General features: G+C 45.2%; 4 protein-coding genes and 1 long non-coding RNA gene across 6 annotated transcripts; 1 reads left to right on the top strand and 4 right to left on the bottom strand.

The window, feature by feature from the left end:
• Positions 1–12,898: 12,898 nt before the first annotated feature.
• On the top strand, positions 12,899–19,154 carry LOC127304189 (scarecrow-like protein 21). 2 transcript variants are annotated; one of them, XM_051334894.2, is made up of 3 exons: positions 12,899–13,147; positions 14,585–16,279; positions 18,825–19,154. In XM_051334894.2, the coding sequence occupies exon 2, from the start codon at positions 14,632–14,634 to the stop codon at positions 16,255–16,257; it is 1,626 nt and encodes a 541-aa protein (XP_051190854.1). In that variant the 5' UTR covers positions 12,899–13,147; positions 14,585–14,631; the 3' UTR covers positions 16,258–16,279; positions 18,825–19,154. The 2 variants fall into 2 exon arrangements, with proteins under 2 accessions (XP_051190854.1, XP_051190849.1); XM_051334889.2 differs by having other exon boundaries at positions 14,578–16,279.
• Positions 19,155–20,470: 1,316 nt separating this feature from the next.
• LOC127304178 (ATP synthase subunit gamma, mitochondrial) lies at positions 20,471–24,886 on the bottom strand. The gene is made up of 9 exons (XM_051334882.2): positions 24,669–24,886; positions 23,569–23,612; positions 23,332–23,484; positions 22,705–22,818; positions 22,494–22,621; positions 21,541–21,663; positions 21,312–21,431; positions 20,981–21,102; positions 20,471–20,841 (listed from the first exon to the last, which is right to left on the bottom strand). Exons 1-9 carry the CDS (start codon positions 24,767–24,769, stop codon positions 20,772–20,774), a joined length of 975 nt encoding a protein of 324 aa, XP_051190842.1. The 5' UTR covers positions 24,770–24,886; the 3' UTR covers positions 20,471–20,771.
• A 12,200-nt stretch (positions 24,887–37,086) lies between these two features.
• Positions 37,087–43,117, bottom strand: LOC139830553 (uncharacterized). Its single transcript, XR_011743014.1, has 5 exons — positions 41,978–43,117; positions 39,941–40,100; positions 39,711–39,851; positions 39,327–39,430; positions 37,087–37,374 (listed from the first exon to the last, which is right to left on the bottom strand). It is a non-coding gene; the product is annotated as an uncharacterized lncRNA (long non-coding RNA).
• Positions 43,118–51,475: 8,358 nt separating this feature from the next.
• LOC127304166 (flowering locus K homology domain) lies at positions 51,476–59,755 on the bottom strand. The gene is made up of 7 exons (XM_051334868.1): positions 59,642–59,755; positions 58,629–58,967; positions 57,428–57,659; positions 56,060–56,211; positions 55,204–55,953; positions 54,907–55,098; positions 51,476–52,052 (listed from the first exon to the last, which is right to left on the bottom strand). The coding sequence occupies exons 2-7, from the start codon at positions 58,953–58,955 to the stop codon at positions 51,891–51,893; spliced, it is 1,815 nt and encodes a 604-aa protein (XP_051190828.1). The 5' UTR covers positions 58,956–58,967; positions 59,642–59,755; the 3' UTR covers positions 51,476–51,890.
• A 6,114-nt stretch (positions 59,756–65,869) lies between these two features.
• Positions 65,870–68,312, bottom strand: LOC127304159 (endo-1,4-beta-xylanase 4). Its single transcript, XM_051334862.2, has 5 exons — positions 68,223–68,312; positions 68,024–68,070; positions 67,442–67,870; positions 66,971–67,351; positions 65,870–66,876 (listed from the first exon to the last, which is right to left on the bottom strand). Exons 1-5 carry the CDS (start codon positions 68,287–68,289, stop codon positions 66,037–66,039), a joined length of 1,764 nt encoding a protein of 587 aa, XP_051190822.1. The 5' UTR covers positions 68,290–68,312; the 3' UTR covers positions 65,870–66,036.
• Positions 68,313–71,230: the final 2,918 nt, after the last annotated feature.

Genomic DNA, 71,230 nt, shown 5'->3' with positions numbered 1-71,230 from the left:
AGATATCCCTCTCAAGCAACCCTGCAATTACGATACAAGAAGTCTCTTGTGTCCCCAACACACCTAATACACTTGTCAGATGTATAGGTGCACTAGTTCGGCGAAGAGATAGTGAAATACAAGTAATATGGATGAATATGAGTGGTAATAGCAATCTGAAATAAATATGGCAGCAAGTAAACATGCAGTAGAACAGTAAATAAATGGAGATTCGATGCTTAGAAACAAGGCCTAGGGATCATACTTTCACTAGTGGACACTCTCAACATTGATCACATAACTGAAACTACTCTACACTCTCTTGTTGGATAACAAACACCATTCATTGTGTAGGGCTACAAGAGCTCCCTCAAGCCGGAGTTAACAAGCTCCACAACATCCGGAGTTCATATTTAAGTAACCTTTAGAGTGCATGATAGACCATTGCAATTTAAACCGAGTACTAACATAGCATGCACACCGTCACCGTCAGGCTATGAAAGGGGGAATAGATCACATCAATACTATCATAGTAATAGTTAACTCCATAATCTACAAGAGATTACAATCATAACCTATGCCAAGTACTACATGATGCACACACTGTCAACATTACATCATGGAGGAGGAATAGAATACTTTAATAACATCACTAGAGTAGCACATAGATGATATTCAACTAGATCACAAAGAGAGAGAGAGAGAGAGATGAACCACATAGCTACGGTAGAGCCCTCAGCCTCGGGGGAGAACTACTCCCTCCTCATCATGGGAGACAGCAACGGCGATGAAGATGGCGGTGGTGTCGATGGAGATGCCTTCCGGGGGCACTTCCCCGTCCCGGCGGCGTGCCGGAACAGAGACTTCTGTCCCCCGAATCTTGGCTTCGCGATGGCGGCGGCTCTGGAACTTTTCTCGTATCGTGGCTTCTTCGTTTCGAAGTTTTAGGTCACGGAGGCTTAAATAGGCGAAGAGGCGGAGTCGGAAGGGTCCTGGGGGGCCCACACAGTAGGGGGCGCCCCCCCTCTGGCCGCGCCGCCATGTTGTGTGGAGGCCCTGGGCCTCCCCTCTGGCCCCTCTTCGGTGCTCTGGAAGCTTCCGGGAAAAATAAGATACTGGGCGTTGATTTCGTCCAATTCCGAGAATATTTCCTTTGTAGGATTTCTGAAACCAAAAACATCAGAAAACAGGAACTGGCTCTTCGGCATCTTGTCAATAGGTTAGTGCCGGAAAATGCGTAATAATGACATAAAGTGTGTATAAAACATGTGAGTATCATCATAAAAGTAGCATGGAACATAAGAAATTATAGATACGTTTGAGACGTATCAGTTGGTCAACCAAATATACTATCAACCGACTTATATATGTTTCAACGATGAGTTCTGCCATTTAAAGGGTTGGACTGTCATACAGACATTAACCTTCATATTTTAAAGAGACGTAGGAATATAATTAATCATTGAATATGTGCCAAGTCCGCAATAACAAGTATTATGGGATGCGTAGACTTTACTCAAAACCACTATCTCTCAATCATGTATAAATAGTATTCCTCAATAATATCTTACTTGCATCATAAATAGAGAGGAGAACACAAAAATAGTAGACAACTAATAACACTTTCCCAAGTGTTGATGAAACTATGCACAAGTATTTGCTATCGTTAAATTCCATACATGAATATAGCAAAAGTGGCATACCTCTTTTATTGATCCTCACATACAGTTTCATCATCATTGTTCTTCCTCTCCCAACTGGAACTACGCAACAAGCTCAAATGTAGAATTAAGAGATTTAACTTAGTACACCCAAAGCATCTCATTCTTACAGTAGTAACCTTAAAAATATGATTTCAATAAGGTGCCTCAAGTGTCTGGGATCCATCTAGAAATATAGCATTCATTTTGGACCAATAGAAAATTCAACTAGCCACTTTTAGTGATGAAAAACAAAATCTGTCAATAAATTCCAGCAGCTGTGCAACCCTTTTCAGACCAACTTAAACATTCCAGGATTTTTTTCTAATGTTTGTGAGAGTAGGGGATGAAAATTTGTAAATGCCTGCGAAAATTTCAGCACAATCGAAGTTACATGCTAGGAATTAAAAATCAAACGGTGAAGACTAGCATGCAGAAATTTGTAACTCCTTTTTCTCTTTTAGAAGCAAAACGAAAATATTTTTGGTTTTTTGGGTTTTTGCTAAACAAAACTAAATGAAGCAACAAAATTATAAATATTTTTGGGTTTTTCAAATTGCAAAAAATAAAATAAAAACTACAATGCATGCAAAGAAAACTAACATGGCAATATACAATGGAGAAGGGGCGGAAGAGCACATACTCCCCCAAGCTTGGGGAGAAGCTAGTAGCCGGGATAGTCGGAGACGGGGCCCCAACCGTGTGATCCATCATCGTAGAAGGGTCATGGATGACCCCACTGTGAATAAGCACCTTCATTCCCCCATTGGGAAGAAGATCCTTCCCTAGGCTAGTAATCGGGTGCGGCAGGTGCGAACCCCCGGGCATCCGGTGCAGGCGGTGCATGCCACTCTTGCTGATGCGGTGTTGGCTCGTGCCAATCATGTTGAGGCGGCATAGGCTTGTACCATTCATGTTGTGGTGGTTCTGGCTCGTACCACTCCGCTTGTAGCAGCACAGGTACCTCCTTAAACTCCTCCTAACGAGGAGGCTCAGGGGCCTCCTCAGGCCATGCGTCGTCCTGTGGAGTTGCGGGAGCCAATCCCACTCATGTTCTTATTGCTCGATGATCCATTTGTTTGATAACCTATTAAAACAGTCAAGACGAAGAGCATAGTATAAGCAAAAATACCTTGCTAACTATATACTTATACTTATAAAAATATTTGTACCACACTCCAACAAGAATTCCCATTTTAGTCAATATTCTAGCATCCAACAAGTTGGATTCTAAAATTTCAGTTCCAATGTTATGAAATCCCCGTTCTTCTCTAATGTGCTCATAAACCATAGTGGCAATAGCACATGCATAGAGTGTCTTAGAATCATTGTGGTAAACAACATAAGACAAGGTTCTAGCAATAATTATTTCCAAGTTGAATGTAGTATAAGTTCCATTCCTAGCACATCTCAACAAATAAACAACAAGCCTTGTGCAAGCAGTTACATTTTTCCTAGCTAGGAATCCCCTAACTAGGAACAAAGCAAAATACCTCAACCCTGGATGTTGAATATGAGAGAGTTTACTCCTACGGATATCATTGGGAACATCCACACTAATGCTCCTCCAAAATGTCTGCATAACCTCATCGGAATCACTAGGGATTTCCTCCCAACTCTCAACATTTGGAACATTAATGGATTTGCAAAATTCATCAAGGGACATAACATATCTAGTTTGTTGCATGACAAATTTAACATCAAATATGGCAGGGATGGTATGTCTTACCTTTCTTACCTGTCCTTTCCTTGGTATGTGCAAACCTAAATGAAGCGAGGAACTCGTGGGTTATTTCGTCATACGTCTTGTATGGACGGCTTGCAAATCCTTACATCCGTGTATGCTCTAGGAAGAAAGCAAAATCTTCCTCTATATGCATTTCCTTTAGCATCTTCAGGTCTTGCCACCTAGTTGCATGCACATCGAGAGCTTCCACTTTATAGAGCAATTCATCCTCAAATTGCTGGCCATCATCCACATTGAGAGCCACCCTTACATTCCTTCTTGACCTAAGGCTACTAAATAGCCCTTTTTCTTTCTCCATGAGGGTGTAAACCTACAACGCTTTAATCAAAAACCACTAAAAAATTAGATGTAGCAAGTTAAATCAACTCAACAATACTCACAGAGGCTCTACCAAGCAAAACTACCAATTATTTCACCCTAAAACTTCGAAATCTTGGGATTTCTCAAGCATAATATATGTCATCAAGAACAACATCCTCCTCATAATATAAAGCATCATATCAAAAACAAATTGGATGGGTGGAGGATTCACATACCGATGAGTAATTCCTCCAAAGGAATTTGCAAATGGCTGCCCAAATTGTTAGATCGAAGATGGAGCAGCAATGGGGTAGAGAAATTTTTTTCAAAAAAATACCTGGTCGGCTTTTGAGTCTAGGGGAAGCATCTGGGTCTTTGCCCCACACCTAACTCCCTTTGTGGGGCCAAAGAGGATAGGTAGAGCGCCCAAAGAAGTAGGGCGCGCCACCCCTGCTCTTTCATCCCTTGTTTGTTGTTTTGCCTCGTCCTTTTGCCTGGTGGATCCCGCTATGCAGAAAAATGACCTGTGTATTTTTTGGTGATTTTTGGGGAACATTTATGTGTAAAAAATTTCAGAACTCAAAAATTGTTAGAAGTTGTCAGAACTTAATTAAAGGGATAAAATGCTAGATGGAAAAACTTGAAAGAAACTTTATTACTAATGCAATAATAAAATACTAGGATCATAATCTTATCATTATCATGTTAAGAAAGAGGTTGATCAAGTCTCATTATTAGTATGACAAAGAGAAACCATGATTCAAAAGAAATAAAAAAAAAGGAAATTTCAGGGTACCTCATAATGGATTGGAATTGTTCCAACCATTAATATTTGGTACTTTTGTTTTGCAGGAGGAATTGGTATTTAAAATCTTCCAATTTTTAGAAACTTTGGCTCAATAACATTGATATTTTAGGACTCAGAGATTTATCATTTTCATTAAAAAGTTCATCATCTTCAAATTCGGATTCCATATGTTCATCAGACATAGACATAGATAAATCAGGAGTACCTTCTTTATCCTTATCAATGTTGAACTTCGGGATAAATCATAAGTTCACACTCTTGCAACTGCTACCCTCCGTTGGAGTGGTGTGGAGGACAAGTCACTCAAAATGCTAGGAAGGCCTCACCGTATTCTCCTCGAGAATTCCCACCAAAAGGGATGTCCGAGATCCACTATCGAACCTTGAGGGTGGTCACCAAACCCGCACAAAGCTTGGGGTTATCTCCACAACTTAATTGGAGGCTCCCAATAAATGGCAACAAAGGCCTTGCACTTGAAGAATATCCACAACTTAATTGGAGTCCCCAATAACACCACAAAGACCACTAAGCCGTCTAGGGTCCAAAGACCCAAGAGGAATAAGCTTCGGGAACAAGCTCCCGAAGGTAATATCTCACGAACTTTCACCTCCACGTATCACTACGAAGGAATCAAACCGATGCAAAAAATGCAATGTCAAGAATACCACAAAGATGCTCAAATACTTCTCTCTCAAACTCCAACAAATCTACAAAAGCTATTGGGGGAATAAGAGAGGAAGAGCAAATAAGAGGAGGAACACCAAATTTCCCCAAGATCTAGATCTAGTGGGTTCCCCTCACAAAGAGAGGGATTTAATTGGTCAAGATGTCGATGTAGATCTCTTCTCTCTTTTCCCTCTAATAGGTGAAAGAATCATGGAAGTATTAGAGGGAGAGGAAGCTTCTAAAGGTCAACAATGGAGTAGAGAGAGAGTAAGAGAAGCAACCATCCCTTGGGGAAGAAAGGGGGCCTTTTATAGGTCCACCCCACTAAATATGACTAGACCGGAGTCTCTGGTCTAGGACCGGAGTTTCTGTCCCCCTCCCCCCAGTCTCCGGCGCCCCCGAGACTGGAGTCTCCAGCCCTGGAAAATGCAGAAAATAGCTGAAACTGAAACGACCATAACTAGAGCATCCGGACTTAGATTTTGATGATCTTGGGATCGTTTTGAAGCTGGGAACAAGACCTACAAGATCGTGTAGATAAACATCATATTACACCAAGGGAGTATAAAACGAAGTGGATAAAATTTTAACCTATCTAAAAGAGATAAACCGGCAACGCGGCTAAAAAGGAAAATGCAACTGCTTGAGTTAGGAAACTCGGGTTTAGGTGGAACCAGTTTTGTTGTAAATTTGATGAAAATTTATACCCCACAAAGAGTGAAAATATTAGGAACAAGTGTGGGTTTCCAAGAATGTAGAGGTGAAAATTTTCAATACAAGAACCGGGAAATACTCCAATATCGAAAACGCAACAAGTGATTCATGTGGAATCCGTTTTCGATGAACTAGAGATTGCCATGAGAATAAACACAAGCTCTAAAACACCACATGGATAAGATCCAAATAACAACCAAGAAAGATGATACAAGTATGCAAAGGTTTGAGCTCACCCCAAATGATACGATCGAGTTACTCACTCAAGAGCCTCTTGATAGTGCGGCAACTAACCTATAACCCGGTTTCCCAACTATACCATGAGACTGGTAAGAAAGAAAACCTATCAATACTAAACCTTAATCTTGTGCATTCCACTTGATCTTGATGATGATGATCTTGACCGCAACAAGGTGGAACACCTTTCTTGATTGTGCTTGCTTGATGAAGTCTTGCGAGTGCTCCCCCATAATCCAATATGGGAGAGCTTCTTATTCGGCGCGTCTTCACATATCCATGATCACCATATGGATGGCAAGCCTCAAGCATATGATCTCTTCGATATGTCTCATCTTGAACTTGCACACCATTTCTTCTTTCTTCATTATGTTGATGTCTTGAAGATACACATGACAGCTCACCCAATCTTCTTCTTCAAGACATACTTTTAATACTTGATCTTCGTTACATTCTTCTATTTGCAACCTTGAATACAAAATATGGTTCAAGCATTTCCTATGGACAACTCCTCACATATGACTCAATGCAAACATTAGTCCATAGGGATTGTCATTAATTACCAAAACCACACATGGGGGATCCATGCACTTTCAGAGGGGAAGCGCTGCTCCACCGCCATACTAATCACCATCTCCATCCTCTCCCCTCTTCATAACCATAGATTCTACCTCTACTCTTGATCTCATCACAATTGGTGGCTTTGTAATACTATTTAATATTGATCTTAAGAATTTATATACAGTGTTTATGATTGTTGATCTTATCAAGTGTCAGTACCTCACAGGATGAGGGTTTAGGCCTAGCCTCCCAACATCATGTGCATCTAACTTTACATGGGTGTTGTGCTTAATTTTCATTTAATATTTCTATGATTGTATCTCTATCTCCTACCTCAATCTAGGACTTGTTAAGTACCCAAGACCCTGATGATTGATAAAGGTAATGAGGTTAGATTAGTGGCATTTTGATACTTCTTGCAAAACCCAATAATAGTAGGGGTAGTACGGTGGTAGTTTGAGATCCATTAGGGTATAATCAATCTAAATGCTTTGGTGTATTCTAAGCACTTAATAATCCTTCATAACCAGTGCGACTAGAGTGATTGGATTGGACATTAGTCTGTAGATAACCGGCGCGACTTGAGTCTATATTACATAAGAATGCATCGCACACATGAATCTAATCTGAATTGATTATGCACAATTCTGCTTATTATTATTATTATTATTATTTATCCCATTACATGTATGCACAACTACAGGTGAAACCTTAGCCCAAGTAAACTTGAAGGTCCGGTGAGATGAAGATTTTACAAGCTAACAAGGTCTTGCTTGAGTAAATAACCATAATAGTCGCTTCTAAGGATCGATATAAACCTAAGTCTTCTAGGGAAAAGCAACTGCATCCGGTATTCTGGATCAAAGGTATCACATGTGTCGTTTTGCATGATGAAAACCGCTACCGTCTCTGAGGGTACTGTCGACTTTCCCAAGAGGACTTGCTGGATTTGCCACAAAAAGTGGTTCCGATCATTATCTTCATCAGACGGCTCAGATTCACCTTCCTAGTCACAATTTTCCTGGTGAATAGGGGTAGTTCTAGATAATCTTGATACTTACTTCCGAGTAGATATCATCGCACCCCTCGTTTATGGCATGGATCAGGTCTTCCCCGTCTTCAGGTGAACCTGGGACAACATCGGCGTGCCCCACAAAGTGGTGATGATAATAGTCGGGACCCTGAACTGGGAGGACAGACGCAAATCTGCTTTCGACCACGATATCCTCCTCAAGGTTGGAGAGGATATGGGTAGAGTTTTTTCCAATCTAGAACTCGGTTGCATCAGTTAAGAGGGTAGATCCAGATCTAGCTTCCACTGCGGTTTCCACATCTAGGGCGAGTCATGTGGGGATTGCTTCGTATGCCTCCTGCACTAAAGTGAAGCCAGAGAAGATGTCAATGCCACCGATTGGGATGATCATGTAAGAGGCATCATTGTGGGAAACTCGAAAGTATCTGCCACGATGAACAGCGTGCCACCAAAGTAGACAACCAATAGGTTTTCATGGTAGCGTCAATGCCTCTAAGTGCTTCTGCCAAAATCTTGACCCTAGATGTCGCTAGCCCCGCAGTGTGCACCAAATAAGGGGGTACTCACGACTTAGGGTTAGTAGTGGAACTAGACAAAGGGATGCTCGGGATGGTGTAACTCAGCGGTTTACCCAGGTTCATGTCCCTTCGGTGGAGGATCGCTACATCCTGCTAGAATTCACTATAATGATACGAAGTACAAATTACAGTGAGATGTTGAGATATAAGCTGCTCTATTTTCTTCTTTCCCTAAAGGATTCGGCTAGGCCATCTTATAAAGGTTCCAGAACCTAGGGTCCAATGGAGGTGAAGACCTAACCAACTACAACATCCTAGTCTATGTCGGTAAGTATGCCATGTCTTGTACTACAAGTCTTCCATCTTCCCGAACCTTCTAGAATTTTGCTTGGACCTCCTTAGTTGGTTTGGCCTCCATCTTCAAGCAACTGAGATGCCCGACTGTCTTGATAATCTTTCCACCTAAATGGGCCAATCGGGCTTGCTAAGCTAGCCCACTATCATGGTATATCCTATTAGACATACCCCCGACACCGAGCACCCCATGGGTGGGAGCATGGAGATAGCCGGGGGAGCCGCAGATGGAGTTCTCCTTCACGCCTTTGCGGCTCTGGGTGACTCAAACATGGTCTGCGTTTATTCATATATGGTCGCTCGAGCACCTGAGTGGATGGTCCTATCGCTAAGCGCCTAGCTGGCACAACAGAGTCGCCATAGAAGATTCCTCGCCAGGATCTCCCTCGACTTGCCATGGAGTCTTGACTCTTCTCAATGATGTCGGAGCTGAGGCAGATGGTGAAGACCAAGAAACACGTTGTGTGCGGGAACCAGGACATCAAGGATATCGCATACCACTATTATTTGTTCGATATGGGAGTGAACAACGCATCCAAGGTTTATTCTCTAGTTGCACGAACACATGAGCATGGCGATTTACCAGGTTCAGGCCACCCGGAGGCTAACAAACCTACATCCTACGGCTGATCTATATTTCCTTGCGAAGTGTATGAATTGGGGGATTTCATGCAAGATGTGACATGTCTCGTCAGGGTTCCAAGGTAGAATATGAACTTTCCTTGGAACCCTCTATGTGAATCTATCTTATCTCCCGACCTTACCCCGTTTCACCATATCTCTCTCTAGATTCGAGGATCGTCTGGATCCGGGAGCCTCTCTTTCCCCATATGGCCACGATCCTCTTTTTATACTCCAAGGGGGTGCCACAATGGCCATGGATTCCTAAAACACCCATAGGGAGCTTCGATGACGCAAACTATGGGCTGATGACGACATAGTGCTAGTGTTTTGTCTTCTCCCGGAGCTTGGGTCTTCACGCCTTTGCCTCTTTTCCGTTTCCCAGGTTTGGCCTTATCATCTTGTCAGACCACTAGGGGGAGCCTCATGCACTGGCCTAGTAGTAGACCTCCCAATTGCATCTAAGGTAGCGCCGAGTCTTTGTATGTGGCTCTTCTTGCATCTTTCACCAAATAGGAAACACTTACGCAGTGTACCAACGCTACGTCTCGTGCCTCTTCTCTGGTCCTGACTCAGCATTGTATTGCATTATCTCATCGTCCTTGGTCCAAGCTACAATGAGGTTGAGTCCGAGTCACCGAAGGTGCCTCCTTTCCCGGGGTCGAAGGATGAACATCATGGTTGGCATTTCTTTCCTGAGGAAAGAGGATGGGTGTTCCTTCCCTAGATCCTTCTGGGTTCCCTCACGGTAGACGCGAGGCTAGTGGAACGGCTTTCTCGGCGGGTTGGTTGTGCTCTGTGCGACACAAAATCGATTCATGGGACCCGGTTCTCCCAGTGATGACAACCTGCATGGTGGCCCGGGTGCTTGCCCCCGCGAGAACGATGAGATGGGGAAATGGATCGAAACGCCTGGGCACAGACTCCACCTCCTCCTCCTCCTCGGTGGAAAGGGATCCCGCCATCTGATCTGCTCGAGCCACAGAAGCGAAGGGAGAGGCTATCTAAGACAACCCTGGTGAGGGAATATGACCACTGGCCCGCGACATCACGAGGAAGATCTATCACCGGCGTTCGAATAGGGAGAAGCTAATGAGAGATGCAGGACGGAGGAAAGATAACACTAGAGTTGGCAGCTTGGAAGACCAATCCCTATGATGTGTGGCGGTTCATGTGAACAAATAAATGATGCCCCTCGTCTGAGGTGGTAAAACGCGTCTACAGAAGCATCAAAAGTCACGTTGACAGAGTAGCAGAAGACTAAGGCGACACACGCTCTCAGAAGGGCATGGCCTCGGCAGCGGATCTGTCCTAGCCAGGGCCATGCCCCGGGGCTACTATTGGTGTCGCGAGAACCGGGGACTGCACGACCCGGCTAGAGCGTGTCGCCTCCTTGGCATGTATGGTCTGGCTCTGCTTCCTTGGGAACACACACCCAAGAGGGGCAGTGCCACTCTCATGGAGGAGTCCCGGGACTTCTTCGGCATGTGGCGAAGGATCCTTCACTCTAGAGCTCCTTCTGGGGGACACGGGGACATGATCCCTCCCAGCCAACACAGCGTGTCCGAAGCATGGAGACCCTCTTGGACACTACTGCCCGTCAACTCAGATGGCCGCACGTGTGAAGGAACATACCTCTTCACGGGCTACTGGTGAAGTGTGGGCGTACACATGACGCCCATGCGCACATATGGTTGGATCATATTCTATTCACAAAAAAGGATGGTTGGATCCTATAGCAACTGAGGGCTAAGGAGAGAGTCTTCTCACCTTAGTTCTTTGGACGCTGAAGAACAAGTTTGAAGGGTTCTCCCCCGCAAGGCAAGTTCTTCATTGTAATCATCACTCCGGCGATGAATTCGGGAAAGCAGAACGTGGGGCCTTAGCTCAAAAGAGCATCCTGAACCTGGGTAAAATTGTCATGTGTTTATTGTGCTTGCGTGAGATTGTTCGTATTGCCTTACCACCCCTCGCCAAACCAAAAGAAGTGTTCTCACCCGGTGTCCATGAATAAACCCGCGACAAATTGGCAACCTGATCTAAGGTCCGCGCTTCTTGTGTTGATGGTGTTGCCCTACTAGGGTTTTTTCGTGAGATATTGATCGGACTCCGATGTGCTGCTTGTTGTAAACTTGTAACCTAGTGCTTGATGGAGCAACCCTGTTTAGCAGAAGCCACATCCTCTTAATGAGATTCAAGCAATCCTTTGGGCGTTCAAGCTTAGTTTGGTTTACTTGTTTCTAGTTGCTTAGTGTATTTAGTTGTTCACCCTCTTCATTCTCTTTTTTCTTCTTTGAATAAAGTTGTGCCTATATATGTAGCTAGTTTCCAATTTGAGCTCTTTTACGGTGATTGGCACCAAACCTAGGTTCCATGTGGTTCCGTCTAATTTGATTTGCCAGCGGACACAAAAGAAAAAAATAGTCGATCATTTTTGGAAGGGAAAAGCCTCTGGTCTTCTCTGACACATGTTTGTGGGTCCAAACCCGTGTCTCCTCTGATCCTCTCCGATCCGACGAGCTCCTTCTAGGTCTCCTCTTCGGTGATAGATATGCTCAATTGATCGTTGCTTCAAGATTTGTGCAATTGCTTTAAGACGTGTGCAAATTTGCTTAATTGATTGTTGTTTCAAGATTTCTGCTGTCGATGCTTCGGCCGCTCATAAGGACGCTGGTCTTTTATAATGTTCACAAAATATATTTGAGATTTCGGTCTCACAGATTTTGGTTCCGGTCCCATATTGTTAGTTCCGCCAGCATGGTTCCGTCTATTTGCCACCGATAGATTGAGATGGATGAGTGGTTATTAAAAATGTCAACCACTCTAAAACTTATACATTTCCGTCTTTTGTTGTTCGTATGCGTAGTTCACGTGGCCGGTGGTTGATGTCTTAACTAATTTAATCCCAGTCTCATTTCGAATCTTCCGGCTTTCATAACTGAACTGAAAACGTACTATCATAGTGCAGGATCAAACAAAAGGCTATATGAATATCTCCGTCGGGCTCACCCAAAACTAAATCCAAGCCGAGAAGATCATTTGCTCCATTTGCCATCTTCGAACAAGACACAAGCGGCACCACACCCGTTCAACGTCACGGCCGATAGCTATCTCAGGGCATGGCCAATGGTATGCCCCAACTTACTTCCTCACATGTCCAACTAGGATCGGATGCCACCGTGTAGGTTAAAAGGAGGTTCGGATGGGGCAGTGACTTCTTGCAGAGGAGGCATGATCCTCAAGTAAAGAAAGGAAAAAAGAATGGGGAGATGGGAAAAAGTACAAGGAAAAAAGTAAAACGCAGGAAGGAGATTGGATGGCCATGGAGCACTGTGTGCAGTATGCTTGCGTCACGAAGCTACTAGTGCGTTGGGCATATGGAAAAACGAGCAGTGGCCTCACATGCTTGCGCTGATGTGGTTGTACTGGAGCGACTACTTGTGATCGCTTCCTTTGTACGTGCCCTCAACGACTCAAGCTGACGAAATGCCAAAAAGATACTTATCACGCGGCACCGTTGCTGGTAAAAACGACCTTGTCAGCCGAGTCATCGTGGTCCGCTAGTGCAACCTGCGCCGTGGCCCGCCGTCATGTGGCTTCTCAGTCTTCCCTTGTCTCCCTTCCGATTTTTCTGAAGCAACCAAAGGCTTCTTTTCTTCCGGACCGCACCAATCCCTCCTCCACCCAGCTGTCTCAGTCACCCAGCAGTCGTCGTCACCGCGTCCTCTCTCCCCTTTTCCCCCTTTCTCCTCCCCTTCCTCTCTCTTTCATTCCTCTCCCGGTCTCTCTCTCTCTTCTCGAGTTCCCTTGGAGCTGCAGCATAGCCAATCCCTCCGGTTGTTGGTCTCTGTTCCGGATCCAAGAATACGAGGAACTCTCCGCTGTCCGCAGGCGCGTGTTTTCTTGTTGGTATAGCTCTCTTCTTTCTCTTAGTTCTTGATCTCGACTTGCTTGTGACGCGGCACATGTAGCTTTTGCCTGGTAATTGGTTGTTGGTCTTGATTTTGGCTCAAGACTTTGTGGTCTATATGCTTTTCATGTTAGTTCCATGGGTTTTTTTCTTGGTTTGGTGGTGAATTTGGCGGAAACCACTTAGACGCCCCAGACGAAGGTATTAAGTACTCTAGGTTAGTTGTTTGGTTCTGTTGACTCTAGTCTCAAGTGTGTATTAGTTTCTCAACTGTTTAAGATGCAAATTTTAGTCGGTCTGCTGTTCACTGAGGTTTCACCTCAATGGTAGTGGTCTGCTGCTCTTTCTTGGTTTGAACTTCTTGCTTTATTTCCTACTATTGGTATGCATATTATCCCTGATATACACATCACTGAAGAATATGTTCTATCATTTCATAGTGAAAGATGTCACCTTGACATTCTCCATAATTAAGGCCCTATCAGTTTCCTGTAGTTAGTAGAACGGAACTTAAAATATATGACCCAGTCGATCTTTGAGACATATTAGGTATATCTTCCCTGGTAAAAGTGTTAGGGTTGTTTTTATTTGTGGCTGATGGTTGAGGATGGTACATGGCTTTAATGATACGCTTCACTGGGGTTGATATTTTCTTTTGACTTCTTAGCTCTCTTGCCATCATAAAGGTTGAGAAATCCATTACTAATTATAGGACATAATGCAAGTTTCTTGGAAATACATTAGCTTAATTGGATCTCTTTCTTGAACCGTTTGGTTTGTGAGCTAGCGATTAATTTTTTTATCCACTCCTCTGTTGTTTATGTTGTGTTCTTGACATAACAGTAGCGCAGAATCTGTTTAATCAGTCCATAGCAGTGCCTGGCTTCAGTAATCGATGCCCTGCTACCTTCATGCAATTTTCTTGGGTCCATTTGAACATACTAATATATGTCCCACTAGAACTTTTCGGACACAATTGGCCCATTCTTCTCATCAAATTACAGGATTGCTCTCACTTGTTGTTTTAATGATGATGCAGTCCAATATTTGTTAGGTTTGTTCAGGTGTCATGTTTTCTCCTAACTTTGTAGGTATAGTGATCTTTGTTAGCTAGCGTGAAATTACACTTGATTCATTTGTTGGCAATTGAAGCTTCCATCGCACGCTTTAATCATCTAGTCCAATTATGGACTAGATGATTAAAGCATGCGATGGAATCTAATAATTGGATTTCGGTCTTGTTGCGGTTTCGCACTGGGTTACTAAATCTAGGAGATATTGCAAGTTTCTTTGAATTTGTTACCGTAAATTGACCTCTTTTGTAAACCAGTGGAGAGATAAACTGGCTTTTTTTACATGGCTTAAATATTATTGTTTATACTCAGTTCATGGTGGAAATATATATATACTAAATATGTTTTTGATGAAGATGGCAGGATCAACTACATTTTGAGTATTGCCGCACAAGCTTGTAACCACCAGTATGTCGGCTAAGGCTTCAGGTCGTACATACAGACACACGGACGATTCACAAATGGCATACTACAACAATTCAGTGCCTTTGGGGGAAAATGGAAGGTTCTATGTAACGCAAAGCCATCTGGATGTTCACTACGTTTCTTCGGATGAGGGGTCACAGAAGATAAGATCCAACCCTCAAGTATTTGAGCCACAGTACTGCACCCTGGAGTCATCATCAGGTAATGGTGTGTATCCTACACAAAGCTCCACATCTTCTCAGAGCATCTCCCCTATAAGTGGGAGTCCCCTGTCTCAGCATGACAGCCACTCAGACCATGTATATGGTTCACCCCCAAGTGTCTCCTGTGTCACTGAGGTTGCGGATCTCCAGGTTAAACTAAAGGAGCTAGAGAATGCAATTCTTGGACCTGAATTAGACATAGCTTATGACAGCCCTGAGAGCTCCTTGCAAGCTAACAATCCTTTGAAACCTGATAATTGGAGACAACTTCTGGGAATTAATACAGGGGACCTGAAGGAGGTAATCATAGCATGTGGTAGGGCTGTTGCCGAGGATGATGTATTTGCAACAGAACTACTGCTATCAGAGCTAGGTCAGCTGGTGTCTGTCTCTGGTGATCCAATGCAACGACTGGGTGCATATATGTTGGAAGGCCTTGTTGCCAGGCTTTCTTCCTCTGGGAGCAAAATATATAAATCCTTGAAGTGTAAAGAACCTACCGGCTCTGAGCTCATGTCATACATGACTCTTCTTTATGAGATCTGCCCATTTTACAAGTTTGGTTACATGTCAGCAAATGGTGCCATAGCTGAAGCTATCAAAGGTGAGAACTTTGTTCACATCATTGATTTCCAAATTGCACAGGGGAGCCAGTGGGTAACTGTTATACAGGCTCTTGCCGCGAGACCTGGTGGTCCACCATGCCTAAGAATCACTGGTATTGATGACTCAGATTCTGTTTATGCCCGAGGTGGTGGACTGGATATAGTTGGGGCTAGGTTGTATAATGTTTCTCAAACGTGTGGTCTTCCCTTCGAGTTCAATGCTATTCCAGCCGCTAGCCATGAGGTTTACCTTGAGCATCTTGACATAAGGCCTGGGGAGGTTGTTGCTGTGAATTTTGCTTATCAGCTGCATCATACTCCTGATGAAAGTGTGAGCACAGAAAATCACCGCGATAGGATTTTGAGAATGATCAAGAGCCTCTCTCCAAGGGTAGTGACTCTTGTTGAGCAGGAGTCAAATACAAACACAGCTCCATTCTTCCCAAGATACTTAGAGACTCTTGACCACTATACGGCAATGTTTGAGTCAATAGATGTTGCTCTTCCGAGGGGTGATAAGAGAAGGATGAGCGCAGAGCAGCACTGTGTTGCGAGGGATATTGTCAATCTAATTGCGTGTGAGGGCACTGATAGGGTTGAGAGGCATGAGGTGTTCGGAAAATGGAAGGCGAGATTTGAAATGGCTGGATTTAGGCCATACCCGCTAAGTTCAGTGGTGAACAACACCATCAAAACACTGCTGAATAGTTACAACAGCTACTACAGGCTTGAGGAGAGAGACGGTGTCCTTTACCTTGGATGGAAGAACAGAGTGTTGGTTGTGTCTTCTGCATGGTGTTGACATGTCTTCACGAGAATCTCATGTATGTATATTGTTTGCTTCCCGAACTTATAATCATTCAATGGTTTTTCTAGATTGTTCTATGTAACTCTATTTAGAAACCTTGAATTATCTTCGGATGGATGCATTTGTATCTAAGTCTACTACATAAACCATTCCATGCTAACTCAAATTGACATTTATTTTAGTGATAAGACCTAGTCTGAGGTACCAGGATCAACAATGTCAGAAAATTAGTTGCTCCAATTTTTGCTTCAAAACAAGAACGATAATGTCAGACAGCCTTTAATTTTTACAGTTTCCTCAGTTTAGAAACCATATGTTTTTTCTACATCCTATTGTGTTGTTTGGTTGGCAACAGTTAGTGTATGTTATAAGCACTATATTGAATTCAGCACTTCCAGTATTGCACATGTACCGAAATTTTCACTTGATCTTGGGTGCATATGCTCCTGCCACCGAGAACACATTTTGAATATTCAAAAAAAAATCCGAACAAAAATTTGGCGTGCACATATCGACATTCTATGTGTGCACACCAAGTTTTGCGGGAAATCAACACTTTATGTGACATGTGTAAAAAAAAGATAAAGAAATGTCTCCTGAAAAGCTTTTTCTAGCACCTTTTTGTCACACGATGCAAAAAATATCGGTTTAAAGTGATACGACTTTGTGAGCAAATAGAATGTCAAGATGTACGTGTGAAATTTTTTGTTGGAATTTTTTGACGTTTTAAACTATGTTCAAAAACATTCAAACACCGGGAGCATATGCTCCCGAGTGCCAAAACGCCTTATCTGCACTTTCTAGTGTGGTAGTGCCATAGCAGGACTTTGACAGTAACGATTAGAATTGATTCCAGTTTATTTTCATACATCCCTTGTGCAATAGTGCTAGGCACATTCTTTTTTGCCTTTTTTTATCAGCACTGTTTAATTCATTGCATATAATTAGTAGTTTGTTTAGACACCATGATGCCGGTTTTAATATTGATATTAAAAAATCTTGCGTTTGTTAGTTAAATACATCCCCTGTGACTGCTGATGTGATCTTCTGTACCAAACTCCTTTAAAACATTATACCAGACGTGTCAAGAGAAGGAACACCCAGTAAGAAAATGCATTGATTCATCCTCCTGCTCCCACAGCACATGATTCAGGGTGAACCAGACCGCGATGCTACAAGGGTCCTTGGACTTGGCTTCCTCTGAGGATCTTTGGATGGATCATGCTGCTCAAGAGCTCCAGCTGCAGCAACTTCTTAGCTATCTCTGCATGCAACATGATGCTAGCACGATATGGAATGGAGGAAACTACAAAGCAAATTAGTTCAGCGTGATAGGATTGGAATGAGAGGAGGAAAACAGATCAAGGGAGAATGTGAGCGGATGAGAAGATCAATCACTGGCAGAGGTTTGCAAAATAGTCAGTGTGCTCTTGGCAAGGCTAGGGTTAGCAACACCCAAGAGGCGGCTCGATCTGGAGGGTGGAGGGTGCCTGAGTGCACAAGAAGGCATAATGCTTCCTCCTGCTCAACTTGTAGTACACCTTTTTTTAGGATGGGTGGTATGAGGTCACCCACATTCTAAAAAAATCAATTGCACCGGGAAATTTCAGTTGCAAATGGAAGAATTTCAGTTGTAATCATGCAACTCAAGAAAAAATCAGTTACAACCAGCCAGCACGAATCTCCGTTTTAGGATGATTCTCATCTGACAGAGAATTAGCAAAACCGCTTTTCTAAAAGTAACTGTGGGTAAATTTTGAGTCACTCGACTCAAGGGGCTAGATTAGTCACTGACTACTTAACCAGTCTATCACTATGCCAACCAGTCAAATCAAGGTGGCAGTCGGCACCCAACTTATGAGTTGCAGAGCGGAAACTAATTTGAAGATAGATCGGGTTTTTTCATCACACGTGCAAATTGCTGATTTTAAAAAAAATGATTTGATAAGATAACTGTTTTTTAGTCCCTCCTGGACCAGCCGTGGCATCAAGGGTCTGATTCTTGCAGGCGGTTAAAGGCCTAGTCTCCACGTACAAGAAAAGACTCTTTTGTTTGGTCATACTCCGTATATTATGTTAGTTCTCTAGACGATTTGTGCGGCACGTAAAGTGATCAGACACGCAGGTTTTTCTTTGACCTGGAGAATGGCAAACTTGGGTATCTGCTATATTGCCCATTATCAAAAATGAGGATTTGTGCGGCATTAGGGGTATTGAACAACATTACTAATTCAGTATTTCAGTTGATAGTTGCAAACATGTTTTCATGCCGTAATCATTTTTAATGGCTCGATTGTAGTTTAGCTTTTACACCAGTCCTTCCTTGCAATGTTCTAGCCTTTTTTTTTCTTGAGGGAAATACAATGCTTAGCTTACAACTGCAGGTCTTGTTACTATTATCTTCTAGTATATTGACATTTGAATCCTCAGTATGGTCATTACCTCTGAAGTCTAAATGTTAGATGACAAACTCGAAGTATACAGATTTTAGAAACAAAGTATCATGCGTGTTATATCATCTGAAATCATGCACTTAATCATTTATATTTGCTCTGTCGCAGGTCCCATTGTGTCTTGGTCTCCATCTCACGGATGCAAGATAACCTGCGCTTTGTAGTGATACAACACTACTTGTGCTGCTTGATCGTGTTCAGTTATCAGCTCACCCATGCTCACTGGCGATTCTAATACAGTAGATGTTGTAATGTTTGGAGATTAAGATAGGCAGGCACAAGATTAGTCTCTGCATGTCTGTGTTGACCCTTAATATAGCGGTGCTATGGTTTGCTGTAATGCTATTACTGGCTCTTGTAACACTACATGATGTTACGTTGTACCCTGCCCCTGCAGTTGTTGTAGATGTTTATGTTTTTGAAGATTGCCTTTTGTCATTTTGGTCTGACCTATGCCATCTCTAATGGAACTATTTCATATATGTGCACACATAGATGTATATATGTGGATTATTTCCTAAGTTTGTACGCTAGACATCTTTTGCCTCATTTTTTTCTTTTGGTGCTGCACCTCTCTAAACCACCCTCTCAAACATGAATGTATGAAAAATGAGAGCAAAAAATACATGCAAACACGACACCAGCAGATATTCTCGGTTTGGAATTTTAAAAAATGTTCAATCTCTAGAATCGTTAACCTCATTGACCGTTTCTTTTAACCGTTGCCTTAGCACTAGGAGAACTTAGTTTTCACCGTTGCCTTAGCGGTAGTGTCAAGGCTAGAAATAGTTTAGGTAATGGCCAAACAGAGACGATAACACATCGCGGTTGAGGTTTGATGTTGCTCCTTGAGTATCCTGACTTTGAGCTCCAGGGTGATAACCATTGGTTTAACCACCCAGAGATCTTTTCGGCTTCGTTCGGTTTGCAGCAATCCGAGGGGGGTTGGGGTGGCAACACACTTCAATCCACCTGAGGCCTTGTTTGGTACTAGAGTTTTAGTGGGGATTAGCGGGGATAATCCGCTCCAAATTTTCAATCCACCTGAGGCCTTGTTTGGTGCTAGAGTATAAGAGAGTTTAATCCCCACTTATTCCCAATTTTTTCCACTTTTTCCCAAATTTTTAGTGTAATTTTTTCAATCCCCAATACTCTACCCCTAACTAGTGGATTGGAGATGGGGTTTTGTGGGGATTGGGTGACAGCAGTGATTCACCCAATACTCTAGAGTATTATCCCCACTAATCCCCGCTGAAACACTAGTACCAAACAAGGCTTGAGTAGGGGATTAACCGAACAAGGCCTTCAGGTGGGTGATCAAATGTTGTTGAAGCTACAACCATATGCTCAAACTATTATGGTAAATCGACCTTATCCTAAGGAAGCCTACAAATACTTTGGCCCATATGTCTTGGAACACACTGGTTAGCTGGCGTACTGTTGCCAGCTAGCAGTTGGGTAATGTGTTCCGTGTTTCGCAATTGAAGGACTTCAGATCTGATTATACTCCTGTTTATGCCGATCTGCCTCACACGAGCTAAAAAGGTTTTGGGCCATCGCTTGGTAGATTGAATGGATTATACTCCTGTTTATACTCCATTCGTTTTCACTAGTTTTTAGATTTTTTGCTCCAACCAAAATTATGCAAAATGAAAATTTGTGTTTTCGAATAATATGTGGCCATCTTTTTTATATATACACACAAAATCACGTGCATGTAGTGTTACATGTGCGACATTAGAAAAACATGAAAGGGTCTTGGCAACACAGGTATTCAAGTAGTGAAACAATAACCAGTACAATGTGCAGGCTTCACTTATGCATGACAGGCAAATCTTACCACCCATACTTCAGCATATGCTGGAACTTTGGACAATACAAAACAAGGTTGGTAGCAAGAAAGCATGTATGCACAGCACTGTCCAGTGATCAGGCTAATTATTGTAACTTAGCACCATGGTCCATTCACTAGGGAAAATGAAAGGGTGTCTAAGATTATAAGCGGCCTTCGTTGGAACAAGAAAATGAAAAAGATGATGCGCAAAAGTTTCATCATCATCCCTCAAGGGCAGAGGCACCCGATATGATCTCAGTGAGCTCTGTAGTGATAGATGCTTGACGTGTCCTGCAGGCAGATAAAATTGGAGTGAATCAGCCCTGTTTTACAGATCATGTTTGGTGTTTGATGCGTCCAGTATACTTCAACTTAGATTAATGTACCCATGCACTGAAGATCTGATGGGAAAAAAGGAGGAGGGACAGACCTGTTGTATGTCAGTGTAAGACGATCAAGCATTTCACCAGCATTTCTGCTCGAGCTGTCCATAGCAGACATCCGGGCACCAAGCTCACTACATCCATTCTCTAGAACAGCATTATACATAACCTGCCAAGAGCACAAACTCAACACAATTAGCACATGATCCTGGCAGCAGAATTTCAACCAAATATCATCATTTTGTGCCATCAAAAAAATGTTTAAAATAGAAAGAAAAAATTATAACTTGATTTGGAGGGAACAACTCTATGCAATTCATCCCCAGAAACTGAGAAAACTACAAAGGGTCAAGGCTTAAGCGATGAAATGTGACTTACGCAGGAAAACTGAAATTCGGTAAGATTCTGCAGAATTTCTGATTTTGTTTCACCTCCTTCAATTTCATATGAGTCCAGGTCACCAACCTTCCCACCAGATTCTGATTCTTTCTCCATAATCTACCATGTAAAGAAGAATTGGAGCCAACACGAACTTAGTAAGTAGCTAATTTAACCGGGTATAGGCCATGGAAGCGCAAATTCATATGCCTCAAGAACAAGGACTCACCTCTGGGGACAGAATTGTGGCCATTGTGGGCTGAAATGATATGACCGACTGAAACTTGTTAAAAACAACTCTTATAGCATCATATTCCACATTTTTCAAGATATCATCTGCCAATACTGCGACCTGAAAAACCATTGAAACAATGAATTTAATCTCATCGAGAACATATACACTACCCATTGGTTCCAGAATTAGACACTCCATACATCCGAAGATACAAGGCAGACACAGTTTCAAGATATATCTTTGGTCAACAATTATGCGATACATAATTGACACCATTGGTTTCACATGTAAATGCACTTTCCAACAGTACCAATTTTGCATATGAAATAATTCACACCTGTTGAACTACATGTTAGTAGAAGATCACTCCTGCGGAACATGCGTGCCTTATATTTTCAAACAGAGTGGAACTAGTTTACGTAAAAATAACACTTTAATGAAACCCTCATGATGCAATCAAATAAATGTGAACCTCTTGACATGCTTGGTAAAAAAGTGTAAATAAAATTATGTTCAGTAAAATGACACAGCTGCTTTGCAAAGTAGTATGATTCTTTTGAAGAAAATAGTGATGAAGAAAATGTTATAATGAGCATAGGTAAATACACACTGACGTCTAAATTGCTCCAACCCAGAAAGTCTGCATTACATGAAACTGCAGAAAAGAAACTCCTAGATAGGTATGCTGCATGTAATTAAGAAGGGACTAGTACGACACCTTTGATATGCTACAGAACTTTAAAAAACATGTGAAACATTGTTTACTCAGGTTAGCTGTAAAATTTAGTTCTCTGATGCTTTCATTTATCAGGGCGGCAGTGAACACAGTAGTTTGCTGCTTTGGTTGTACGTCTTATTAGGAGTCACTCACATAGGAATGAAAGAATAACATTGCAATTCACGATGTATGTGTAATGGAAATAAAAAGCACAGCAAAATAACTTTACCTGTGTATAGTTAATAGGGTTCTTCTGTAACTCAGATACTGTCATTTCAATATGCTTCCTGGAGTCACGAATGAGTTGAACTTTCCCCTTTTCTCCTAATATGACATACTTGGTTTCTTTCTCTGGACCTGATAATAACTAGATATATAAGCAAACTGTTTTGATCATGAACCAGATATAAATGATGACAAATAATCATGAACCACATTACCAGAAGTCATCTTCAGAAGTGCTTTGCTGACTTTAACTGATGTAGAGTTGATACCACCACAGAGACCCTTGTCAGATGTAATGGCAACAATAACATTCTTCTTGACATCAACACCTGGTGTTTGCATCAAATATGTTAACAGCCGAACAAAGGAAACTCAAGGATTCTATCCTTGAACGATTAAGAAATCAATAGATATAGATATATCCTATCTAGGAAAGCCATCCTCTTGGGGGGAAGAGAGAGGGTCTGATAAGTTTGTTTCATACCACAATGATATACAGTTTTCATTAAGAAACTGGGTCACTGAATTAATAAATGTGTTATTAGAATGAGATACTAGGAGATCTCTGGTGCGTTTTAATTACTAAAATACATGTGCTAGATATCTATGATGAAGAAACCAAGATAACATCAGTACAAGTGCAACCATCTAATGATTAAGATATATATGTTGCATGCTAACATAAGCCTAACATGCTGGAACAACCCACAAACACACATACAGACCAATAAACAAAAATGAAATTGAAAGGACTGCCCAACAATGGACAGGAGAAATAAGGAAATTGGATAAGATGCTACAATAAACATTGTATCAGATATGACAAGATGGCTTATACATACTAGGTGCATCCCCGAGAAGAGCTGTGAATGGCTGCCATAAACCACGAGAATTCTCTGTTCTTGTTTGAACAGCTCGAAGCTTTGATGCTGCAACCATCTTCATTGCTTTTGTAATCTTTTGGATGTTCTTGACACTCTTCATGCGGGTCCTTACTGAAAACCGTTATTAAAGACTAATAAATACGACATCATTTCATGAAGGCAATATAAGGGAAGGGCTAGAATGAAAATCCTAACCAATTTGTGTGGAGACGGACCGTGCACCAAGCAGAGCAATCTCCCTGGAGGTTCAAAATGCAACAACACAACAATCAGATTAACATAAATATTGTACAGACAGCTGAACAGTGATTTGATTTTTTTTAAAAAAATGGTGCAATCTCAAAGTCAAATATAGCAAGTATATATCATCTAGAAAAATAATTCCACCAGTAGTTGAAATTTATGTGAGAGAAGTGGAACAGAATGAACAAAACCATGTTTTAAACATTATAAACCAGTAATTTCATACAAATTACAATTACCAAATTAGCTAAACACAACCTAAGAGCACGATATGCACGATAACAACTGGTAGCGTCAAAGCAAAAATCGAATATCACGAATTTTAGCAATAGCAATAGAACATTAAACCGGTAAATTTGCACCAAGATATTCATGGTGGGCAATTGGTAGAAACAGAGCACAGATCAGACATAATCTTTTCAGACAAAATAATTTTGCGGGATTAGCTAAACCCAAATTATGAGAATAATACATGACCCACAGTTGGTAGCGTGAAAGCACAGCCAAACATAATGCCACAACTTTTGCATAGCAAGCGCAACAAATTGTATCGTTATTGATACTCCTATAATTGTGAATCCAAAGGCAAATTTACGTTTTCACATCCATAACCTAAGGGCATGCACCCAAATCTTGAATACTGGCACAACAAAAAATAAACGAGAGCAACGCCATGATTGAATCATCGCATTACACAACCCAATCAGAAATCTCAATCGTTTATCAGAGAGGCATTCCCGAATCCCATTTAGACGACCATTTCGCCAGATAAAATCCCCTACCGAGCCTTCACGGATCCTTAACCCAAACAATCGTGAACAGACAGAATCCGAACGGAGCAATACATTTCGCAGGTTCCACAGGCGAACACGATCTACACGAATCTCGCACCCGAGGGGCCATCTTCCGTTTGACCAAGAAGACGTGGAACGTAGCTACTCGCCTACGGAGAGATCAGATCCGTAGACAGGCCCAGCGGATCTCTAGGGAACGAGTGGTATAAGGGGAGGCGGATCGATAAGGGAGAAGGAGTAAATCGATAGGGATCTTACGGCTGGGGGGCGGCCGGGTAGCGCGCAGCCATGGCTGCAACCTGGGAGGGGGCAGAGAGGAGGGCCTGACTCCCCCTGCGTCGAAGTGCCGCCATCGCCATCGCTGGTGGCGCTGTTCCTCTGTGCTTCTTGCGGATTCGAGGTTGCAAATGGTATTGTTGGGTGCGTCTGTTTCGCCGCAAGAAGTCGAGTGTAGAAAGCTGGGGGTGGATGGTGGAGGAGCCCTAGACTTTTTCCGACTACTAGAAGCGAAAGGGCCGCTGGTTCTTTTTCTGAAAGGGCCACCGATGGGCTGATGCATAATGGGCCAGTAATAGAATCTGAATTTTCTTTAAAAAAAATAGTCTCTCTCTCCAAGCTCCATAAACCATAGCTCGTCGCCCTACGCCAACTCCATGAGCTCCCCACTGTAAACATCTCAAGCAATATAATCTAGCACGACGTAAACCTTTTACTCTTCGAAGGAGCTGAACATGTGTAACCCTGTGTCTTCGCACAATCTCGCTTCATAGATGGCTACTCCTTCCTTGCCTCACACTAACAAAAGTGATGCACCGCGTAGCACCTGCCTTGTTTACATCCACGACAGTGGCACCCGCAGTGGGGCGTGGGGTGTCAAGCAGAAGACCTCAGCTCCCGAGCGGTTCTACCAGTATGGAATGAGAGAATGATCGATCCCCCCCAAAGGGGGTGCTACTGGGGCTTATATAGTGCCCGGAACATTTACACAGAGGTCCCTAGTGTCTATGGAGCCGGCTCCGGCTTCCTCGCGTGGTCCCGAGGCGCGAGGGCCCCGGCTTCCGCCCCTGTCCTCTTGTCGCGGCCGGCAGGGACAGGACGGAGCGACGGACGGGCCGTAGGCCGGCATCTAGCTTCTGCCCGTAGCCTGTGGCCCCTAAGTAGCGCCGCCCATAGCCTGCGCCGCCTCGGAGAGCCGGGCCATGATGGCATGTCCATCACGTTGATAGATGTAGCTCTGCAGTGGCCGGGATCAACGAGATGGGATAGCTTCGTGGACTTTTCCACCCGGAGAGTGCCTAGGATCCTTCTCCTAGAAGGATCACCAACTTCTGGAGCCGGCCAGGGGAATGACGAACACAACCGTGGGTGAGCCAGCCGGCCTGGCGGTGCCGAAGCCGGGCGAATCTATCTCAATTCGGATATAATATATCTAAGCCGGCTTAGACCATTGCACCGCCGGCCACGACTAAGTCGGCCAAGACATGGTCCCAGTCGGCCCCAAGGCATCCAGTCACGACTACTGCTGGCTGCTCCTCAGCCGGCTTTGCCGCGGGCCAGCCGGCCCTGAGCCAACTATTCCAAGTCCTTTGACATACCCGGGGTCATCCTCCCGACAACGACGGCTGATTCAGCACCGGTACGCGACCGGCATTGATCTGCGTCGCCGAATCGCGACCGCCGACCTCGTACTCGTGGACGATGCGCAGGAGCGCCTCGTTCGACCTCGTGACCGTCGGCCAGACGGCAGGATCCATCGGCGCTAGAGCGGAAGGAGGCATAGGAGGCGAGGAGGCCATGGGCGGTGGTTTGATGGGATAGGGCTGTGAGTGTCAGTGAGAGAGCGAATGAGAGAGAGAAGGAGGGAACCGGTGACTGGAAGTGGGGAGAAAGGGCCAAGACAACACGGTGTCTCCCGCGCTTCTCCACACGTGCAACCGTTGCACGAGGGCATGAAAAATGGCACGACGGGACAAGCCCGCTGGAAACTGCCGATTCGGGCGTTCCTCCAGAGCCTGTCCCAGAGGTGCTTTGAGAACTGGTTGGGCCACAACTCGGAGGGCTTTCAGGCAACCAAACGGAAACGGGCCGATTTTTGCTGAGCCGATGCGAGCCAACGAGCCCAGCCTACCAAACGAGCCCCTGATGACCCTGTGGCGTATACGGCATGCTCATAACGAGATGACTCGGGATGGAAATGGGTCGGCCCGGACCTGGCCTTGGACCCGGCCCTTGTGGCCCTGATACGTCTCAAACGTATCTATAATTTCTTATGTTCCATGCCACATTATTGATGATATCTACATGTTTTATACACATTATATGTCATTATTATGCGTTTTCCGGAACTAACCTATTGACGAGATCTTTGAAGGGCCGATTCTTTGTTTTCTGCTTTTTTTGGTTTCAGAAATCCTAGAAAGGAAATATTCTCGGAATCGGACGAAATCAACGCCCAACATCCTATTTTTCCCGAAAGCTTCCAGAGCACCGAAGAAGGGCCAGAGGGGAGCCAGGAGGGCCCCACCTCACAGGGCGGCGCGGCCAAGGGGGGGCGCGCAACCCTAGTGTGTGGGCCCCCTGTGGCCCCTCCGACTCCGTCTCTTCGCCTATAAGATGCCTCCTGACCTAAATCCTCGACACGGAAAAACCACGATACGAGAAACCTTCCAGAGCCGCCGCCATCGCGAAACTCCAATTCGGGGGACAGAAGTCTCTGTTCCGGCACCCTGCCGGGACGGGGAATTGCCCCCGGAGCCATCTCCACCGCCGTCTCCACCGCCATCTTCACCGCCATCGCTGCCTCCATGATGAGGAGGGAGTAATTCACCCCCGGGGCTGAGGGCTCCACTGTAGCTATGTGGTTAATCTCTCTCTCTCTGTACTCCAATACAATGATCTCGTGAGTTGCTATGCATGATTGAGATCCATATGATGAGCTTTGTATCGCTACTAGTTGTGTGCTACTCATGTGATGTTATTAAAGTAGTCTATTCCTCCTGCATGGTGTAAAGGTGACTAGTGTGTGCACCGTGTGGTTCTTGTCGTAGGCTATGATCATGATCTCTTGTAGATTGTGGAGTTAATTATCATTATGATAGTATTGATGTGATCTATTCCTCCTTCATAGTGTAATGTGGACAGTGTGTGCGCTATGTTAGTTCTTGGTTTATTTTGCAATGATCTATTATGCTCTAATGTTATTTAAATATGAACATCGAATGTTGTGGAGCTTGTTAACTCCGGAATTGAGGTGCTCTTGTAGCCCTACGCAACGACTGGTGTTTGTCATCCAACAAAAGAGTGTATGTAGCACATATGAGAAAGAGTTATTTATTATGCGATCAATGTTGAGAGTGTCCACTAGTGAAAGTATGATCCCTAGGCCTTGTTTCCAAACATCGAATCTCCGTTTGTTTACTGTTTTGTTGCATGTTTACTCGCTGCCATATTTTATTCAGATTGCTATTACCACTCATATACATCCATATTACTTGTATTTCACTATCTCTTCGCCGAACTAGTGCACCTATACATCTGACAAGTGTATTAGGTGTGTTGGGGACACAAGAGACTTCTTGCTTTGTGGTTGCAGGGTTGCTTGAGAGGGATATCTTTGACCTCTTCCTCCCTAAGTTCGATAAACCTTGGGTGATCCACTTAAGGGAAACTTGCTGCTGTTCTACAAACCTCTGCTCTTGGAGGCCCAACACTGTCTACAAGAATAGAAGCACCCGTAGACATCAAGCTATTTTTAAAGCGCCGTTCTTGGAGGTAAGGTAAAAGGTATTCACATCCTCCGACTACTAAGCTATTTCCTAGCACTGTTGCCGGTGTGTGAGTGCTCGAAGCTATCTCCTTTAGATTCTGCAATTGCATCTTTTTGTTTCTTGTTTTTATTTTCACTAGTTAGGCATAATGGAAAACAACAAAAAATTTGGTGAGTTTTTAATCTTTTTCCTGATTTAGAATTGTTTGATGCGAAAATTAAAAACCCTATGGAACCTTATTTGCATGCTAGTAACGATGTTATTAGTATGAATGCAATTACTGCTAATGTTATGGACAAGTCTAAGCTTGGGGAAGCTAGTTTTTGTGATCTTTTTAGCTTCCCATCTTTAGGGGAGAAAATTTGCTCTGATAATACTTTATCTCCCATATGCGATAACTCTAATGATGCTTGTGATATTTTAAATGTACCTACTGAAAGTATTCCATATAAAATACCTATGAAAATTATTGAACGTGTTATGGATAACCGCTATGAAGGGGATGGAACTGTCCATCCTGGAGATCATTTACTGTTTTTGCATGAATTATGCGGGTTATTCAAGTGTGCAGGTATCTCTATGGATGAAGTGAAGAAGAAATTATTCTCTATGTCGTTGTCTGGTGAAGCGGCGCATTGGTATAAACTGCTGAAGGATGAGCATTCTCTTGATTGGAAGGATATTGTGCCTCTATTTTATTCTAAATTCTATCCTCCAAGTGAAATTCACAAAGACCGAAACCGAATATATAATTTCTGGCCTCATGATGGAGAGAGTATTGCCCAAGCATGGGAGAGATTGAAGTCTTTAATGCTCAAATGCCCCAATCATGAGCTTCCAGGTAATATCATCATTGATAATTTCTATGCAAGACTTTCTTTTCAAGATAAGACCTTGCTGGATACTACTTGTTCTGGATCATTCACGCGCAACAAAGAAGAGTTTAAAAGGGACCTTCTTGATCGGATTAAGGAGAACGCAGAAGATTGGGAGAACGACAAAGGTAAAGAATCAGGTATAAACTATGATTATGAATGCATTGAAACTTTTATGGATACTGGTAAATTTTGAAATATGAGTGCTACCTATGGTCTTGACTCTCAAGTTGCTGCAAATCTTTATAAAGCTTTTGCCTCTCATTTTGAATTGCCTAGGAAGAATTTTGATAAGTATCATGAACCTTTTAAAGAGGCTTGTATGAAAGATGAAATTGTTGTTAATGATTGCAATAGACATGCTCAAACTCCTAAAAATGCTATTTCCTATAAGCATGTTATTTTTTGTGGAATGCATAGACCTTGTGGAATTAATCAAATCGAAGATGAATATTGTATCCATCATACTAATGAAAAAACTAGAAAGTGGTCTAGGGCGCTAGATGATCTTGGTAAAAAAGTTTGTGTCCTCTATCCTTTTATTTGTGAACTTTGCCATAGAGTGGGTCATTTTAATTTTCAATGCTCCTCCAATGATAATTTGAACCCCATGAGCGCTGCAAATTTGTATTGTGATGATGAAATTACTCCTAATCAGCATGATGAACTCACTTTATTTTGTGGTGTGAAGAGTTATCAACAAAAATTTCTTTGTTAGATATTAATGATCTTGATGTTGATGATGTCCTGCATGGGTGTTTTTCTTATTGCATTGATAATTGCCATACAAATACTTACATACAAAATATTTTAGAAGATGACACCTTGCCAAAATATGATAGGACCGCTGTGTGTTTTGAACTTATTAATGAAAAGGAGGAATCCTCCCAAGTTTCTTCTATTGTTTCTGGAAATAAAGCAGGTTATGTGGAGAAGCCTCTCATCAAGCCTCTCCCTCCTAAAGAAGGGAACGAGGAAAAGGAGAAGAAGAAGAAGAAGAAGAAGAAGAAGAAGAAGAAGGGAACGAAGAAGAAGAAGAAGAAGGGGAATAAAAAGAAAGAGGTAACAGCATATCCCCGCGTGTATGAGATAACGATAGGTAACCGTAAGTATGTTGCTCCTAATGATTATTATGATAATGAATCTGAATACAATGATCTTCCTATGCCCTTTACATACATTAGTGATCATGATTTGAATGAGCACACTACTTTTGATATTGCAAATCTCTGGGAAACTAATTCTGAAAATGATGATGATAATAATTGCCATGGTATCAGTGCTATCCATGCTTCCTCCCATAATGATATAGAAAGCTCTAAGCTTGGGGAAGAGGTGTTTGAAAATCCTTTTGCTACTGATCATTATGTGTTTGATACATCTCCTTCTAATAACAATGATGGTATGGTCACAGATAAACCGACTATGAAAGATAACTATTCTATTTCTTATGATGACACTGTGCCTCCGACCTTTAATGATTATTATACAGAATGCTATGATATAGGTTATAACTATCCTTATGAAACTTGTCATAGTTATGATGGGATTGCCAAAAACAATTCCCTTAATATGCAACTTGTTTACCATTTTCAAATTCTTGATAATAATTTTGCTCCAATTACTATTAATAAGAAGAACTCTTCTTATGCCAAAATTAATGATACTCCTATGCATATGAACCATGATAAGAATGTTTTAAGTGATGGGTATATTATGGATTTCATCAATGATGCTACTGAAAGTTATTATGAGAGAGGGAAACATGGTTATATGCATCTTAATAATATTAAGTTTCCCCTCTTTATGTTGAGAATTTTGAAGTTACTCGTGTTTTATCCTCTTATGCTTGTCACCTTGTTCTTCATGAATTCATTTGTGTACAAGATTTCTTTTCATAGGAAGCATGTTAGGCTTAAATTTGTTTTGAATTTGCCTCTTGATGCTCCTTTTTTCTCCAAATACTATTTCTTTCGAGTACATCATTAAAACTGCTAAGCCCATCTTAATGGCTATAAAGAAAGAACCTCTTGGGAGATAACCCATGTGTTTATTTTGCTACAGTACCTTTGTTTTATATTGTGTCTTGGAAGTTGTTACTACTGTAGCAACCTCTCCTTATCTTAGTTTTGTTGCATTATTGTGCCAAGTAAAGTCTTTGATAGTAAGGTTCATACTAGATTTGGATTACTGTGCAGAAACATATTTCTTGCTGTCACGAATCTGGGCCTAATTCTCTGTAGGTAACTCAGAAAATTATGCCAATTTACGTGAGTGATCCTCAGATATGTGCGCAACGTTCATTCAATTTGAGCATTTTCATCTGAGCAAGTCTGGTGCCATTTTAAAATTCGTCTTTACGGACTGTTCTGTTTTGACAGATTCTGCCTTTTATTTCGCATTGCCTCTTTTGCTGTGTTGGATGGATTTCTTTGTTCCGTTAACTTCCAGTAGCTTTGGGCAATGTCCAGAAGTGTTAAGAATGATTGTGTCACCTCTGAACATGTGAGTTTTTGATTACGCACTAACCCTCTAATGAGTTTGCTTTAAGTTTGGTGTGGAGGAAGTTTTCAAGGGTCAAGAGAGGAGGATGATATACTATGATCAAGAAGAGTGAAGAGTCTAAGCTTGGGGATGCCCCCGTGGTTCATCCCTGCATATTTCAAGAAGACTCAAGCATCTAAGCTTGGGGATACCCAAGGCATCCCCTTCTTCATCGACAACTTATCAGGTTTCTTCTCTTGAAACTATATTTTTATTCGGTCACATCTTATGTACTTTACTTGGAGCGTCTGTTTGTTTTTGTTTTTGTTTTTGTTTTTGTTTGAATAAATGCTTGTGTGGGAGAGAGACACGCTCCGCTGGTTCATATGAACACATGTGTTCTTAGCTTTTAATGTTCATGGCGAAGGTTGAAACTGCTTCGTTAAATTGTTATATGGTTGGAATCGGGAAATGCTACATGTAGTAATTGATAAAATGTCTTGAATAATTTGATACTTGCCAATTGTTGTGCTCATGTTTAAGCTCTTGCATCATATACTTTGCACCCATTAATGAAGAAATACATAGAGCTTGCTAAAATTTGGTTTGCATATTTGGTCTCTCTAAGATCTAGATAATTTCTAGTATTGAGTTTTGAACAACAAGGAAGATGGTGTAGAGTCTTATAATGTTTACAATATGTCTTTTATGTGAGTTTTGCTGCACCGGTTCATCCTTGTGTTTGTTTCAAATAACCTTGCTAGCCTAAACCTTGTATCGAGAGGGAATACTTCTCATGCATCCAAAATCCTTGAGCCAACCACTATGCCATTTGTGTCCACCATACCTACCTACTACATGGTATTTCTCCGCCATTCCAAAGTAAATTGCTTGAGTGCTACCTTTAAATTTCCATCATTCACCTTTGCAATATATAGCTCATGGGACAAAATAGCCTTAAAAACTATTGTGGTATTGAATATGTACTTATGCACTTTATCTCTTATTAAGTTGCTTGTTGTGCGATAACCATGCTTCTGGGGACGCCATCAACTCTTTGTTGAATATCATGTGAGTTGCTATGCATGTCCGTCTTGTCTGAAGTAAGAGAGATCTACCACCTTAATGGTTAGAGCATGCATATTGTTAGAGAAGAACATTGGGCCGCTAACTAAAGCCATGAATCATGGTGGAAGTTTCAGTTTTGGACATATATCCTCAATCTCATATGAAAACACTAATTGTTGCTACATGCTTATGCATTAAAGAGGAGTCCATTATCTGTTGTCCATGTTGTCCCGGTATGGATGTCTAAGTTGAGAATAATCAAAAGCGAGAAATCCAAAATGCGAGCTTTCTCCTTAGACCTTTGTACAGGCGGCATGGAGGTACCCCTTTGTGACATTTGGTTAAAACATGTGTATTGCGATGATCCGGTAGTCCAAGCTAATTAGGACAAGGTGCGGGCACTATTAGTATACTATGCATGAGGCTTGCAACTTGTAAGATATAATTTACATAACTCATATGCTTTATTACTACCGTTGACAAAATTGTTTCATGTTTTCAAAATAAAAGCTCTAGCACAAATATAGCAATCGATGCTTTCCTCTTTGAAGGACCTTTCTTTTACTTTTATGTTGAGTCAGTTCACCTATCTCTCTCCACCTCAAGAAGCAAACACTTGTGTGAACTGTGCATTGATTCCTACATACTTGCATATTGCATTTGTTATATTACTTTACATTGATAATATCCATGAGATATACATGTTATAAGTTGAAAGCAACCGCTGAAACTTAATCTTCCTTTGTGTTGCTTCAATACCTCTACTTTGAATTATTGCTTTATGAGTTAACTCTTATGCAAGTCTTATTGATGCTTGTCTTGAAGTACTATTCATGCAAAGTCTTTGCTTTATGATTCATTTGTTTACTCATGACATTACCATTGTTTTGTCGCTGCATTCACTACATATGCTTACAATAGTATGATCAAGGTTATGATGGCATGTCACTTAAGAAATTATCATTGTTATCGTTTACCTACTCGAGGGCGAGTAGGAACTAAGCTTGGGGATGCTTGATACGTCTCAAACGTATCTATAATTTCTTATGTTCCATGCCACATTATTGATGATATCTACATGTTTTATACACATTATATGTCATTATTATGCGTTTTCCGGAACTAACCTATTGACGAGATGCCGAAGGGCCAGTTGCTGTTTTCTGCTGTTTTTGGTTTCAGAAATCCTAGAAAGGAAATATTCTCGGAATCGGACGAAATCAACGCCCAACATCCTATTTTTCCCGGAAGCTTCCAGAGCACCGAAGAAGGGCCAGAGGGGAGCCAGGAGGGCCCCACCTCACAGGGCGGCGCGGCCAAGGGGGGGGGCGCCACCCTAGTGTGTGGGCCCCCTGTGGCCCCTCCGACTCCGTCTCTTCGCCTATAAGATGCCTCCTGACCTAAATCCTCGACACGGAAAAACCACGATACGAGAAACCTTCCAGAGCCGCCGCCATCGCGAAACTCCAATTCGGGGGACAGAAGTCTCTGTTCCGGCACCCTGCCGGGACGGGGAATTGCCCCCGGAGCCATCTCCACCGCCGTCTCCACCGCCATCTTCACCGCCATCGCTGCCTCCATGATGAGGAGGGAGTAATTCACCCCCGGGGCTGAGGGCTCTACTGTAGCTATGTGGTTAATCTCTCTCTCTGTACTCCAATACAATGATCTCGTGAGTTGCTATGCATGATTGAGATCCATATGATGAGCTTTGTATCGCTACTAGTTGTGTGCTACTCATGTGATGTTATTAAAGTAGTCTATTCCTCCTGCATGGTGTAAAGGTGACTAGTGTGTGCACCGTGTGGTTCTTGTCGTAGGCTATGATCATGATCTCTTGTAGATTGTGGAGTTAATTATCATTATGATAGTATTGATGTGATCTATTCCTCCTTCATAGTGTAATGTGGACAGTGTGTGCGCTATGTTAGTTCTTGGTTTATTTTGCAATGATCTATTATGCTCTAAGGTTATTTAAATATGAACATCGAATGTTGTGGAGCTTGTTAACTCCGGAATTGAGGTGCTCTTGTAGCCCTACGCAACGACTGGTGTTTGTCATCCAACAAAAGAGTGTATGTAGCACATATGAGAAAGAGTTATTTATTATGCGATCAATGTTGAGAGTGTCCACTAGTGAAAGTATGATCCCTAGGCCTTGTTTCCAAACATCGAATCTCCGTTTGTTTACTGTTTTGTTGCATATTTACTCGCTGCCATATTTTATTCAGATTGCTATTACCACTCATATACATCCATATTACTTGTATTTCACTATCTCTTCGCCGAACTAGTGCACCTATACATCTGACAAGTGTATTATGTGTGTTGGGGACACAAGAGACTTCTTGCTTTGTGGTTGCAGGGTTGCTTGAGAGGGATATCTTTGACCTCTTCCTCCCTGAGTTCGATAAACCTTGGGTGATCCACTTAAGGGAAACTTGCTGCTGTTCTACAAACCTCTGCTCTTGGAGGCCCAACACTGTCTACAAGAATAGAAGCACCCGTAGACATCAGGCCCTGAGGCCAATTTGCGAGGCCATGGGTCGACTCGTACAAAAATAGTCGGCGGCCTTGCTGGCCTGATGGGTATTTTGGGTCGACCCAAGTTTTTCGCGAAAACACAAAAGATTTGCGTTTCGATGCATTGATAGATAAAGAAGGTTAAATATGTACATGCCCCCCGTAGAGGGGCAAACACCCCGAGCTACAACTCGACCCAAGAAAAGAGACCCTATTCTAGGGGAGTAGTTGGCGAACACCCCGGGCTCCCGCGTCCGCCCACTACTACGCCTCAGTCCTGATGTCGTCGAATAAGGAGGGCACCGAGGGTTGTGCATTGTTGAAGATCACAACGTTCCGATGCTTCCAGATCCACCACGCCGTGAGCATGATGATCGACGTGGTACCCTTGCGCAGCTGGCGAGGGGTGGTACGCACCACCAGCGACCACCACTCCGCGAAGTCGCCCTCCGAAGGAGGTCCCAAGGTGGATCGAATCCACGAGAGGACCTCGAACCAGATCGTCATGGAGAATGAGCACCCTGTGAGGAGGTGCGCCGTGGTCTCCTCAGACTGATCACAAAGTGGGCATCTGGGCGCATGCGGAAGGCCCCGACGCGCCAGCCTCTCACCCGTCCAACACCTGTCAAGGCATGCCAGCCATATGAAGAACTTCACCCTCGGAGGCGCCCAGGACTTCCAGTTTAGCTCCCAAGATGCTGAGGTGATCGCTCCCTGGAAAAGGGCCTCATAGTAGGAGTGGGAGGTGTACTGGCCGTCCGTCATCCATCGCCAGGTCATCCTATCTTGTTCCGCCGATAGCTGGAACCCACGTAGCCTGCCCCACAGCCGCACATACTGCCACATTGCGAGGGCGCTTGGTGCTCCGGCTATGTCTGGGATCCAAGTGCGATCAAGCAGCGCCTCGTGTACCGTACGCACCTTCCTACGACGCTTAGGTACCAGCGCGTACACCTCCAACGTCATCTCTTGGATGGATCTACCATCCACCCATCGGTCCTCCCAGAAGAGGGCGGACTCTCCATTACCCACCACCATCGAGGTGGATGCTGCAAAGATGTCCAGCTCCACCTTCGAGAACTACATGTCCAACCCGCGTCACGCTCTCAGGGGGTCCGTGCGCATCCTCCACAGCCAGCGCACCCTAAGGCTGGTGGCCATCCGTGCGAGGTCTGGGATTCCAAACCCACCTAGGTTAAGCGGTCTGCACACCCTAGCCCAGTTCACGTGGCAGTTGCCTCCACTGGTCTCAGCCCTACCCATAGAAACCCTCGCAGGATCTTGTTGACCTGTTTGAGCGTATTATACGTACTTATCTGTATGATTCAGTGGGTGTATAAAAATAATTATACTATCTAATCATGAAATGTACGTAAAAAGAGGAAAAAAATTAGATGCTCGATACGACCAGGTTATGTGTTCGTGAGTGCTGCTACCTAGCTAGTACCTGCAAATCAGTCGACGTGGCTGCTTGATAAGCTATACTAGCAAAATATGGCGCGGCGGCACGCCGCGCAGATAACGTGGTTGTAAGTTGAGAAATGAAAGATGGTACTTTCCTGGAGTGCATTTCATAGTTTCCTAAATGTCAGTTCATCGTTTTCAGTATTATTCAAACATGATTGTCAGGGAAACCATCTACCAAGCAAGGGTATATGCATGTGGTACATGTATAGGTGATCTGTCATAAATTTCATTACACCCTTGAAAATAAACGAAATGATAAAAATCCTGGATTCAAGAGCTTGACACACACTTGGTAACCGGAGAACGTCTTGGATGAGTGTATATGTCGCTTAGGAGCTGCACCATAGGAGACCCGACACCAAGGACTCCAAATAGCAATGACTCATATTCAGCTCATATTCTTATTGGATCATCACACCAAATATGTACTGATTGAAATTTGTATAGAAAAAAAAAGGCAGTTCATTCTGTAGAAGTAATATTTGGGAGCAAACAACATTATTCTTCAAGTTAGATCCATTGGCTGCACCATCTCTTTACTAATGAACGATTAAACAACAGAAACTCATTACATAGTTTTGTACTTGTACAAACAAAGCATGCCATTACAAAAGCCTTCGGTACGGAGTACAACCTGTGTGTGTTTCAAAGCTAGCTTCCAGCATATACCACTGGTAATTCGACACCAACCACCGCTATCACAGTAAGCCTCAGTGCAAGCCACAAATAAATAGCAAAAGGAGCCCTGAACCATCTGATGTCAGCAGTACAAAATGCGCCCTAAAAATTAAGCATAAATCATCAGTAACTAACTGGATGTACAACATACATATACTGGAAGCATGGTCATGGCACTTAATATAACATACTTGAAAGTGTAAATTGCAGTATATATCTCTACAGGTAGTGCATAATTCCTAGTATATAATCCCGATGCCTACTTCGTCTATTTTTAGTCAGCTCAATCCGGATCTCCATCTCTGAAGAAGACGCCACCTGTGGCACTGTCAGGATTCTCCTCTAAGGAAACACTTATGTGTAAGCACTAATAATACCTAGCTGGCCCACGATGACAAAGTAAACAAATGTACTTAGTCGTAAAGTGTACAAATTTCATTTCAACTATGACTCAAATAAGGACTCTCTTCTCACCTATACACCTATGCCTAGTGTAGAAAACAAACCAAGCAATCGGAAATATTCATGGGACAGTGAACAAACTACACACTTATTTTCATTATACTTTCCTTGTGTTCAGGTGAGACAGTAAGAGCAATCATTTAAGTTCGATGTTGTTGCATTTCCAGCAGCTGCTAATGGCACCAGATGATTTTAGTTGGCATTAGGCCTTAACCTAAGCAATTTATAAAGTATATAAACTTTGCGGGAAAGACGAAGATTCATTAGTAATATCCCACCTTTGATATGAATGGACCATGTGGTAAGGAAAAAATGGACACCAAGTCAACAAACAAATTACATACAATGTGCAGTGAGAGACATGATAACCTAAAGACCTATGTATAATGAATCTACGATTTGGTCCGAATGCATGCCCATTCACCTTTTGAGTAACTTATTTTCTTTTCTTTGAAGCATATAAACTTTCTTTTGAAATTTGAACAACTGTGCATAAAAGAAATTGCAAATTATGTTTGTCTACTCCATGTGCAGTTGGATGCATGTGTTATCTAGACAGCAGGATGGTTGTTAAACGTACAACTCGCAAGGGGAGTGGCAGGTTGTCAGATTACTTGGTCAATTCAAAAGCAGAGTGGCAGGGTGCGAATTTATTGGCGAATGCAGAAAACATTTATTGTATGTGACAATATCAGGGAGAGAGACGTATCGCTATGAGCATCAAGCAAAAGAACACGTTTCAAAAAATTTAGAATAAGAAGTTTGGTTGGAACTATATATACTTTAACTAAGAATGAAGCAATAGCATAGCCGGAAAACAAAGAATGCATACTTAATTAACTTTTTACTCCTGCAAATCAAAAGTTGAGGTTCCCAAAAGAACAAAAAGAAACAGGTGTTGAATGCAAAATGAATGTAACCACTCAATGACCACACGAATATGTAAACTATTCATTCGGAGTTACATGTGAATGATCAGGTATCAATTTAGATACATTGTGCATGAATATGAAATAAAATGTGAACTCCACAGACTAACAACTGTAAAATGATGCCGGCCATGAACTAAGTATAACTATGATGATTCTGCTAATTTTCTCATCCAAAACACAGTAAAAAAGAAGGTGTACATTATTGTCTAGTGAAATTGAAGAGGTTTCAAGGCCCTGTACTTGATCATTTTATTCGCAAATGGTATCAACCTCCGGTCTGCATTCTGTTATTTGCATGTAAAGTATCTCTCAGTCATGAGCTTTTAAATATAATACAGAGAATGATATGTGAGCACGATATACAGAAGGGTGTGGTCAAAGGGTCTATGATAATTAGTATGTAGCATTCGTTTTTTGTCACTAAATATTTAACACACAAGATGCTCGAATTTTGCTGTATCAATAAGAATTTGAAAGCATATGCTTGCAGTTAAGAAGAGAAGTCAAGCTATAAAGTGCAGCGGTCAAAAGAGAGATCAATAACAGTAACTCAATCTTGATGTGGGAAATGAGCAACCCAATTAAAAATAATGTTATGGACCACAAATAATATGTATAATACATCTAAGGACTAACTGCATATGTAAGAACTAACTATACCTTGCTGGCACGCAATGGCAGAGTAGAAAGTAGTTGGCAGAGTGAACAATATCCACTACAACTGAATCTAAAATAGAGACTTCATCTCACCAAGATACCCATGCCTATTGTAAAAAACAAACAAAGTCGTCTTACATTTCCATAGTTCAATCAAGAAACTACAGTTATAATGTGAGAACAATTATGCCTGTTTGATATTGTTGCATTTCCATCTGCTAATAATTGTAAATAATCCATGAAAGGGAGATCAAAATAAATTTCTCTACTTAGAGTCATATCCCTTAAGTAAAGCCAGTTTTCAAGTATGTAAGCTTTGCTGGGAAGGCCAAGATTCATGAATCCGAAAGGAAAAGATTACCCACTGAACCATGTGGACAGTCCTACCTATGCAGCTTGGGTTCCGATGATTTACCAAATAGATTCTAATATCATCTTTCTGGTTGAGGGCGACAAACTGAACCTCAACGGCAGCTCGAACACAATCTCGAGAGTGGTAGTATCCATGTACCGCATGACTCAACGGGTCTGAAATCACCAAAAAAAATTGCATAGGTTAAATAAAAACACCCAAACAAAAATCTCAAGAAAACTCAAAAGATCAACCTGTACAATACCCGGATGACGCATAAAGCAAGACAAAAGGCTAATCCATCCGCGAAAGCACACGGACCACCTCAGTCTCCTCTCTCCTCTCTCGAGCAGCCTTTTTTCTTGGAGGCAACATCAACACTGCCGCGCCCTTCCTAGCCCACATCATCACCCGTGTCGCCAGGCCTAATTTCACAATGTCCCACAAGGCAGAGGAATTTTGCTTAACCCATATACTAAAAGAAACCAAAGAAGAGAGGGAGATGTACAGAGAGATCATGCCAGGTACACCAACATCATGCAAGCTCCACTCACACAGAAGAAAAATTCATAGAACGACTATTTCCCTGGAGATATAAAATATAACTCTTATTGCAACAAACACACATGCATCTCGGTGGCATTAGTGTCAAAATCAATTTGGACATGAGTAATTTGGTTGAAAATAGAGGAAAAAGCAACCACACAAAACTGAACCTTAGCACCTATCATGCATTACATGGAACATGTTGAAGGCAGGTACACCGGCAAATCTGTTGTATGATTAGTTTTGCACCTGTATCATGCCGGTCTCCTGCAGCTTGTACGAAGCTCTAAAAATCACGATAGAACAAATTGGGAGCAAATATATTAGCAGAGGTGGAGCTAGCATTAGCTATTAAACATACATAAGAGGCTTTCGGTGGCTAAGCTGGTGATGGAGGAGAGAGGATTTACTGCCAACGGCCAGAACAGAAACCTCGCAGTGGAAAAGGCCCAAATAGCTTTATCCTGACTCGCGCCGCCCGTATACACTTTGGTAGTGTAAGGAGAAGGTGGAGGCGCAACTCATCCCAATTAATGTACTCTTTGTGGGTGCATATATCTCAACCTTTATATGTTCTCTATATGCAAAGAAAAAGATGGAACTGCAATAGGATTTACATATGCTCTCATGTTTAAGTAATTGTGAAAATCATTCTTCGAACATATATAGCTTATTTGTAGAGGCAATTCGAGGAAATGTGATGGAATGAACATTGTACACCTAATAATTTCCCAATCTATTTATCAAAGTCTCACCACAATGCTTGTAGACTTCATATAGAAAAATCTTGCAGTCCATAAAAAACTACTTGTATACCTAATAATTGCACAATCTATTTATCAAAGATTCAGGAGAGCGCATCTAGAATTCGTATAAAAAAATCTGGCAGTACATTAAAAGTCAACTATAGATATACACGAGTGTTATTGATATAATTGGCATGTAGTATTAATCAATGTCTTATCCGATTTGCAGTCTGAAGCAAGGATGCAATATGTTGTAGATCATGTAGACACTCTGGATAAGCATCTAACTCTATTTTTATATTGTAAGAAAACAAAAATAACAAATAAAGTTTCCAAATAAAATAATCTCCGTCCCATTCCCTACACCATGTGATATATGGAGCCCAGCAGGTACATACGAAAGACGATGCTTACGTATTGTTAAGGTCAAGCCAGTCAATTACGTTGCAGATAGAAGAAAATCTTTACTTCTTATCACATAGGACTGAATATTTGAATCTTTATACGTCCATGAAATAATACTACCCATACTCCTCAACCTGCATAGTGCTTGTACTCTACTCCCGCTAGAAAATATCCACTATTTAATCAATTGGACAAAATATCATCTAATGCAGCCAGAAAGTAATTAAGTAATAAATCATGGCACACACATTATCTTCCAAGAACTGACTATGCGTTGCCTTTGCTATTCCTTTTATTAACTAAATGGAATAGTTTAAGATCTTTTCAAGCCTGTTGATTTCATACAGTGCAAGTGTTATCATCTCAAACGGCAGATTGTCGATGCAGTTTCAGTTATTGTCATAACAGATCCATACAACAATGCTAGCCCACATCCCATGAATTGCCAAGAAGTGTATTTATAGAAGCACACAAACCTTCGTAATGAAGAAAAAATAATAGAAAGGAGTGCTTGAGAGATTCAGATGAACGATGAAAACTGAATTGAAATTTTACTCCAAACAAAATCATAAAAGAAATAGTACATGTCGGACATTTCATCATACATGTGAGGATCTGTAGCACAACCGTCCTCACTGCTCCTTGTGCTACCTGGCTGCTCCTGCATGAGCAAGAAGAAATAAGCAGAGAGGGCGCATGAGCAGCAACTTACAAATTCGCACAGAGCATGGTTCAGTAGCTGCTCCCGTGTGAGCAAAAAATAGAAATAAATAGAGAGAGAGCAGGAGCAGAAACTTATGAACTCGCACGGACGGAGGACACGCATCGGCAAAAGAGATGGTTTGACCCTCACCCAGGCGGTTGTGTACCCGCGTGCGTGTTGTCGTTGACGTAGACGTAGACGTGCTGGTGGCGAAGGGTGGGCTTGTTGTTGCCGTGGAGGAGACACCGCCGGATTCTGCACTTGCCTCTACGCCGTCGCGATTGGGGATGGGCCGCTGCTCCCCATGGAATTGAGGACGTGCAGATGAAGATGGAGCTTCAGTGTGAGCCGGCCTCTCGCTCACCACGGACCACTTGTTGGCCCTCGAACGCCCCCAAGCAGCTGCCGCCTCTAGCGATGAACACATCCGGCTTCCGCGTTTAACGCCAGCCACCTCCGTAGTACGTTTTGCCACATCGACAGCTTGCAGGTGACCGGCACACACATCCGCCGCCATGCCCAGCTCCGGCCGCCGGGAAGCCGAGGACGCGCCGGATGCCTGCATCAGAGGAGCCGCTGGCCTTTGTGGACGCGCTGGCCGCCGCGCATCGGAGAGCTCGCCAGCGTATAGGGAGCCGAGGAGGAGGCCTCCGCGAAGCAACAGCTGTGCCAGCTGCCGGGGAGCCAAGGAGGCGACGGCCGCCGCACATCAGAGGAAGCTCCGGCCCCCGGGGAGCCGAGGACGCGCTGGCCGCCAGGTAGCAAAGGAGGCGGCGGCCTCCGCGGATGCGCTGGCCACCGCGCATCAGAGAGCTCGCCAGCGTCCGGGGAGCCAAGGAGGCGGCCGCCGCGGAGCTGTGGTTGTGCCGGCTGCAGGGAAGGCAAGAATTCGCTGGCCGCAGCTGCTGCTCCATGTGCGCGCCCCGTATCCTCGCCGACGCGAGACAGAGAGAGATTATGTGGAGAAGGGCAATGGGGAAAGAAAGGAGAGGAGGAGACAATTCTGGAAAGACCACACGGGCTCACAAACGGATCCAATAAATTTGGTCAAAGCGGTGTGGCAGCCCCAAAACATCCCAGAAAATATAAGAAGTGAGAAGGACAGAAAGTAGACAGAACAATAGAATTCCTACGGGGCACCCAATTCGTACACCAGCAAAAAGCAGATAACGACGTGTCAACACGAGGTTAATCCAAAAAAAAAATCCAAAATTCTGAGAAAAATCGAAATCGTTCAGGTTTAGTATAGTAGATATTAAGTGTGTTTCTCTAGGGAAATTTGTTACCGCTACGTGTGCGTATAGCTACAGATCAATCGACATGACTGCTTGTTCAGCTAGTAGCTACAACGTCGCAAGACCGGACATTCACAAACGTCCGCGCGAGAGTCACGTACGTATATAAGGGCATCTTCAACGGGGCGATCCATCCCGCGCCCGCGCGTCCGGATGGGTTCAGCCGGACAAAAACCCGGCCCAGTGCGCGGACTCATTCCTAAAACGGATGGCCGCGGCGTCCGGAACGACGCAAACCCGGCCCAAATCTGGGCCGGGTTTGCGTGGCCGCGGACGCGAAAGGCTGGTCGCTCGCGTCCGCCCCTTGTCCGCCCCTGGCCCGCGTGTCATAGACATAAACATTTGTTTTCATTAAAAAGAACCCATTACAAAAAAAATTTAACTACTACTTCTATCCTACTACGTACAGGGCCGGCGGCCTCGCCGGCTCGCCGTCGGGGCCGTGGATTTCACTCGACGCGGGCGGCCTGTACGCGTGAGGATTCCACTCCAGCTTACCAGCTGGGTGGCGCGGCAGCGGCGGCGGCAGCGGCGGCTTGGGCGGAGGCTTTCATCCTCCTCCTTTCCGTCCTGAAAGGATCGTATGCCGCACCTAGAGGGGGGTAAATAGGTGCTAACCAATTTTTAGTTCTTTTTCAATTTAGGCTTGACACAAAAGGTAAATTCTCTAGATATGCAACTAAGTGAATTTACCTATATGACAAGGTTATCAACTAGGCAAGATATAGCTACGCAATATATGAGAGATAGAGTGGGATAGAGGTAACCGAGAGTGGAGCACGCGATGACACGGAGATGATTACCGTAGTTCCCTTCCTTTGCAAGAAGGTACGTCTACGTTTGGAGGAGTGTGGTTGCTACGAAAGCCAAACCAACAGCCACGAAGGCTTCACTCAGATCTCCGGTGAGCAACGCCACGAAGGCCTAGCCCACTTCCACTAAGGGATTTCCTCGAGGCGGAAACCGGGCCTTTACAAGGTTCTTGGGGCACACATCCACAACCAAATTGGAGGCTCCCAAATCTGTTACAACACAACAATCAACAACAATACATCAACACAAATCAACTAGGGAACCAAATAGGAACACTAGCATTAGATCCCTCAAACAAGAGAGGGGGAAATGAAGAACGCTTCGGTGAGGATGTAGATCGGTGTCTTCTCCTTCGAATCTCCAAAGATCAAGAGCTTTGGTTGGGGGAGGAAGGAGATCTTGCAAATCTTGTGTTCTTGAGGTGGCTCTAATGGTGATGAAGCTTGGCAGATTTTTCTTGCAATGATTGAGCAACCTGTCCCTTTGGAGGAGAAAGCTATTTATATGGGTGGAGCTTTCAGATCTGACGTTGGGGACGAAATCCACTAACACCGGAAGTTCCGGCCAGGATGGCCGGAAGTTCCGGCATCCACCGGAAGTACCGGCCACTCGGGCCGGAACTTCCGCCCTTGATAAAAAACCTGCAAAGCAAAAGAAGGGGCGGAACTTGGGCGGAACTTCCGGTGGCCGGAAGTTCCGGCCAAGTTCCGGCCAAGTTCCGGAAACTTGCGAAAACCTTACAGGACATTACTGAGCCACAAACTCGCAATTCCGGAACTTGCCCGGAAGTTGGGTGGAAGTTCCGCTGACCGGAACTTCCGGTCCTGAGGAGAGAACCTGAGCACAGATGACGCTGAGAAGCTTCTGCTGAAAAGAATCAGGCCGGAACTTCCGCCAGGTTAGGCCGGAACTTCCGCCAGATACAGAAAAACCTGCAGAACTTCAGAACAGGAAAACCAATACACCGAACCAACATAATCTTTGATGGCTTGTACCTGTCTACATCAACACACATAAAAATATACATAGTGTTGACGTCAAACACACAAAACCCAAAAGGGCGGGAAATGTTCTTTCACGTCCGAGCACCTCGGGCGCGCTCGCGCTCCGCCTCCTGCGGCGGAACCATCCGCTTCCCGCATACCTCAAGCTCCTGCAGGGCGGCGCGTTCCACAGCGGTGCGTGCCTCCAAGCGGACGCGGGCGGGGGCCTGGGCCTCGTGGTTCTCCTGCCGCCGGCGCATGCGCTCTTGCCGGCCGCGCTCCGCCGACTCAGCATCCTCCCGGGCGCGCCGCTCGGGCGAGGGCATCTGGATGAGGTGACGGGCTGCTCGCATAGCGATCAGCTCGTTCTTCTGGCCGAGGAGGTCGCCTAATCGGCGGCGGCCGGCCCGCCAGGTGGCCTCGTGCTCCTTCGTCACGCGCGTGAGATCGGCGAGACGCTCCTCGATGGCGGCGTTGATATTCGCCAGCGCGAGGTCCTCCTCGTCGACGGGCTCCTCCGCGGCGGCCGCCCCCTCCTCCACGGCCTCGTACCAGCTGTCCGCGGTCTCGTGCCAGCCGTCCGCGGCCGCCTCCACCATCTCGGCGTCGCCTGCCTTCTTTGCCGCCGCCTCGGCAGCGACGCGGAGCGCCTCGTCGTCGGCGACCCACCACGAGTCCGCGCGCTCCTCCTCCTCCGTCCGCGGGAACCTGGCCCGGGCGGCGAGGGAGAGCTTGGCCCACGTGGCCTGCAGGGTGCGCGGCATGGCGCGGGAGAAGCTGGAGTGGCCGCCGGAGAAGGTGGAGTGGGAGAGGAAGGTGATGCGATCTGTGTGAGACCGCCGCCGTCTTTTATAGCCGGCGGCCTGGCGGGAAACATGGGCGCGAGCGCGCACGCCAATGGCGTTTTCGCGCGCGCGGGAACCTTGGTGGCGCGCGAGATCTTTCCCGCGCGTTCCACTGCCCACCATGGCTGTCCCGTCGAGGCCTGCCATGGCGCAGCGCCGCGCAACGAAGACGAACCACGTGGCGTCTCTTTGGATCGCCGCGTTGGGCGCCGCGTGCGACCCAAACGGACACGCGGACGCGGGGCGCTGTCCGCGTGTCCGGCCGGCCATGCAAACGGCCCAAAACGGACGGCCCAGCGCGTCCGTTTGGGTCGGCCGGTTGGAGGGCATCTCCAACCGAGCGACCCATCTCGCGCCCGCGCGTCCGGATGGGTCCAGCCGTAATAAAACCCGATCCAACGCGGCGACGCACCGCAAATGCGGATGGCCGCGGCGTCCGGAACGACGCAAACCCGGCTCAAATCTGGGCTAGGTTTGCGTGGCCGCGGATGGCACGCGGTGTCCGGTCGCGTCCGGGCGCTTGGCTTCTCGTCTCCCTTGGGCCCACCTGTCGGTGACCGGGGAGGCTATTAAATGTGGACTGGAGGGGATCTATCACTCCACTCCCCGAGCGCAACCGCCGCCATGGCCCCGAAGCGACGGTTCGCTCCCGGAGCCAATGACGACGAGGCCAGCAGCAGCCGGCGTCCGCCGCCGGCGCTGCGGGCCGGAGGGAACCGCGGCGGCCTCCACATCGGAGAGTTCGCCCGCGGAGGCGCGGCATTGCCGCCACCGGTGCCGCTGCTGCTGCAGCCTGCAGCCCAAGCCGGAGTCCTCCTCCGAGGACCCCGACCTCCGCGCCGCGCTGCTGATATCGGCGGCGGAGGAGGAAGCTCAGTGGCCGCAACTCCAAGCGGCCATTCGCACCTCCGCGATGGAGGAGGAGGCCCGGCAGGCGGTCGAGGACGCCGAGGCCTGGGAGCTCTTCGCCCAGGCCCGCCGGGAGGTGGAAGAAACGCGGCGGCGCGAGGAGGCCCGGCTCCGCCGCGCGAGCGGCAGCGGCAGGAGGCCAGCGCCGCGTGGAGGAGGAGGCGCCGTGTGGAGCGGGGAGGCTCCAGCGAGCCGAGCGTCTCGCCCGGCGAGGAGAGAGGCGCAGCTCCGTCTTCTTGCGGCGGAGCGGCGGCGGGCTCCGGCCCGCACTCGCCAGGAGGAGGCCCTGTGGTCTCCGTGGCCGGAGTCCCCGCCGCGGTCGAGCCACAACAGTGCCTCGCCGCCCGGGGACGTCGTCGACGCCGACGCCGACGACGCCCACACGGACTAGGCGGCGCACCGGCGGCCACCGCGTCATCGACCAAACCCTAACATAGGGTTTTTAGTTTAAAGCCCATATAGAGGGCTTCTTTTGTTAGTTATTTGCCCAAAATATGGCTATGTACAAATTTGCCTAAAATAGGGCATATGCTTAATCAAATTTCGTTTAAATTTGCATTTTAAATTTATATTTCATATTTGTTAGAATATGCGCCGCGTCCGCGCGTTGGGCGCAGCGTGCGACCCAAACGGACACGCGGGGCGCTGTCCGCGTGTCCGCGCGGTCACCCAAACGGCCCAAAACGGACGGTCCAGCGCATCCGTTTGGATCGCTCGGTTGGAGATGCCCTAAGCTGCTTTGAGATAGGAGATTGGGCCGACCCGGCTGACCCAGCGGGTCACTAAGGATCGGCCCTGCTGACCCAAATCTCATTCGAGGCCGACCCACGTGACCCATTGGACCTGAATTTTCGGGCCGGGTTAGCGACCCAGCGGGTCAACCCGGCCCATTCCCATCCTGAGAGATGACACATCACACATGAGAAGTCTGCCCTTCAATCGAAGGCGCACGCAAGTTCTCGGGAGCTACTTGAACTCGCTGCTGATGATAAACAATACCCGGAGAAGGACGTGGAGGAAGGTAAAATGGTCATCTCGTCTAAAGGATTCAGCACCAAAGACGAAGGGCAGCACTTTTCAAAAAAAAAAAAAAAAAGACGAAGGGCAGCACAAGGAGCATGCCAAACACCAGGTATGTGTACGATCAGAGATGGGGAAAGCGACTGAATGTTGATGGTTCATAGGATCAGTTCACTGGAGCGGGCGCTGGGATGACGGTATGAGACCACAGGCCAGATGATTTACGCTGCATGCCGCCACCTTGAGCAGTGACGTGATGCAACAGAGGCAGAACTAATGGCCATTGAAGAGGGTCTGCAGCTTGCGATAATTTGGTCCCCCTGGAGTTTACACTGGAGACGGATGGGGCAGAGCTGATCAAGGAAAGTCCGCCAAATCTGTCGGCTTATGCTTTCAGAGCGAATGTCATTCGTGAACTGGTTCGGGAATGGGGAATTACAATAGCTAGCCTCAGAATCTCAGTGCAGTTGTAGGTCCCTTGAAAGCCATATTCCTTCGACCGATCTCTCCTACATCAGATGTAAGACAAAAAAATGAGAAGATTTGAATCTCCCTAAGTGAACTCTGAGGGAAACCCATGTAAGCTTTGTATTTTATCTGTTGACCATGTAGAAGAGAACATAATACTACAATTAGATAATTGTTTTGATAGACATCTGAATCTGAATAGATGAAAAGTAAAATCGAAACCATCAAGTTACTGCAAGAGAAGACATAGGGTGCTCTCTATCTATGATTAGGATAAGCTAACATGGATCTTTCCACATAGGGCACATTCCACGGACAACCGTGGACAGGTGTTCATACAGAAGTCCTAGAATTATCCTTCCTATGTAATCATGTAGGGATTTATTAAGTGTTTAAATAATGTATGTATAATGAGACTGGCCGGTCTAAAAAAATTACAGCTTATCACAAATACCATACTTCCAATTAAAAATGAAAAACCATTGAATAGTTTTTAGAACTCCTATTCTTGAGTTTTTCTTGGAAGAGAGTCTCGATCTCAGGCATGACTTAGTGACGACCTAAACATCTATATCATGAAAGTACAATATGTGCAATATATGTGAAAACACCTAAGGAAAGGCACTCCCATGCTTCAAGCATGATCTCATGAAAAATGAAAAAGGCAAAGAAATTACCAGGGGATATCAAGATGTGTCAAAGAATTATTTAGGAGAACTACTCAGCATCCATATTTTACAAAATAGATACATCAGAAACCACATTGGCGAACCTGACAGCCACCGGATGGCAGAGTAGCAAATGGTGTTAGCCATGAACTAGCTAAGATAGGTAGAATTCAGAAAAGAGCTGAAGTATGGCGTGCAAACTTCCCTGGGGAAATTGCAAAAGCTAATGCTCACGAGTCATGATTGTAATTCTATGTTGATTTAATAAATTTCCTTTCCCCCACACCAAAAAGGGTACAATTTGTTTGCAGGTTATTCTTTTGGGTACGAGCTAGATTCTGCTTGAACCGGCTGCTTAAATTTGACCAGGATATCTACAGCAAGGTTTGTTGGCGGCATACTAGTTAACTACTTGATGGATAGCTGCTTTATGCCTTTTTTCGATGGTTGGTTTTCATATCAACCCTCTGTAATCCTTATGTAATAACGTACTGATATCCAAACTTTTTAAGAGAGTGGATTCTGTGACCGGGTGTATACGTGAGCACGCGTTCGTTACCGTTGGATGCATATCAGCACCGTTGGATCAACTAACATCCGTTAAACGGCCGTCTGTTGTCACGTCCTCCTCCACAGCCCACACCACCGCGCTCCACATGACCAGCGCTAGCTCCCTCAAAAAAAAAACATGAACAGTGCCAGACACCGGAGCGCCATGGCCAACACCTCGTCCTTGGATTCCATCCGTGACCAGCTAGCGCACGGTGATGCCGAGGCGGCGGAGGTAGATGAGCGCCCTGTATTTCCGCCGCCGCCCTTCCTAATCCCACCGCCGCCATGCCCCGCGAGACGTCGCCGCCTCGCCGGCCTGCAAGCCGCCCGCCGTTGACTTTTAGGTGGGTGGATAGAGGCGCTATTGCGGCCGCGCTGAAGAGGAAATTCAGCCGCGCCGATGGATAGAGCCCGTTCTCTCCAAATCCGTTCATGGCAGAGACGCTCGCGTCGATGTGCTGCGGTTGGTGGTAGCGTGAGCGCGTGGTGTTGTTGATGCTCGCGCGGGCAGGATGCTGTAGGCCGGCGCGGTGACCGGTGAGTGGGATGGGGCGGCGGGGAAGATGGGGTTAGGTGGCGCGATTCATCTTCCGCGTCGTGCTCCATGGCGATTTCGATTTGTGAATCAACCGATCCCCAAATCGAGCGCCCATCTCTGCAACCACATCACCGCCGTCCGCTCCGGGGTCGCTGCACCCTCGTCCCCATCAACGGGGCTCGCCCACCGCGACGACACCAGGCTCGCCTCGGCCGTGCGCTATCTCCGCCGCGCCGAGAAGGATCTCGCGCGCCTCGCTGCGTCCGCCCCTCGACGCGAGCCCCTCGGCCGCCGCGACGGCCGCGGCCACCACATCCTCGACGCCGCCGTTCGCGGCCACCAATCCTCGACGCCGGCCCTGTGGCCTGTGACGGTCGGCATGGGCTGCGAGGAGGTCAGCGAGGAGGCCCCGGAAGCCCTCGCCCATGGAGGCTTGCAGGTGGCGCGGGACCGTGCGCGCCCAGGCCTGGTCGAAGCCGTTGGAGGAGTACTTGCCCTCGGCGGCCAGGACCAGGGCGCCGGCGCCGGCCCCTGGGGAGGCGCGGACGGCGGCCACGGCAGAGCAGAGGGCGGAGATGAGGGGAAGGCCCAGGCGGTGCTCCCCGGCGCCGGTGATGGTGATGAGGTGCACGCGACCGCGCCGCTCCACGGGATGGCCCTCTTCTCTGGGGAAGCACACGGGAAGCACATGCATGGGGAGAAGTAAGTCCGCCGCCGCTCCGCTTCATCAACCGCACAAAGGGATCCGTCGAGGCCGCCGAGCTCTGGCAGTCTGGCGCCGCGTCGAGGATCACCATTGGCAGCTCCATCCAGAGATTGGGTCAGTGGTGGCTGGAGCCTCGCTCCTCCTCAACGGATCCGTCCTCTGTGAGCGCCTCGAGGTCGATTGCTACCCAGGGGCACCGCGTTCGTGCTTGCCTCGCCCGCGGCGGAGAACTGGCAGGATACGCTCCACTGCCGCTGCCGGACCCTCAGCTCGCCCCAAATGAGAGCCCAATATTTTCCTCCCTCTAATTCCGCTCGTGACAGAGCTGCTCAATGGAGCCAATATGCGATGGAGAAGAAATTGGTTGAGGGTAAGATGCGATGGGATTTGGAACCAGTCAAAGGAATCAGAAGAAATCGTTTTAAATACTAGTACATCACCTCACGGACAGTAAACGCCGTCAGACACGTGTCACTCAGTTACCGCGTGCTCACGTATACACCCGGTCACCAGGCTTCATCCGAACTTTTTAATAAAGCTGCTGTGTGCATCAGGCATAGGCCAGGTTGCGTATCCTCATTTTGAAAGAAAAAAAGACATACCTGAGCAGTTAATACATAAGTTAACCAAAAGAAATCTTAGTATGCAACTGAATCCGGTTTGAATTCTGTCATAGCACTAGGGTGTGTTAGCTACTTTGCCCTGCGTTTGTAAACAGAGACTAGTTCACAACTAGTACAAAAAAAATCTTGGTGAAAGCTTAAGACTCCTTACGCCTCTCTTTTGCATCATCTACGCCAGATTACAAAGCGTTGGTGCCTTACTGCCTTTTCCTATAGCTAGGCATAAGCTTTGCCTTCAACTCACGGTTAGCACATAAACTTAGATGCAATTCTCCAAAAAAAAATCTTGTAAGGAAAAGTGGAATCATGTCAGGACCGGTATCAAAACTTTTGGTGAATGTACTCTCACGGGATTTCCTGTATCAGGAATATGTGCAAAAATGAAGCTTGGGACTTCAGTAAATCATTTGCAGGCGCTGCTCTGTTACACCACTTTCTCTTCCAGTGTATGAAGTCGTTAGAAATTTAGCTCGAGGAGATCTTGGTGAAGGCAAATATGGTGGGATGGAGTCAAAATTATGACCAGGGGAAGCAGCAGCGGCTTCGGCCATGAAGTTCTGGAAAGGAACAGTGGTCAGTAGAGTACAAGGACAACAATGATGTTTGTAGGGCAAAATACGATGCAAAAGTAACGCATTTTGGAGTCCAAACATAGGACTGCAGAAAGTAAGACGTAACAAAAGAAAGTAAATGGAAGCAAAAAAATCATTCTACAGTGCTCACAACTTCAAAAATAGTTATCTAATTCTTCTGCCAAAGTTCTAACTTCAAACATCAACTAAAAAATGATGTACTTTAAGTACTCTCTCCAGCCCAAATTCCTTGACACATGTTAAGAGTGCACTTGTACTAGACATAGTATATGGCTGCGCCAATTAATTTGAGCCAGAGGGAGTAGTATATTTTTTGTGTAGAAAGTAGGGCAGAACCATTGCTGAAACTAACGAATTAAGTAACATACTGTAGAGATAACAAAAGAGGTAGAGAAGCATGTTGGTGTTATCTCAAACCAGCACTGCATCCTGTTGAAGTAGTTTACAAGAAAGAAGCACGTATCTGAAGGAATAGTCTACCAGAAGTAGTCAGCAGGACTCTAGCTTGCATACACACAGAATCAGTAAGGATTTGAAGAAAACCAGTATGGGTTCTATTCTGAGAGAGGTGGGTCTTTATGCGATCAAAAGGATTGAGCACTAGACAGTACACAACTACACACAAAACATAGGCCATGGAGAAGCAGTTTTCATTCAACAGAGGATGGGTAGCACCTTATGCTTTATACACAACCATGGAGGAGCCATTCATAAGTTATTCCCTAGCATAACCAGCTGAAATCATATCTAAAAGATAATACTGTTGCTCAGCAGAAGTACAATTAAATTTCTGGTTAATTGAATAAATGTCACTGCAATTTCCTGCTATTTGAGAAAGACCACTGCAATTTTCATCTTTCAAAAAACTCCACTTGAATTCTTGTACAGTTCACAAATGCCATTATGCCCACTTAAACACACATACCGGCTAATATACTCCCATGTTTCCTGTTGTACATATGTATGCATGGTGGTCCCCATCTGAATCAGGCTTAGTACATGGACTGGGTTGACCCAAACAGAATGTGCCGCGATTTCTTTTCTCCACCTCGCTCCTGAATCCCAACCTAACCCTAGAACTGCTGCGGCGGAAGCGGGCGAGCATGGCGGTAGCAAGCACCTGATTTCTGCACTCCCACCCATTTGAACATGTAGCTAAATTGATGGTTTTTGTATGCATGTCAAATGTTTCTCTATGCATGTTACTTTGAAGAGTAAAATCTGCTATAAACCATGAGTTTGTAGGGGTGGTCGGAATCAAACCATCAACTACAAATACGCTCGTGGCAGCGGTCACGGCACCAGAAGCAAAGACTCTCCCGATCCTCTCGCCTGCTTAGCGACTCCGCGTGCCGCGACGTCGCAGCCGCCGTCGAAGTGTACGCCGCCAACAAGCTCCTGGCGAAGTGGTACGCACCACGGCCGCTGGGCACGGCAGCGGTCCTGCAGCGGTGGAGGAGGACATTAGCGGGGGCCTGCACCTGTGCTCACAAGTCACAACACGCTCTGCATCCCCGATTTGCTTTGTCCAGTGTAGCTTGCCAAAAAATTTCTGCCGAGAAAGCAAATGTGCATCAAACTGATCAAAGGACAAGAAGCTAGCAAGCTGATTGATGTCTAGTATCTAGCTGATTGATTCCTCACTGACTGTCTACACATGAACCAAGACTCGCATCAAGCAAGCCAGGGAGCTCCATTGTCGTTGATTCAGTCGTCCATCCTCTGGATGGGAGGCACCGCCGATGCTGCTTTGCATGCGGGCATCGCTGGCGTTGCATGGGACAGGGAGGCGCCACCGCTGCTCTGTACGATAGAGGAGAGATCAAGAAAAGATACAAAGGGAGGGGATGAAGAAGACAAATATGACATGTGGGGCACAGGTGTCAGTGAGAGAGATGAGAGGACAGACCAATCCTTCTGTTTGGCAATAACCAAAATTCCACCTTAGACCAGGAACACTAAGTTTAGGGTGCTGATTCCAGGGATTCAAAATTGAGGGTTTGATCCCGACACATTCAAACCCTGGCAGACACCGGTGCGAGAACAGAGGCTGAGACAGTTCGGTTACTATCTACCGTTGGTGTTAAAGGGAGAACTGCGATGAGCCAACCCTGGTACGAGAGGACTGCTTTTCTCCAGGGGCTATAGTTTTAAGGCAAGTAGGCCCATAGAGTTGAGGGTTTGATCGCAACACGTTCAGACCCTGGCAGACACCGCTGCGCGCCTGCGAGAACAGAGGCTGAGACAGTTCGGTTCCTATCTACCGTTGGTGTTAAAGGGAGAACTGCGATGAGCCAACCCTGGTACGAGAGGACTGCTCTTCCCCAGGGGCTATAGTTTTAAGGCCTAGCCTATCGAGATGCCCTCTATGAATTCAATGTTTATTCCAGACTTTACTTTCAACCTGGAGCTATGTTACTTTGAACCTGGAGCTGTATTATGAGCGTTGAACCTGGAACCAAGAGCGTAAGGATGTTGAACTTGCCGCTGTAAGATTGTGTTCTCCACTTTTATTATCTCACAAATTTATCCAGTTGTTGTCACAAACTCATGCTTTTGTTCGGGTCGAGCCGGACCATGTCAGCCTGATTCAGGTAGAATCGGACCATGTATACGTATACGCGACAGGAAATACATATAGTATATCGGCCAGTATGTTTTTAAGTGAGCATAATGGCATCTGTGAATTGTGAAGAGAATCGCAATGGCGTTTTTCGAAAGATGAAAGTTGGAGTGGTGTTTCTCAAATTGCCGGAAATTGTAGTGGCGGCATCTATCCAATTAACCCCTACATTTCTTATAGAGAAGTCACTGTTACCTTTATCAGCTGCTCTGCAGTCTGAACATCTGTCGCAGAACTTCCATTGATTTCAATAGACATTGCATCCCCCTCCAGATCATTTATCAGGATGCTCGATCTGCTGACACGACGAATGTAATCAATTCTTGCACCAGTTGGGCCAATCACAGCTTCAGCATAGATAATTGGAATTTGCATCTTTTCAGTAACCTGTCAATTTTATCATCCACCATCACAAATAGATACTAATATTGTTGTCAAGAAAATTCAAAGCATTAGCAAGCATAGGAACTCTACAGTAGAAATCATACAAACCTGTGAAGTGATTGCTGGTGATTTAATAGTTAATGGATGTTCAACCACATGCGGTGGTGCTTCTGGCCCACACGCAGACACACGGCAGTGCAGAAGGTTTTCCACAGTGGCTGGTGGATATACCCTCATGGATGGAGATGCTTGTAGTTCATATTCAGACATGCCAAGAGTTGGAGGTAGATCAGCAGCAGCGGATGCAGATACCCTGCTTGGATGAGATTCACCTTCATATAATGATATTCCCAAGTGTGGATGTTTTCCCATTTTAGCTGATTGACATGTCTTCCTCATTGGACGTGCTTGTTGACCATGGACAGATATAAGGGAACGTATTCTTTCAACGGTAGCTGATGCACCAATTAGAGGGCTTGCTCGTAATTCATATGTAGCCAGGTTGTGGTGCGAACCTAATTCTATAGGAGCTGGTAGAAATGTTCTTATGGGTGGTGAAAATGTTTCTTGTCTATATGCACCTATACCATGGCATGGAGGTGTAACTGATCGATATCTTCCAAAAGATATAGGTGCTTCCCATCTGTACTCAAGCACATCATCTTCCACAAGATTCATGCTCCTGCATCTTGAATAGCAAGTTTGAGTCCATGGGGGTTCACGCTGGTGATCTTCAGAATGACAGACTGGACTAACTGCTTGTAGAGGTCCCTCAGGATGGTCACTGTAGTGAAAAGGGGGCATGCCCTCATGATGGTCACTGTAGTGAGTTTCCATGTGTAACATCGGCAAAGACACCTGAAGAATTAAAAGTTCCTCCAAACTAAATACTGGGAAGAGCAGAAATGTTCTCTAATTTTTGTGTCTGTTAAAGAAAATGTTCAAAACAGTGGCAATCACTTACATGAGGGTCGAATAATGGGATAACACCTCTATCAACCAGGTACTTCCTCAAATGAGAAGCAACGAGCTCCAAAGCCTTCCGCACTCGTGCAGGTTGTCCCCATATTTCAACAATCCTATCTTCTTCAAGTGCAACTAGTGGCAAGTCACAATCTGCATAGTCAAAGCATGCAAGGAATGAAATACTAGCTAAAGAACACTGGATGCTGGAACAATAAATCCAAGGAAAACACTGAACGAATGGCACACCGTAACTGCTTAACATCAGATGGAAAAGATAGCATGTCTGGCAATAATAAATAGGCGATAGCAACTTGTTATTCAAATAAAAGTGAACTAAAGGACATAAGAGTGAAACCCACTTTATCTATGGATGCAATGGAAAACATAATTCATCTTATAGACAATAAAGTTTTCTGCCGTTTCATTTATGGGCAATTTTTTGCAGTTAAATGCATATGACTATGCAATCAGCTACACAAAAACCAAGGAATACATGAGAGTGGATGGACGATTGGAAGAATTTGGAAAACTTTAAGTACACACTGTACTCAGTCTGAACCCTCTACATGTGTAGAACCCAAGTTTGAAGTATATAAGTACACACTTGGTCAATTGAATTTTCTGTTTCTGCCTTTACCTGGCGACTTGACTGATTTTTTGCATGACCAAAGTAACAGACCTATGAGCCCAACATTTTATACTACTGCATATATACATCCAAGACAATCATTACTTAGCAAAAAATATATTTAAAAAATGCCTTTTGAGCCTATGATTGGCACATCACACATGCAAGGTTAGTTGAGAGAATATGATAATGCAAGAAACCGTAACATCGTAAGCTTCAGACTTTCATATTCACCCAATAAAGATTCCAAGTAAACTGAGTAACTATGAGATTAAGTAAGCTGCTCGCTGACAGTTTAACTCTATTAGGAATTTTGTACGATTTTCATCCTTAGGATTTTTTCCTATGTATACCGTTTGATTTGTAGGATTGAATCCTTAGGCATGCATAGGAATTTTTCCTATAGGATTGCATTGCACTATGTTTTGGCGGAAAATTTCCATCCACTCAAACCTCATGCTAGAATTCCTTTGATTTTCCTGTGAATCAAACGCTACCTTAAAAGAAATTCCTGTAGGTTCCAAATCCTGTAGTATTTCACTGGACAGGACATTCTAATCCTGCGGTTTTCCTATTCCTGTGTTCTAAGAATCCTACGAATCAAACAGGGCCTATATGTGTACATCATCCAAATAACCAAATGTATACTGATACATTATGACAATCAGTGATATTTGTAGAAGGAAGCAGTGGATGTGGAAAAGTAAGCTTAGAGGTGCACCAGAAGAAAGAACTTACCAAGGACATTAATGTTAGTTTTAGAAGCTTCCTCAATAGAATTTATCATCAAACCCTGCTCCCCAATTAGGCTCACTGCCTGTTCAGCTGGTATAAGAATCCGTGCCACAGCTGTACTATCAGATCCCATGTCTAGACCATCGTCATTGATTATGTGCTGATATATCCTTAGTAGTGCATTCATGGCTGGAGGTATTGGTTCATCTGGTTGCTCCTTTGCGAATATGATAACCTTTCAATGAAAAAGGTGAAAGAGAATTTTAGGAAAACTGAAATGTAAATCAAACCTCCTTTCAATTCACAGAAGTCCATCATTTTTGGAAGGGCCAGCGGCTAAACTTTTATTAATCTTTACTACTTATAAAGTTTGGAGTTGGTGGTGAGTTCACTGTCCCACTTAAAATAATATAAGGTGGCACTAACATCTTACAAAGGAAATGAATAAACAACTATAACCATTCAACATGTGGGGCCACCAAGGGTTTGGATAAACAACCATCCACACACGTGGGGACACCAATCATACAAAAGATATCCAATAAAAAATGCTTTATAATCATACGTAGTACCAGCAAGTTTTGCAAAAAATAATATAAATAAATATATACAAGTGCTCTCCGAGAAACAATACTTTTTTTGCCAAAACCACACAACTATTTCATGACACCAAGACTTTTCCGAAAATCCTCATGAACATGGTGTGTGGTTTTTCATAGCAACGCACAGGCTCAATGTTAGTTTAAGATAGAAAAGAAGGAGTACAAGAGCGCGTCAGGAAGTCCATCATTTTTAGGACTACTGTATTGTAAATCAAGCCTTTTTTTATGTGCTGATATACACTAAGAAAGTAAAAGAATGTGTGGTAATAAGAAAAGGGCAAGATTAAATATTGATGGAATACCAAGACACAACATTGATGAAATAATAAGCACAGAGTTGAACAAGCACTAAATCCTTAGCAGTCAGTTCCCTGTTAGAGTGCAACTTCGCATCTTCATGTGGGCTAGTAGTTGATTGTGTAAGCCAAGTTTGACAGGGCCAAGAAATTTTATATACATGCAAACAGATTTTTATTAAAATGCTGCCATATTCTAGGCGAAAAGGGAATATAAAATTGTCTTCAATTATAGCAAACTTAAACCCTTAGGCTGGTCAGAAAATGCAGAGAAGACATAAGATATATGTTCAATGTTCAACTTACAACTCTTTCTGCCGCAGCAAGATGACCACCTATTATGCGGACACAGGCTTTTGTTTCCTCACACAGTCTTCTAACCTTTTCTCCTTTGTGGCCAATTATTTGACCGACCTTGGTGGCAGAAATTAAAACCCTGAAGACCGTGGTTCCAGGCCAACCAGGATACCTATTTTCACCAGCAGAGCAAGTGGCATCGTCACCGTAGTTGACAGCATCGGTAATGCCATGTCCCATAACAGTCCCAGGAGCTTCCTTTCCTTCTCTTTCATGAGATTTCCTGATCATTTGAGTAACCCACCTCTCTGTTGAATGTCTCTGCATCTCAGCCATTCCCACCAAGCACTGAAGCATCACAACAGATAGAGAATAGAAAAATGAAAAATTGTGTGCATTTTAGCTATTCCCAGTAGCACTGAAACATCACAACATACAGACAAATACGATACTGAAAGAACGTTGCACATTTCACCCATTCCCACTAGCAGTAAAGTATGAACACAGATATAAAAGCACAACATTTAAAAAAACACAGCTGGTAGGACGTTCCAGTTAAGCTAAATCACATTCATAGCGAGATAGAGGAGACTGAAATAACTCGAAGAATGCAGAGATTTTCTTGACAAATGCGCAATAGAACGTAATGCACCTAGCAACCTAGGGACCTGAACAAGTACATATTTTGCACCAAGGATACCCCAAAGGAGGCACAAATAGTATACAAGATTAAGGATTAAATCGAAGGGCATTTCAAGCTGATCTCAAGCAGCAGCGCGAGCAACCACTATAGGAACAACAACAGCTGGAGAGATGCATCGAAAGGTAAGCCTAAAACCCCACGCTATAGGCCCGCCATTATACCTAACAAGGGGGCTCCTTGTAGCAGCAGAATCTCAAAACTAAGCCGACTGGACCCGAGACCGCACCGCAGCGCCCTGCAGGCCTGCTGCGCTAGACACGCGAATCTGAGATCGCGCCGCAACAAATCGAGAGGGAGAGAGTAGATAAGGGGAGGGTACCTTGAGCCGCCGGCGGGCGTTCAGCGCCCCGTCGGCGGAGGCGTGGAGCTTGGCAACAGAGCACGAGAGTAGAGAGGGGAGGATTTAGAGTTGGTAGGGCTTTGAGGTTTAGAGTTGGTGGGGCCGCGCCTTGTATTACTCTAGAATGTTTGGTTTGCATAGTTTCATTCACAAAAACGGGTGCCGTTATATTTTACAAAAAAGTCCTCTATAAAGTAGGCTAAGTATAACAAGGATATTAGATTTAGCTAAAAAGACCCTACAAATAATAAGGAAAAAGCCATCAGGTCCTTTCACACCGCCGGAGAACTCAGAACAACACAGGCGGACTTCTTCTTCTGTAGCGGGGACTAGACCACCTTGTCTGGAGTAGAAGATATATGTCGCCTTGCGTCCTTCACAAGGCCTCCACATGGAGGTTGAACAAGCGCCAGTAGTCGATGCCGGTGATTGGAAGCCGCCCTTCGGCCATCCGAGTCGGCGGTCGAATTTGTACCGCCGAGATAGAACATAATGTTGAAGCAGTACCTCAATCCCACCAGCCAACACCAGCATCCAAAGCACTCTTCTCCCTCCCCCCCCCCCCCCCTCGCAGCCACGACCGACCAAGAGAGTAAGTAGAGCTCTTAGGAAACTGAGTAGGAAATGGATGCGCTTATTGATAGAGCTCGTGCTGGAGCTCTCCCCTTAGTCTTCCTTCTCTAAGACGCGGTAGAGAATCCCAACAACCATCATCCGGCGTCGCGCACATATGCTAGAACAAAGAAGCGCCGCAAGTCCTTATTTGTGGAGATGTCTGGCCGTAGCTCCTCCACTTGCCCCAACTCCTGCCGCCGGAGTGATGCAGTGAAGAACACCCGAAAAAGGATGCACCAAATCTGGCCAAAAAGATATAGCAGCCTACTCCAAGACGCCACTAGGAGACCAAATCCTAAGCTACTATCTACCCTACTAGATTCGGCTCCTCCCCATAGCGATCTCCAACCAGCAACGCCGACGAGAGAAGGCTTGGTTCGGGCGGCTTTCTCGGTGGGACTCTCAAAACTCTATAGCTGAGATACAGCAAAGGAATGGGAAAGTTCAATCTTAATTGGTTAGGGAAGAATAGTGAGGTTGTGTTGATGTTGCTTCTTATGGCAAGAATAGTGAGGTTGTGTTGACGTTGAACCTCATTGTTGAGTCTCAATCTTCGATTTGAAGAAATAAACCCAAGTATATCTTGAGTAGACATCGACAATCACCAAACAATACTTCTTCCCACCAAGAATCACGTAAGGGAGAGGGCCAAAGAGATCCACATGAAGGATATCCAAGATCCTCTTCGAGGAAATAATGGTCTTGCTTGGATGGGGAGAATCATGCATCTTTCCTTCAACACAATCCCTATAAACACGATCTTTGGAAAAAGAAACATTTCCTTTTAGTCCAAGAATATGGCCACCCTTGTGAAGGCTTTGCAAAGTTATCATGCTGACATGGGCTAGACGGCGATGTCGTAGCCAACCCAAGTCGCCCTTTCAGAATAGGCACATCTCACTTGTAGTGGTTTTCCCCGAAAATTCCACCACATACAAGTTATGTTCGATATACCCAACGAAAGCGACCTTTATATATAGACTTGTTTCACAACAGTACCACAATATCATTATCATAAAGATGGCAAAACCCATTTTACCAAGAGCACGAACGGAAAGTAAGTTTTAACCTAGGGTCTCAACAAGCATGACGTCACAAGGGCACGTCGGGTGCGACAACCACCTTGCCAAGACCCAATGCCTTAGATCTTGAGTTATCTCCAAAGGTGATTGTTACATGTGAAATATTAGGCCTTAATTAACTCTATCATGATCTTCTTGCTTCCGGTCATATGACTTGTGCATCCACTATCAAGCACCCATTTTGACCCACCGGAAGCATAGTCCTACAAGACATCAAGGCTTGGTTTTAGGTACCCATTTTTCAATGGGGCCTCTTTTGTTAGCAACAAGGGTCTTAGGAACCCAAATCATATGGACCAACATATTTTGCATAAACGTCGACATAGTAATCACGAAATATCACATAACGGGGATTAGAAATCCCGCAAAGTCATCATGAGTGGCTTTGACCCTTGTGGCATCACAACCCACAAAGGGGATTAGAAATTCCCACAAAGTCAACATATTTTTCTCCTTTGCTTGTGTGGGCTTGGCCTTCTTCTTGTCGTTGTTCTTCTTCTTTGTCTTGGAGGCAAAACCAATGTCCTCTTTCACATTGTTTGATCTTTTATTTCTGAAAAGATCATTCAAACTTTTCTCACCTTGGGAAACAAAGGACTTGGCAAGCTCGGTCGGCCTTAAACCTAGCATTATCCTCAATAACATTTGCATGATCACAGGAAGCAGTAGAAGAACTAGGCACATCATATTTTTCATCCTCAATGAGCTTGCCACCATGATCTTCTATATTTTTATAAGGACACTCGGAAATTAAGTGGTTTTGGTTACCACAATTGTAGCAAGTCCTCAACCTTGGACCAACACCCTTTGGAGCACTTGAGTCGCTCCTTTGGTTGCCTCTTGATTTTAAATTAGATGGGTCCCTCCAAAAGGTTCTTGTTCCAAGTGCAATATGTTCATGGAGATCATATGTATTTGATGTCCTCGGGACACCACTCAAGATGTGCATATCCACTATATTCACCCACTTATTCCATGACCTTGGTCTTCAAAGCAAGATTCCATCCTTTCCTCATACCAAGAGCACGAGCACGAGTATCTTCTGCAATCCTTAACTCAACCTTGAAAGTGTCCATCTCTTGCATAACTTATTGGAGGTCATTTGATCATAGTTATGCTTGTTCTTGAGGGTCTTCAAATCGGCCGCTTCAAAGGGCATGAGGGCGGAGTCATCGGGGATCTATCACCGTACTTATTGAACTTGCATTTGCACATACAGGACGGAGTCATCGGGGATCTATCACCGTACGAAGAGCGGGCTCCCCCGCTCCCCCACCTAACCCTAACACCTTCTCCTTTCCCCTCGCCCCGCCGCCGCCGATGGTCGCCGCCGGGCCTAGCCCGCGCGGTTGACGGCGGCGGTGAGGCCCCCCTCTTCGTGGTCGGCTGGCGGAGGCTCAGCACGCCGCGCGTGCAGGCTCTCCTCGTGGACATGGCGGCGGCGTCCGGTCGATGGCTGCGGGCGGCGCGGGTGCCGCCCGGCCAGCATCTGCGGCGGCGCGAGCGGCGACGGGATCGGTGGGCGGCGGCGCGTCGGGCGTCCGCCCCTGATACGTCTCCGACGTATCGATAATTTCTTATGTTCCATGCCACATTATTGATGATATCTACATGTTTTATGCATACTTTATGTCATATTTATGCGTTTTCCGAAACTAACCTATTGACGAGATGCCGAAGGGCCGCTTGTCAAGTTTTCTGCTGTTTTTGGTTTCAGAAATCCTAGTAAGGAAATATTCTCGGAATTGGACGAAATCAACGCCCAGGGTCCTATTTTGCCCGGAAGCATCCAGAACACCCGAGAGTCGTCAGAGGGGGGCCACAGGCCCACCAGACCATAGGCCGGCGCGGCCTGGGGGTGGCCCGCGCCCCCCTATGGTGTCGTCGCCTCGTTGACCTTCTGACACCGCCTCTTCGCCTATAAGAAGCCCCTCGACCTAAAATCTCGATACGGAAAAGCCACGGTACGAGAAACCATCCAGAGCCGCCGCCATCGCGAAGCCAAGATCTGGGGGACAGGAGTCTCTGTTCCGGCACGCCGCCGGGACGGGGAAGTGCCCCCGGAAGGCTCCTCCATCGACACCACCGCCGTCTTCACCGCCATCTTCACCGCCATCGCTGCCTCCATGATGAGGAGGGAGTAATCCACCCCCGAGGCTGAGGGCTCCGCTGTAGCTATGTGGTTCATCTCTCTCCCATGTACCTCAATACAATAATCTCATGAGCTGCTTTACATGATTGAGATTCATATGAGTTTTGTATCACTACTATTCTATGTGCTACTCTAGTGATGTTATTAAAGTAGTTTTATTCCTCCTGCACGGTGTAATGGTGACAGTGTGTGCATCCGTGTTAGTACTTGGCGTAGGCTATGATTATGATCTCTTGTAGATTATGAAGTTAACTATTGCTATGATGGTATTGATGTGATCTATTCCTCCTACATAGTGTGAAGGTGATAGTGTGCATGCTATGTTAGTACTTGGTTTAGTTGTGTTGATCTATCATGCACTCTAAGGTTATTTAAATATGAACATTGAATTGTGGAGCTTGTTAACTCCGGCATTGAGGGTTCATGTAATCCTACGCAATTAGTGGTGTTCATCATCCAACAAGAGAGTGTAGAGTATGCATTTATCTATTCTGTTATGTGATCAAAGTTGAGAGTGTCCACTAGTGAAAGTATGATCCCTAGGCCTTGTTCCTAAATACTGCTATCGCTGCTTGTTTACTGTTTTACTGCGTTGCTACTGCTGCGTTACTACTGCTCATACTTATTCATACCACCTGTATTTCACTATCTCTTCGCCGAACTAGTGCACCTATTAGGTGTGTTGGGGACACAAGAGACTTCTTGCTTTGTGGTTGCAGGGTTGCATGAGAGGGATATCTTTGACCTCTTCCTCCCTGAGTTCGATAAACCTTGGGTATCCACTTAAGGGAAAACTTGCTGCTGTTCTACAAACCTCTGCTCTTGGAGGCCCAACACTGTCTACAGGAAAGGAGGGGGAAAGTAGGCATCAGCCCCACCTGGGGCGGCTTCCAGGAGGGCGCAGGGCGCGGGGCGATGGGTGGGTCGGCCGGCCGGGCAGGGGTCCGGCCCCGTTTCGAGGCCCCTTCCCTCGCGTCTCCTCCGCCGGATTTCGCACTGCCGGCAGCCAGGGTGGTTGCTGGCCGCGGATCACGCAGCGGAAGCTTCTCTCTGTCCATTTTCCTCAGATCTGGCGGCAGCACGCGTCGTGGTGGATGTGGGCTGCCCAGATCTTTGGATCTGCTCACTCACCTGGCGATCTGCGTGGGGCAGATGCCGGTGAGGTCGGTCGTCGCTTGTTCGTGAGCGGGTGTTGTGCGTCGGTGGCGGTTCTCGGTGCTCTGTTGCGGTCCGGCGGCGCGAGGAGTTTGGTTCCAAGGCGGCGGCCTTGGTCGGTGGGAACCTTGCTGGTTGACGGGCGAGCCAGAGGTTCTGGTGCTGGTCGGTGGCCATGGTCGTGCGGGCGACGTGGCCGCGGCGAGTCGCGTGGTGTGGCGGCGGTTCGGCCGTCGTTCGACGGCCTACCCCTGTGTAGAAGAAGGAGAGGTCACGAGGGGAAACCCTTGCCCTTTTGGGCCATGATGGCGACGTCTGTGGATGCCGTCCCCTTCTTGAAGGCGTCATGGGGCTTCTCTCCGGCCTTCTACTGTCTCCGGGTGAAAACCTAAGATCCTCGGATCGGGCGGTGGCGGCACTCCGGTGTCGCGATCTTCTTGAAGACACCGCCTTGGAGTCCACAACATGTAGCTCTCCGAAGGTTCTGTGCGAAGGTGTCTTCGCTTGGCGATCTTCGGCAAGGCTTGCTTCGTTACCTTCCCTTGTCGAGCTCCCTTGGTGCTGCTTCTCGGTTTGTGAGCAACGCGTCTTGGTCCCCGGTGGTGGTCGGCTTCCGGTGGCGTTCCTGCGACGGAGGAGTGTTGTTGAGGCGCGCGTGAAAATGGCTCGCTCTCGGGTGAGCTCCGGCCCGACACTGTAGACTCCAGCTCTTCTCCGAGTCTTGTAGGCGCTTTGGCTGAGCTTGTTGGTCGCGCTTCCGGTTGTAGCTTCTTTGGTAGTTTGTGTGGGTGTGTGGTGTCGTTCTGTAAGCTGGGTTCAGCACTTTGTATCGTTCTCGCCGTTCGGGGCTTTGTTAATTCAAAGTCGGGCACTTGAGTGCCTTTTATCTAAAAAAAAGGGCATGAGGGCATTGGCATACTTCAGCTTGACACAATCATCATCAATGTGAGTAGCACCAAGATTGCTAAAAGTGATAGCAAGGGCCTTGCGGCGACGATAAATGTCTTGATGATCTTCACCCTCCTACATGAGAAAACCCTCGGCTTGATTTCTAACTTCACCTCATGCTAGCATTTTCCAAGAAACAATTGAGAGAGAGTGTTCCAAGCCGATTGAGCGGTGGTGTCGTTCTCAATGTATGGTCTATCATCTTCGCCCACAGCTTGTTGAATCATGCAAAAATCTTAGAACGAGGCAGACATATGAAGTGCTATAGGCGCAGCCCTGGTATATTATTGATTGTTTCGTCTCTCTCTACAAATACTCCCAAAATATTAGCCCCTTGCACTACAAGGTAGCTGCTGATGCTGTGACCAAGCTCGCCGATTATTCTCGAAGAAAAAAGAAAAAAGACTGAATAACTCTCACTCCTACGCCTTCAAACTGATGGTGTGGTCGGATGTCGCATCCACCGTCATGGTCTTGGTGGCGGCCGTCTCGAGCGACGGGTGGTTCACCGTTAGCTTGTAATCGCCATGGACGAGGTCCAGCTCGACCAATCCATTGGCGTCAGTGGTGGCGGCCGTCTTGTGGGTCTTCCACTCGGCGATGAGCTTGTCGACGAGAGCGCCGACGGGGAGGTTGTTGAAGTTGTTGTCCGTGAGGCACATAACGTAGCATCCGTTTGCGTGCCACGCCGCCCACATCACGATGCCCTGCACGCCGGGGTGGCCGTACCCTTCCCTCAACACCTGCTCCAGGAACTTGACCTGGTTGGGGCCCTTGACGACGTCGACCTCGGTCATCCACATGGGCAGCTTGAGCTGCGCGAGCGTGTCGAGGGCGCCCCTGACATAGGGGAGGTTGGGCGTGGAGAAGTGGCTCTCCAGCCCGACGCCGAGCTTGAGGCCGCCGTTGCCGGGGTAGCCTTTGATGAGCTTCATCTTTGCGACGTATTTGGTGGGCGTGCCGTTGGGGTCCATGGGCTGCTCAAGCGTGTTGAACTCGTTCATGAAGAGGATGGCGGTGTGGTCGATCTGGCCGACCTGCTGGTAGATCATGGGCGACGCGTTGGGTCCTAGCTTGGTCTCGAAGAAGTTGAAGTGCAGGTTCTCGTTCACCACGTCCCAGTGGATGAGCTTCCCGGCGTACCGTGACACCACGGACTTGAGCCGCTTCTGCATTGCCGCCTTGAGCTGATCAAGGTTCATTGGCCTCACCCACTTGATCTGCGAGTTCTGGTCGTCCCAGAACACATTGTGCCCCCGCACCTGTTCCAATTAATAGCAGGTATATAACTGTTAATCAGGATAGGGTTCTGCCAGCTCTCAAAATCGACTGGAATTTTCAAACTAAGATGTATACCTTGACGCCGTACTTCTGGGCGAGCTTGAGCATATCATCTGGGATGCGGTAGTCCTCCTGGTTGGGGTTCCACTCGGTGCTGTACCACTTCATCTCGTTCTCCATGGTGGCCACAGTGAAGCGCGAGAAGAACCACTTCTCGTAGGCCGGAAGGCTGAGGATTTCCTTTGTCATCGTGTTGCCGAACGGGAATCCGGCACGGAGGAGCTCGATGCTCACGTTAGCGTTCGCCATCGGCGCGCCGTCGACGCCCCTCGCGATGAACTTGACGGTGCTCCGGCGAGCCTTGTTGGCTGACTGACGCGTGTGACTGTCCCACTCCTCGAAGGAGAAGGGCTGCAGGGAGACACTGTCCACCCAGATGTCCACGGGCCCGTCGCTCTGAAAAGGTATGTAATCAGTTACATAATGCAACTGCATCCGCATTTGATCGCTGTAGTAATTAACTTGTAGTATAACCGCATACAGTACCTCGAAGAAGACCTCTCCTTGTCCGGAATGGTACGCCTGCGCCGTCATACCACCTTTGAGCATGGTCCAGCAGCCGGACTGGGCGTCCACGGCTCCGGCGGTGATGTTCTCGCCGTTGGGGGTCTTGACCACCGCCCTCACGTGGGCCGCGCCGGCCGACACTTGTAACCATGCTGATAGCGAGTAGTGGGTGTCGCCCTGCATCTGGATCTTCTGGTAGACGCTGTGGGACTGTGAGGCGGCAGCGTCGCCGTTGCCCGACAGGGAGCTGCTCGCGCCGTGCACCACGGCGAACCTGTTGCCGGACGGCGACTTTGCGACGCCGGCCTTTATGTTCCGGTACGTCGACCACCCCATTAGTCCATTGTTGAACTCGCCGTTCTGGATGACGCCGCCTTTGTAGAGGGGCTTCATCGGATCGCGGAGGCACTGAAACCACGATATGTTTGTATGTGAATCATGAAATGCATGTGCTTCTTTTTATCGCACAACAAATTCAATTTTTATTTCGATCAACACACGAAAAAACCAAATGTGAATCTAAAATACAAGAAACAAAAGGAAGGCTACAACGTGACTTGCCTCAATGCTAGCCGTGTGATCATATTCCACAGACTGGACCATGCATCCTACATCAAGCAGAGACATCAGCAACGTAATCGTGTTTCATGCACATAAATTGACACCAGCACCTTAATTATTAGGTATATATATATAAACACATATTTCATACGATCATGGGCATATCAAAAGAATAGACTACACGATTTGATCAACTGACCTTGGAAGAGTGAGATGCATAGCAAAGAGAGCACCAATTTCCCAACGAAGTTCCTCATTGTCACCATCTCAATCTCGGTTACCGCTACTATTGGTGTGTGTTAGTGAATGGACAGATGAAGGTGAATATATAAGCACGCAGGGTAGAAGTGGCCCCTTTGTTCGTTTCACTTGACTCGGTAATACTCAGCGATAGAGACGGTGCAGCGAGGAGGCAGTTCAGAATGTGCGGTCGCAGCTGAGGCATGTTATTTTTAGGTTTCTGCTAGTAGCTAGTATATGTGAACTTCACTTCTTTTTCCGGGAAAAAACTTCACGTATAATACTGCATCTCGTCAGTTGCTTGCATGCAAATAAGTACACTGATAACAGTTGGTTCTCACGGATTCATGATCAGCAAAAAATTACTTTTGACATTTGGAGATCAAATTTTGGGGCTCATTTTTCTTTTGCATTAGAATAAAATCGGTTCATTTGACTTTTCCAGGGAGATGATACAGTTTTGAGAAACAATGGAACACATATATACCACAAGTTTGCAAGTTGTCTACTCGTGTATTATTTGGTTCCCCTCTAATTTTTTTTGCAGTAGAGTAGGTGAAATCTCGCGCGATATGATTCAAGTTGCATAACAAGGAGTCTCTGATTTCTCGTTTCAAAAAACAAGGAGTCTCTGTTTTGGTTTGGGTCGTGATCCCCGATGGAAAATGCTTCTTCTAAAAAAACTAAGATGCGCACAGCCGCACAAATATCTCACATCTAACCATATAAAAGGTAAAAAATATAAAACATGCAATACACGTGATCAACAAGATCTCGTCTGAATGTCACATTCGGAGGTGATGTTTCCATCACCTTCGCCAAAGTATCTGATTTGTGATGGTTGTATATTGCATGATATTGTTCGTGAAGGGTGGAATTACCAAGCCACTTATTTTCCTAGAACCTCATCTGAGATCCATCCTTGATAGAGAAAGACCCATATGGAAAGAAGAACATTTTTGTCGCCATAAGGCTAGCCTAGAAGTGCGAGTCTCTAGGTTTTCAATAAACCTGGGATAAAGCCTTTGAGCCGACATACTTTCTCTTTACGATAGTTTGCCAAATACCATCTCCAGTCAGGATTTTGAATATAAGGAATGCTCTTTTTTGACCTAAAGGTCATGAATTCCATGTCCTCCTTGATCTTTTGGAAGACAAACAACATTCCATTTAGCCAGTCAGTATTTTTTTATCACTACCTCATTGCCAAAAGAATCTTGATCGGAAGTAGTCCAATCTTTGCAAGAATCCTTTTGGCAACTGGAAGAATAAAATCATATACAATACCATATATTCTTGAGTACTAAGTTAGGGCTTGTTTGGTAGCATGGGTCCAATTTGCGTCTCACTGCGCCAGTAAGATGGAACGCCCTGCGCGTTCCATACGAGCTCTGGACCACAAAAGACATGTTGTTTGGTAGCCCGCGGAGCCATTTTCTGCACTAGATAGGGAAGACAATCCCCATTGTTTGGGTGCATGCACAAAAGCCTTTTTGCCCTGGTGGTGCAACGCACACCTTGTTTGGTTGCAGACATGAGCGTGTTGTGGTAACCCCTTCCATTTGAGTGATGAGGTTACCTAGTAGTGCTAACTGAATAACAACAAATTCAACAACATTCAGTTCATCATAGGTGTTGGTAATACACAACAAGTAGTTTCCCTACCGAGCAATGCATCACGAGTAAAGAAACTATACTTTGTGATGCATCAGTGGTTCATCACACGAGGGGTTAGTATATACCACCTCGAACAAGTTCATCATTACAGGCCGGGGATCAGGTTCAAGCAAGTCCTAGCTAATGGAGGGATACGAGACCACCTTCCAAAATCAGCAGATCATGACCATCATCGAGAGGACGATGAAGAACGAAGCAGAAGCATTAAGCAGGAAACTGCTTGCATAGTCAGGTCCTCATCTCTGATGGCTGCAGCTGATGGTACTCGGCATACTTTTATTTGTTGTCTGCAATGAAGTTGAGTTCCCTAACCATCAAGTTAGGTTGGTATAGTTGCGCCTTCAGACATTCTGGGGCGTGAAGATTTTCTTCATCTAAGCATAGTTTGTGGTCGGAGTGTTGGCGTACTCACAATGCCTCGGGTAGCACTGCAATCCAGAAGGAACAAGTGTTAGGGCGGATCATAGTGACACAGTATGATGTTCCTTTCATTTTAAAAACAAAACTAGACACAAATAAAACAAGAACGCTTTAAGTTTTTTGCGAAAATTTTATGTTGCTCAAAAAAAGAGTTTAGAGGTGCTCAAACCAGGAGTTTTTGAATGAGTCCAGTGGTGTTTCATGGGCATCCCCAAGCTTATGATTTTCATCATACTTGAATTATCTTAGTGTGATATTCCTCCATTCACTGTGAAAAACTTCAACACAAACTTTACTTCCCATTCTTTTCTATGGGGTGACATTAGAAGTACAAATAAATCATGTTTGCTACTATTTTACTCAAGATAAAACTATATCTTCATGAACCAGAGATCACATCGTGTTCTACTCATTCTAACATATCAAAAGTTCCAATTAAAAATCATTTTTACACTCAAAAGAATGGATCTAACATAGTAAGGCGGAATCTGTCCAGAATTTTTGCTGCAGCAAAACTGAAATTTTGGCACGACTTAGACACGTCTGAAAATTTAGCCAATTTATCTAAATATATAGGATGAAAATTTAAAGCTGCTGTGAATTTATCAAGATTTAAGGAGTTACCAAAAAATCACAAAAATCATGCAATAAAAAGTGCAGGGTAGAAAACAGCAACTCCATATTATGTTTGCAACTTTAAACATCCAAATCGGTAAAAACTTGATACTTCATTTAAAAACCAGAGAGAAAACTAAAAGAAAATTAACATGCTACATAAAGCATGTAAAATAAAAACCAGATATAAAAACATCTCGGGTTGCCTCCCGTAAATCGCTTTCTTTATATCCATATAGCTAGGCTTACCTTACT

The sequence above is a fragment of the Lolium perenne genome, chromosome 1 (genome assembly GCF_019359855.2).
Source record: "Lolium perenne isolate Kyuss_39 chromosome 1, Kyuss_2.0, whole genome shotgun sequence".
Lineage (NCBI taxonomy): Eukaryota > Viridiplantae > Streptophyta > Magnoliopsida > Poales > Poaceae > Lolium > Lolium perenne.
The sequence above is the reverse complement of the archived record's forward strand: the minus strand, read 5'-3'. Positions and strand labels throughout refer to the sequence as shown.

Bases quoted from the DNA above. Each gene is read 5' to 3' on its own strand.
- LOC127304189 (XM_051334894.2), top strand. From the start codon at position 14,632: ATGTCGGCTAAGGCTTCAGGTCGTACATACAGACACACGGACGATTCA.
- LOC127304178 (XM_051334882.2), bottom strand. From the start codon at position 24,769: ATGGCGATGGCGGCACTTCGACGCAGGGGGAGTCAGGCCCTCCTCTCT. The intron at 22,819-23,331 runs GTATGTATAAGC...TGCAAACACCAG, and splicing joins TCTTCTCGGGGATGCACCTA to GTGTTGATGTCAAGAAGAAT. The intron at 20,842-20,980 runs GTCTGTCCCTCC...ATCTGCCTGCAG, and splicing joins CTTACACTGACATACAACAG to GACACGTCAAGCATCTATCA.
- LOC127304166 (XM_051334868.1), bottom strand. From the start codon at position 58,955: ATGGCTGAGATGCAGAGACATTCAACAGAGAGGTGGGTTACTCAAATG. The intron at 57,660-58,628 runs GTAAGTTGAACA...TTTCATTGAAAG, and splicing joins TTGCTGCGGCAGAAAGAGTT to GTTATCATATTCGCAAAGGA. The intron at 55,954-56,059 runs GTAAGTGATTGC...TTAATTCTTCAG, and splicing joins TCCCATTATTCGACCCTCAT to GTGTCTTTGCCGATGTTACA.
- LOC127304159 (XM_051334862.2), bottom strand. From the start codon at position 68,289: ATGGTGACAATGAGGAACTTCGTTGGGAAATTGGTGCTCTCTTTGCTA. The intron at 68,071-68,222 runs GTCAGTTGATCA...TGCTTGATGTAG, and splicing joins ATGCATCTCACTCTTCCAAG to GATGCATGGTCCAGTCTGTG. The intron at 67,871-68,023 runs GCAAGTCACGTT...TCGTGGTTTCAG, and splicing joins ATCACACGGCTAGCATTGAG to TGCCTCCGCGATCCGATGAA.